General features: G+C 54.6%; 5 protein-coding genes across 34 annotated transcripts in view; 3 read left to right on the forward strand and 2 right to left on the reverse strand.

Moving 5' to 3' along the window:
• Window positions 1-366: 366 nt before the first annotated feature.
• On the forward strand, window positions 367-13,777 carry ITGA2B (integrin subunit alpha 2b). 21 transcript variants are annotated; one of them, XM_086357365.1, is made up of 30 exons: window positions 367-927; window positions 2,183-2,304; window positions 2,395-2,492; window positions 2,599-2,767; window positions 3,059-3,108; window positions 3,186-3,231; window positions 3,325-3,450; window positions 3,822-3,869; window positions 4,024-4,067; window positions 4,196-4,249; window positions 4,372-4,424; window positions 4,634-4,845; window positions 6,988-7,170; window positions 7,418-7,463; window positions 7,561-7,665; window positions 7,753-7,808; window positions 7,903-8,054; window positions 8,211-8,336; window positions 8,901-8,968; window positions 9,189-9,336; window positions 9,923-10,015; window positions 10,253-10,332; window positions 10,640-10,720; window positions 10,845-10,941; window positions 11,041-11,193; window positions 11,294-11,410; window positions 11,908-12,021; window positions 12,250-12,351; window positions 12,553-12,669; window positions 13,472-13,777. In XM_086357365.1, exons 1-30 carry the CDS (start codon window positions 740-742, stop codon window positions 13,526-13,528), a joined length of 3,105 nt encoding a protein of 1,034 aa, XP_086213491.1. In that variant the 5' UTR covers window positions 367-739; the 3' UTR covers window positions 13,529-13,777. The 21 variants fall into 21 exon arrangements, 16 of the variants coding, with proteins under 16 accessions (XP_086213491.1, XP_086213494.1, XP_086213487.1 ...); XR_015147536.1 differs by lacking the exon at window positions 8,901-8,968; XM_086357364.1 differs by having other exon boundaries at window positions 384-927; window positions 2,183-2,492.
• A 5,183-nt stretch (window positions 13,778-18,960) lies between these two features.
• On the forward strand, window positions 18,961-29,289 carry FAM171A2 (family with sequence similarity 171 member A2). The gene is made up of 8 exons (XM_086357375.1): window positions 18,961-19,216; window positions 22,551-22,778; window positions 23,009-23,101; window positions 26,161-26,319; window positions 26,413-26,592; window positions 26,696-26,812; window positions 26,937-27,063; window positions 27,671-29,289. Exons 1-8 carry the CDS (start codon window positions 19,099-19,101, stop codon window positions 29,142-29,144), a joined length of 2,496 nt encoding a protein of 831 aa, XP_086213501.1. The 5' UTR covers window positions 18,961-19,098; the 3' UTR covers window positions 29,145-29,289.
• A 498-nt stretch (window positions 29,290-29,787) lies between these two features.
• GRN (granulin precursor) lies at window positions 29,788-36,831 on the reverse strand. Its single transcript, XM_086357376.1, has 13 exons — window positions 36,756-36,831; window positions 33,909-34,053; window positions 33,666-33,791; window positions 33,464-33,548; window positions 32,659-32,771; window positions 32,425-32,560; window positions 32,215-32,309; window positions 31,854-31,977; window positions 31,485-31,582; window positions 31,148-31,393; window positions 30,684-30,917; window positions 30,350-30,580; window positions 29,788-30,260 (listed from the first exon to the last, which is right to left on the reverse strand). The coding sequence occupies exons 2-13, from the start codon at window positions 34,044-34,046 to the stop codon at window positions 30,123-30,125; spliced, it is 1,764 nt and encodes a 587-aa protein (XP_086213502.1). The 5' UTR covers window positions 34,047-34,053; window positions 36,756-36,831; the 3' UTR covers window positions 29,788-30,122.
• An 18,253-nt stretch (window positions 36,832-55,084) lies between these two features.
• SLC25A39 (solute carrier family 25 member 39) lies at window positions 55,085-59,617 on the forward strand. 2 transcript variants are annotated; one of them, XM_086357387.1, is made up of 12 exons: window positions 55,085-55,175; window positions 56,071-56,170; window positions 56,303-56,362; window positions 56,471-56,515; window positions 56,759-56,892; window positions 57,455-57,522; window positions 57,669-57,793; window positions 57,966-58,139; window positions 58,449-58,558; window positions 58,774-58,855; window positions 58,937-59,017; window positions 59,109-59,617. In XM_086357387.1, the coding sequence occupies exons 2-12, from the start codon at window positions 56,086-56,088 to the stop codon at window positions 59,222-59,224; spliced, it is 1,080 nt and encodes a 359-aa protein (XP_086213513.1). In that variant the 5' UTR covers window positions 55,085-55,175; window positions 56,071-56,085; the 3' UTR covers window positions 59,225-59,617. The 2 variants fall into 2 exon arrangements, with proteins under 2 accessions (XP_086213513.1, XP_086213515.1); XM_086357389.1 differs by having other exon boundaries at window positions 56,783-56,892.
• Window positions 59,618-60,230: 613 nt separating this feature from the next.
• Window positions 60,231-66,680, reverse strand: part of RUNDC3A (RUN domain containing 3A) — an 11,332-nt gene continuing 4,882 nt past the window's right edge. Inside the window, exons 2-11 of one of the 9 annotated variants that reach the window (XM_086357379.1) lie at window positions 65,796-65,911; window positions 65,318-65,451; window positions 65,049-65,134; window positions 63,841-63,930; window positions 63,640-63,720; window positions 63,285-63,450; window positions 63,012-63,169; window positions 62,071-62,208; window positions 61,845-61,951; window positions 60,231-60,820 (exon numbers count right to left, since the gene is read on the reverse strand). In XM_086357379.1, the coding sequence (XP_086213505.1) occupies window positions 60,678-60,820; window positions 61,845-61,951; window positions 62,071-62,208; window positions 63,012-63,169; window positions 63,285-63,450; window positions 63,640-63,720; window positions 63,841-63,930; window positions 65,049-65,134; window positions 65,318-65,451; window positions 65,796-65,911 (1,219 nt within the window). In that variant the 3' untranslated portion in view covers window positions 60,231-60,677. Of the gene's footprint in view, window positions 61,421-61,844; window positions 61,952-62,070; window positions 62,209-63,011; window positions 63,170-63,284; window positions 63,451-63,639; window positions 63,721-63,840; window positions 63,931-65,048; window positions 65,135-65,317; window positions 65,467-65,795; window positions 65,912-66,680 lie in introns of all 9 variants that reach the window. The other 8 variants (XM_086357382.1, XM_086357377.1, XM_086357381.1 and 5 more) reach the window with 8 other exon arrangements.

Genomic DNA, 66,680 nt, shown 5'->3' on the forward strand with positions numbered 1-66,680 from the left:
CCTTCAACTGAACAGCTGGTGCAAATCTCAGAGCCTGTGAGCCAGAACACCCTGGGATGACTCCACTTTATCCCCATCTCCTCCCTTCAGCCAGGATCCATTCACCACCCCTCCCCCAGCACTGGCTACATTGCTGTGGCCACATTAAGACTTGGCCCTGGACGGAGGGTGAGTGAGGAAGCTACTGTGCCAATATGACTGAGTGAAGCTGCCAAAGGTCCCAGAAGGAGGAAGTGGATAAGTGCCTTATTCTTTTAAGGATACAGCAGCCTCGGGTCTTATCAGGGCCAGGAGCTTCCTCACTCCTTCCCCCACTTCTGACCAAGTCACAGTGTGCCTTGGCAGCGCAGGGAACTGTGGGGGGCGGGGAGGAGGACCTGTAGAACTGGGCTAGAGTGGAGGCATGTTGCATTATCCCAAGCAGGAAGCAGCGGTGGTTTAGACTAGTGTGGTGGTAGCAGAAATGGAATAAAGATTCAAGAGATATTGTTGAGCAGAACCAGCAGGACTTGATGATAAAATACGTTCAAGAAAAGGGAAGAATTGGCTTTCAACCATAAGCATCCACCCCCAGGGTGGACTTACTCTCTTCCCAGCAACCCTAGAAACCATATGGCCCAGGACTCTGCCTACTACTCAGCAAGTAGGTTTCAGGTTGATAAGAAAAGACTTCCTGTGGTGGAACTGAAAGAGGAAGCCACTAACCCAGTACTGCCTAGGAGGCTGTGGGAGAAGGAAGATGGCCAGAGCTCTTTGTCTACTTCGTGCCCTCTGGCTTCTGGAGTGGGTGCAGCTGCTTTTGGGACCTGGTGCTATGCCTCCAACCTGGGCCTTGAACCTGGATTCAGTGCAGTTCACTGTCTACACAGGCCCTAATGGCAGCCACTTTGGGTTTTCACTGGACTTCTACAAGAACAGCAATGGGAGGTGAGCCCTGGGAAACTTCCCCACCATCACTGCTTCTGTGGGTCTTGAGTTCCCCATTTGTGATAGAGGTTGAGCAAAGTGATTTCCAGGGTCTATTTGGGCTGAGTTCTTGTTAGGAATACTGGGGTGTTAGCGAGAGGCACCAGTGGGGAGCTGAGAAGAGCAAAGACAAAGGGGAGACCCATGTTGATGCCTTATTTTTTCCTCAAGGGTCAGTTTTATGACCCACTCCACCCTCATCCCCTTGAAATACAGAAAGGAGCACATGTCTTAAGTTGACCCGCAAAACTGTGAAATTGTCTGTCTACTCCCATTTTGCTTTTCTATTCCAATCCCCTCAACCCAGCAAAATGATTGATATTTGAAAAGAAGCAATAGAGCATTATTGGTTGGGATTGATCAGGCTGCAAATTCAGACTGCTAAAATTAGAGTCCTGGCTCTTTCTCGCTATAGGAACAACCCTGAGCTCATTCCTTATTGCGATGGACACTAAGGTCCAGCTTCAGAGCCTAGCAATAGCAGATGAACTTTAAGTATCAGCACCTTGGGGAGTTGCCTCTGCTGAAGAGAGCCACCTCCCTCAAAGCTCCCCCACTTCCAAATGTGCCCCAGGAAGCAGTCAATGAGGAATGTGGAGGGAGGGGAGAGGTTAAGGGTCTGACTCTCTCATCTCAACTCCAGACAGTTCTGAGGATCTTTCTAGCTCCAAAGTTCCCAGGACATCGACCCATGGCTATTATTCGGTCTGAATCTCAACTCAATGCCCCCTGCCTGCTCCTGCTTCTTTCTCCTCTTTTTCAGATACTGGTCTCATGGGCACTACTTAGTAAACATCCTTCAAACTAAAAAGAAAAAAAAATTACAGCATTTTTGGAGCCCTCGTTATGTATTATTTGTCTGGCACTGGCATAAATGTTTTTCATGCGTTTATTTCATTTACTTCTCCTGACAGCATTGATTGGTATTGTCCACCTTTTATATACAATAGAGCTGTCATTTGAACCTAGATCTACTAAGTTATAGTCTCAGTTTTATCCTTAAGTTCCGCGGTTTCTGATGAGTATGTGACTTTCCTCGCTGGGAGTCAGTTTCACTGGCCATAAAATGAAAAGATTGGCTTCTATGGTCTGTGTCGTCTCACTGAGAAAAGATCCAGTGACCCTCAAGGCACACCGCCCTCCCGAGGTGTGCACAGGCATTGTGGCACGGGATACCCCAGAATCCACGGAGCGCTCACCCAGCTTTCTTATGCAGTGTGTACGTCGTGGTGGGCGCCCCACGGACCCTGGGCCACAGCGAGGAGGAGACCGGCGGCGTTTTCCTGTGCCCCTGGAAGGCCGAGGGCGGCCAGTGCATCTCGCTGCCCTTCGACCTCTGTGAGTCTCGCACAAGAAGAGAAAGGGAGGGGCTACAAGGAGCGCGGACAGCCGGGCTTCAGCACCCTACCCCCTTCTTGTGCCCTCCAGATGATGAAACACGAAGCATAGGCACCCAAACTTTCCAAACCTTCAAGGCCGGGCAAGGACTCGGGGCGTCGGTCGTTAGTTGGAGAGACAGCATTGTGGTGGGCGCTACCGGACCGGGATCGGGGAGCAGACGGAGGGCGGGGACACGTGGAGGGAGGAACCCGAGTCCCGCCCCTTCCCCACTCCCCTCTGGCTCTGCTTCAGGCCTGCGCCCCCTGGCAGCACTGGAACGTCCTAGATCGGAACGAGGAGGAGGCTCAGAAGACGCCCGTAGGTGGCTGCTTCGTGGCTCAGCTCCAAAACGGCGACCGCACAGAGTACTCGCCCTGCCGGGACAACAAAATGAGCCAGTTTTACGAGAGAAATCATTTCAGTGAGCTCCGCTCTCCGTTTCGGCCCCGCCCACTCGCGGCGGTTATCCATTAGCCCCCGCCCCCTTCACCCGATCTTTCCTGGCCTCCAACTCTCCCAAATCCTGCTTGCAGTCTGGGGTCGCCCAGATGGCCCAGTTCCTGACTCCACCCCCATGCCATGCCTACTGGGTGTCGATAGGAAATCACGTCCCTTATTACCCTGTGGCCCCGCCCTCGTTTGACTCCGCCTCCCGGCTCCGCGCCACCCCCCAGAGCGGGCTTCGCTGACCCTTCCTTTTTGCCTTCTCTAGGAGACGACAGGCGTTACTGCGAAGCCGGCTTCAGCTCGGTAGTCACTCAGGCGAGTAGGGAGCATAAACGGCGTGGGGGTGTCCTCCCAAACAGGACCCTCTCTCACCTTCAGAGCTTCTATTTCAGGCTGGGGAGCTGGTGCTTGGGGCTCCTGGCGGGTACTATTTCGTAGGTACGTGCCCATCCGTACACCTCCCTCCCTTCTCTCGACCCGGGCAGACCCCAGACTCCTGGGCGCCCATACCAACTGTCGCACGCGCCCTAGGTCTCCTGGCTCGGGCTCCAATCGCCGATATCATCTCAAGTTACCGCCCAAGCACCCTTTTGTGGCACGTGCCCACCCAGTTCACCTACGACCAGAGTCACTTACAATACTACGACGGCTATCAGGGTAACGTGGCACCTCCCTTCGAGGCTTCCTAGCACTCAAGTGTCACCGCCGGCCCGGTCCTACCCCTGCAGGAACGCCCCATTGTCAACTCTGGCTGGCCAGCCCCAGGACTAAGGCGCCCCCACTCTGCTCAGGCAGCTCCCTCTCCCTACCCTCTGCAGACAGCCCAGCTCCCAATGGCGAGCATGTGGACTTCTCGCACTGAATTCGCTTCGCGGCCTCGGGCAGGTCTTGACCTCTCGGTGGCCTCGATTTCCCCGTCTCCGCAATGCAGAGTTTGAACTGGGTGGTCTCTGAGTCCCCTCCCTTCCCACTCGGGCCCCTTCCCTGCTTCACCCTCCCGGAAGGACTAATTCGCACTGTGCCTTCAGGGTACTCCGTGGCCGTGGGCAACTTCGACGGAAATCCCAACACTACAGGCAAGAAATTCACTTAGGGGTGGGGTTTGGGGAGTCCCGCCCGGAAAGGAGCACTTCCAAGACCGGCATCGAAATCTCGCTGGGATTCGGAAGGGCAGGCGGGAGGCAGGTGGGGGTTCCAGAGACCTCACTTTCTGGGCCCAACTCTCCCCAGAGTATGTCTTCGGTGCCCCCACCTGGAGTTGGACCCTGGGAGCGGTGAGTGCCCTCTGTCCACCCCTCACTGATTTCACTCTTCAGCCTGAACCGCGCCCCCCGCCCCCCCAACTTCCTGCCCTTCTGCGGTGAGGTCAACTGTGACATGCTCCTGTATGTTTTCTGAGCAGGTGGAAATTTTGGACTCGTACCACCAGATGCTGCACCGGCTGCATGGAGAGCAGGTGAGGATCAGGTGGGGGTGGCCAAGGCAAGGGAATTGAGACCCTGGAATATTCCACGAGACATGGTGGGATCAAAGTGTGAGTATGAGGACAGAAATTAAGGTGTGCCCCATTTCCTGCAGATGGCTTCATATTTTGGGCACTCAGTGGCCGTCACTGACGTCAATGGGGATGGGTGAGAAGCCAGGCGCCCCCACCCCTACCCACTTGGGTCCCAAATTACCAGAGGTGTTGACTGCCCTCAGTCTCCCATCTCTTCCTTTCCCAGCCCTCACTCACACATGACCACTGAGGGGAGCGGGAGGGCAAGGATGGGTAAGCCTGAGCTCAGGCCCACAGCATCCCTGTAGCCCATCCCCACATAACCACCCATTGGGCCTGCAGGAGGCATGACCTCTTGGTGGGTGCACCACTGTACATGGAGAGCCGTGCTGACCGCAAGCTGGCCGAGGTGGGGCGTGTGTACTTGTTCCTGCAGACTCGAGGCGCCCGAATGCTGGGGGCCCCCAACCTACTGCTGACTGGCACACAGCTCTATGGGCGATTTGGCTCAGCCATTGCACCTCTGGGAGACCTCAACCGGGATGGCTACAACGGTAAGGGAAGAGAGAAGGGGTTTATGCCATGGCAAAGATCGTGGATTTGACCTGAGGGCAGAGGGAGCCAGGAAGGGCTTTGAGCAGGAGAGAGTTAAAGGAGACCAGTCGGGATTTGTTTGCATTAGTCCAGGCAAGAGATGGTGACCACTGGGATGTGGGCTTTGGCAGCAGAGTTAGAGATGAGGGTGATTTCTAGATAGTTATTACTTAGATTACTAGAACTTGATGGGTGACTGGAGGTGGGGCTAAGAGAGAGGAGTTGGGTGGGTGGTGGTGCCCTTCACTGCCTGAAACTCAAGTCTTACCACAGGCCTGGAGAGAGATCAGCAGTTCAGCTCTGCTCTCATTTGGTCTTTCTCTCTCTTTTTTGGCCATGCTACACAACTTGCAGGATCTTAGTTCCCCAATCAGGGATCGAACCCCATACCCCTGGCAGTGAAAGTACGGAGTCCTAACCAGTGGACCGCCAGGGAATTCCCTGGACTTGTTTGATCACGAAAGGCTTGGGAGCCTTAGGCAGACGTATCCAGAGAACAGTTGGGTGTGACTTCCTCCATTTCCAGCAGAGAGGTCTGAATGGGAGATAGGGGATTGGGGAAGGTCGATGAGGCCCTGGGAGCTTGCAGTGTGGGAAGAAGCCCAGGAGAGAGCCCTGGGGAGCAAGAGCACTTAGGGGACTCCCAGAGAAAGTAGATCTAGAAAGGAGACAGAGGGATGTTCAGAGGGGTAGGAGGGAAACTAGGAGATCTGATGGCCCAGAACTCAAAGGAAGAGTACTGGAAGCAGAAGGAAGCTGGGTCAGTGGCTCCAGATGCTGCTAAAAGATACAATTAGATGGGGCTAGAGAAGTAAGTATTCCTGGGCTTTAGCAAGAAGGAAGTCATTGGTGACAGTGACAAGAACCAATTCAGGGCTAGCATGGTGCAAGGTATGAATGAACGTGAAGATCTGATGGCAGCCAGAGTAGACTGCTCTTTCTACCAGTTTGTGAAAGGAGAAAGAGAAAGGTGATTACTGAAAGGAGATGAGGATCAAAGGAAGGCTATTTTAATTGTAAAGACTATGGAGTAGGTGGAATGTGGAGAAAAATGATCTTGTGGGGAAATAGGGGCGGGGAGTGAGCTGGAGGTTGGTCCCTGCAATGCCTGAGAGATGCAGGGCTGGGATGCTCAGCCTAGTGGCAGGGGTAGGAGGGACACTATTCTAGGCTCAAGAGGGGAGAAGAGCAAAGAGCACAACAGTTTGGTTGCTTCTGTTTGCGAAGGAAGTGAGAGGCAGGGAGCTTGATTGAGTAGAGAAGGTTTGAAATAGGTGCTGAGCAGAAAACCCTGAGGGACTGCTAGGCATACACGGAGGCCCCTAGTGATGGCTGGAGGTCAGGAATTCATGGTGCCCAGTGTGGTGGGGTCTGGCCAGGACTGGCAATGGGGCGGGATGGCTGAGGATATGGCAAGGGTAATTGAATGTTTAGAAAATAGGTGGAGAGATGGGGAAGCCAAAGATCAGGTGACTGGACGAGACTGTGCTGAGTCTGTCAGAAAAGTCAGTAGATCTTTAAAAGAAAAAAACTGCACAGGAAACATACCATGAAGTCAAAAAGCAAGGGAAAGACAGTTACAATATATATATCAAAGATCTTAATTGCCATCACATGCAAAGAATTCTTACAGATTAATAAGATTATTAATGATGATTACATTTTCAAGAGTGGTCATTAAAGTTATTAGTGATGACAACCCCATGGTGTGACCCTGGGTTTACATGGTGGGAGTGGAATGCCCCAGCTGAAGAGGGGGCAAATATTTAGCAGGTCTTGGTTACTTAATCTTCTGGGACTCTATTTTCTCTTTTAAAATGGGAATAATAGTGCCTAGTTTTCAGGATGAAAAGAAATCATGACAATATATTGTCCTCAATAGATAGTGAGGGCTGTTAGACTGTTTTTACAATAATCTGACTTGATGGGTCTTCCTCCCACCCAACTGTAAACTCTTGGAGAGTGGGGCAGATGCCTCCTTGACCCCCACATTCCTCTCCTGGTTCCCTGGGGTCTGCCTAGAGAAAGAGCTCAGGAAAATGTTACAGGGCCTGGAGAGACTGGATAACAGATAGCTACTCCCTTTCTGTTGTTCTTTCCAGATGTCGCAGTAGCCGCCCCCTGTGGGGGTCCCAGCGGTCAAGGCCAAGTGTTGGTGTACCTGGGTCAGAGTGAGGGGCTTAACCCGTCCCCCTCCCAGGTCCTAGACAGCCCCTTCCCCACAGGCTCTGGCTTTGGTTTCTCCCTTCGAGGTGCCACAGATATCGATGACAACGGATACCCAGGTGCCCCTGACCTGCCTCCAACTAGACAGGAAGGGCCCTTGGGCATTAGCTGGAGATACTGAGAGACACAGCAAGGGGCTTGAACCTGACCTGGTGCCCCACTGAGAACTCTGTGGGTTGGGGGGCCAGATCAAACCTCCTATGGGGGGGAGGTAGTGTGGGAAACCCCTGAGAAAATGAGATGAAGACCCCATAACTCTCTAATTAACGATTCTGACACCTCCCCTCCTTCCCACAATGTCTATAGACCTGCTTGTGGGAGCTTACGGGGCCAGCAAGGTCGTGGTATACAGGTGAGCGCTGGCTCCAGGGGTGGGATGGGGAAGAACCCACCCCATCAGAGACTAGGTCAGGAGGGGCCACCAAGGCAAGCCTCCCAATTCCCACCAGGGCTCAGCCGGTGGTGATGGTCACTGTCCAGCTGATGGTGCAAGATTCACTGAACCCTGCTGTGAAGACTTGTGTCCTGTCCCAGACCAAGACCCCAGTGAGCTGGTGAGGAAACGGAGGGTATGGGCCAGGCAGGATCTGTGACTTCAGCTGGGCGACCCTAGCCCCAGAGCCCCATTCATCTCTCTGCAGCTTTAACATCCAGATGTGTGTGGGAGCCACTGGGCACAACATTCCCGAGAAGCTGCGTGAGTGGCACCCTGGGGACAGGAGGCATGTGGGCCTGGGCTCCGCTGGAGGCTGGCCTGGGAGACTCTGACGTGCCCCGCTTGCCTGGGCCAGACCTGAATGCCGAGCTGCAGCTGGACCGGCAGAAGCCCCGCCAGGGCCGGCGGGTCCTACTGCTGGACTCTCAGCAGGCAGGCACCATCCTGAACCTGGATCTGAGAGGCAGACACAACCCCAACTGCTCCACCGCCACGGCCTTCCTTCGAGTATGCCCAGGCTGGGGGTGGGCAGGGCTGGGTGTGCAGAGCCTGTTAATCCAGCCCCGGGGCATGGGGCCAGGCGCTGCAGGGGTGGTCAGCAGGACACACAGGGTAGGTAGGGTACGTGGTAGCAAGACAGCCGTCTCTTGCCCCCTTCCCTAGGATGAGGCCGACTTCCGGGACAAGCTAAGCCCTATCGTGCTCAGCTTTAGTGTGTCCCTGCCGCCGGAGAAGGATGGAGGAGCCCCTGCTCTCGTGCTGCATGGAAACACCCACGTCCAGGAACAGGTAGAGGTGGGCAGGTGCAGGCAGGGGAGGGGGAGGACCCCTGCAAGATTGTCAAGGTTTGGGTTGGTGTCCATACTGACATCCAAATAGACATCCAAACCTGGATGTCACCTCTAATCTCTGGTGTTACTCTAAACCCTAATGAAAACTGCCAAATCTCAATACCCCCAAAGCCTCATATAAACCTCAGATGTTGACATCACCTCTAAACTCTCATTTAAACCCTGATGTCTACCCGCTCATCTCCCACCTGAGAGCTTCCACTTCTCCGTGCTTTCCTTTAAGAGCTGTGATTTTTTTTCCCCTTAATTTGGAAGAGGGATATTTGCTGATGGTATCCAATTCAAGAACTGAGTTATAAAATCTGGAAATACATGTTAACAGGAAATATTGTTAACGTTTGATGGATTTCCTTGCATCATCAAAGCCCTGACATCATCCCAAACCCTGAGGCAAACCCCAAAGCTCTGATATCATCATCAACCTTTTCTTCTCAAACCTTCTAATTCCCCAAACCCACTGTGACCCCCAAACCTACCCACCCACATGAGATGTCCCCTCTAGACCCGCATCATTCTGGACTGTGGGGACGATGACCTGTGTGTGCCGCAGCTGCAGCTCACTGCTAGCGTGTGAGAAGACCGCCCACTGCCCCCCCACACCACCCACTGCCCCCCACACCACCCACTGCCCCCCAACACCACCCACTGCCCCCCCACCCCTCCCTGTCTACCCTGACGACAGCCCCTCCTCACCTGGATCCTGATACTCTGGCCTCAGTCCGTCTCCTCATCCCAGCCCCTGGGCTTGGACCCAGCCTCCTTGGCTTTACTCACTTCTCAACCGCCACAGGAAGGGCTCCCCACTCCTAATTGGAGCCGACAACGTGCTGGAGCTGCAAATGGATGCGGCCAATGAGGGTGAGGGAGCCTACGAGGCTGAGCTGACTGTGTACCTGCCCCCAGGCGCCCACTACATGCGGGCTGTCAGCAACATGGAGGTGAGCCCCAACCTGGGCGTCCATGGGGACCTGGGAAGTGTGGGAGCCTTGATTCTCATCTCCCACCTGATAGCTCCCGTTTCTCTATGCTTTCCTTCAAGAGCTCCGATTTTTTTTACCCCTCTAATTTGAAAGAGGAATATTTGCTAATGGCATACAATTCAAGAACTCGATTATAAAATCAGGAAATAACTGTTAACAGGAGCCACCGTTTAGATCTGGTTTTGGATTTCCCTTAAATTTCTGTACTGTTAAATTTGGATTTTCTTGCGTTCTTTTTTCTTGAAATGGATACTTACATAAGTGTATATTTATTTTTTATTTTACTGATGCAGTTTATAACAATGCAGTTACCCTCCATATGATGTTTTGTGGTTTTCATTTTTTTAATCATTAAAAAGAATAGTAAGACATACAGTAATACACAGTAATACATAAACAGGAATGTGACAGTCCTTGAATTCCACCTCCCCTTGAAACCCTCCATCCCACCCTGGAATCCTCCCCACCCTGACTTTCCAAGGGACCTTAAATATATAAGGGATGCTGTGTAACCATCTTCTTTCTCGGAACTGCTTCTCTGAAGGGGTTTGAGAGACTCATCTGTAACCAGAAGAAGGAGAATGAGACCAAGGTGGTGCTGTGTGAGCTGGGCAACCCCATGAAGAGTAACGCCCAGGTGAGGCCACTCAGGCCTGGGTGCTGGGTCTCCTCTACCAGGGGTTCATAGACAGCTGGGTTTCGGGGGCTGGGTTTGAAGTCAGATGGCTCCAGACTGGAATCCTTGTCCTCTCACTCCCTGGATGTGTGGTCTTGGGTGAGTGACTCCCTCTCTGAGTGGTCTTCAGGACGAGGACTGGAGGCTACATTCAGAGTGGGCATCTGGACAGTGACTCTGGCCCTCCCCGTGTCTCAGATAGAAGTCATGATGTGGGTGAGCGTGGAGAAGCTGGAAGAGGCTGGGGAGCAGGTGTCCTTCCTGCTGCAGATCAGGAGGTATACTAGACTGGGGGGCACTCCCTCCCCCTGTCTGATCCCCACACAGAGACCCTCAGATGCCCGCCACACAGAAGGGTTCTCTAGGAGGCATGCTCTTTAGACTTCCCTGTTTCCTTTCTTCCTCAGAGACTTGAGTTTTGGAGCCCTAGAGGAACTCACTTTAGTGTGGTGTGCTGTTTATGGAGTTAGCTCTTCCTGAGCCCTCTGATATTCTGCCCTCCCTCCCCTGCCCCCCGCCCTGAGAGTCCTAATGTTCACTGGGCTGGTATCCCTGATCTGTTTCTCCTCGGCCCCCTTCCTACAGCAAGAACAGCCAGAATCCAAATAGTGAGATGGTGGAGCTGGATGTGCCAGTCCGGGCAGTGGCCCACGTGGAGTTGAGAGGGTGAGAGGCCAGGGAAACAAAAGGGAGTTGGCAGGCACAGCCCTGAGGCTCAGGGGGTCCTGGGCAAACCCCCACAGGCAAGTCAGGGGGCAAGGCTCACTCTGGGGGTCTCGGGCCTCTGCAGGAATTCCTTTCCAGCCTCCCTGGTGGTGGCTGCAGAAGAAGGGAATGGGCAGAACAGCTCTGACAGCTGGGGCCCCAAAGTGGAGCACACCTACGAGGTAGGAAGGAGGCTCTGGGCCCCAGGCTGGGGTAGGAGGGTCCCAGGAGCTGGTTTTGGTGCTGAGCCTCCTAACATCCTGCCGCCACCACCCTGCCAGCTCCACAACAATGGCCCTGGTGCTGTAAGTGGTCTCCGCCTCAACCTCTACCTCCCCAGCCAGTCCCAGCCCTCAGACCTGCTCTACATCCTGGATATTCATCCACAGGGAGGCCTTCAGTGCGCCTCACAGCCCTCTCCCAACCCCCTCCAGGTGAGAGCCTGCGTGAATCCCTAGCCATCAACCAGGGCCCCTGTGGGAGGGCTGGCAGATGGGCAGAGCGTGAGACCTGAGGGCCTCTTTGCCTCCTCAGCTGGAATGGAGGCTGCCCACCCCCAGCCCTTCCCCAGCCCATCACAAGCGGGATCGCAGACAGGCGGTCCTGCCGGAGGAGAAGCAGCCCTCAAGGCTCCAAGATCCAATCTTGGTGGTGAGCAGGCTCTGTGGTCTCCAGCTGGGGCCACCCTGGGGCCCAGAGGCAGAGGGGATGGGAGGCAGAGGAGAGAGAAGGGTGTGGTGGGGACCTCGTGTGGGTCACCTTGGTCTCACAGGGACCTCCAGGTGAATATGAAGGATTGTGCTCGTCTTGTGTCTGGGGTGAGGGTGGGGGGGAGCACTTGTATATTTCAAGGTATCCAGTACATTAAAGAAAATGAATAAATGCCAAAGCAGGGTTACAATAAGGCTTAGTACTGAACGCTATACGATTGACCCACTTCTTCCTGCCCTTTCCCTGTATCTCTGGGACAGTGTGAGCAATCCCATTCAAAGATAACGTCCCAAGCTTGAATCTGAGGCCCTTCCCGACAGGGAGGCCTGGCCCAAGCTCTTCGACCCCCAACCCCGCTCTGACTTGGGTCCTATGATGGGGGTGATAATGGATCAGTAGGGGCTGGGGACCCTCAGAGCTGCGACTCGTCCCCTCAGAGCTGCGACTCGGCGCCCTGTACTGTGGTGCAGTGTGAGCTGCAGGAGATGGCACGCGGGCAGCGGGTCATGGTCACGGTGCTGGCCTTGCTGTCAAGGCCCATCCTCCAAGAGGTGAACCCGGATGCGGGTGGGCGGGGCCTTCTAGAGGCGGGGCCTGATGTACTTGGGGCGGAGCTTGGGAGGAGGCGGGGCTTTAGGGCGGGGAGAGCGTGAGGGCTGGGTTTAATTTGGAGTGGATAGAACTAGGTCCGGCGGATCTCCCGTACAGCCGAGTCCGAGGCCGGGACTCCTGCAACCAAGAGGCCTCGGGTAAACGCCTTTCACCTCCACCCCATACAGAGGCCCCTGGATCAGTTTGTGCTGCAGTCGCACGCTTGGTTCAACGTCTCCTCCTTTCCCTACTCCGTGCCTGCCCTCAGCCTACCCAGCGGGGAAGCTCTGGTGGGTGTGGAATGGTGGTGGCAGAAAGGGTCCCGCGGGTCTCCCATTGGTCTTCCCTGAGTCCCTGCCCAGCCGGGACTGCCTGGATCTGAGAGGTGGGACAAGGAGGTGGCTTGGCCGCAGGTCACCGGCTCGCAAGTCTGAGTCTCTGGGAAAGGCAAGTGTCCCGTTGACTGAGGAGACCCGCGGGTCTCCCCTCAGGTGCAGACGCAGCTGCTTCGGGTCTCGGAGGAGAGAGAGATTCCAATGTGGTGGGTGCTGGTAGGCGTGCTGGGCGGCCTGCTGCTGCTCACATTCCTGATCCTGGCCATGTGGAAGGTGAGGCATGAAGCAAGGTTGAGGTGGTGGTGGGCGGGGCGGGGGGGTGGTGGTGTGGGGAGGGTAGAAGTGAGGTGGTGGGGGTCGGAGGTGAGGAGGGCAGGCAATCCCACTGGGAGGCAGAGAGAGATGGTGGCCCAAGTAGATGACCCAGGGTCCATCTGATTTCTATCTCCACTATTAGAATGTCACCTTCCAGAGGATCTCTTCCAGGGCACAGGTCCCTGGGAGAGGTGGCACCTGAAATCCTAAGTCCTTTAGACCCGTTCCCCCTGAGAGCAGGAGTCCCAGGGACTGAGTCTTGCCTTCTGGAATCCATTGACCCCTGAGAATTTTCACCTCCTCCCTGCTCTGTCCCTCCCCCAGAAGGACCCAGGTCTTCCTGCTCCAATGTGTCCCTGGTGGGTCATTCCCTCCTCTGCCCCTGGAGAACACCTGCACTGTTATCAAACTCGCTCAAGTGTCCAAACCCTAAAAAGCCACAGTGCTTTTAGGGAAAACATACATTAGACTTATAATAATCAAATATATACCATCACACGCTGGAGTCATATAGAGACATAATCATCAGTACTTAAGAAAAATTCAGGAAGTGAAAAGCAAAATTTTAAAATCTTTTTTTTTTGTTTCATGCATTATCTCTAAATGGGAAATGCCTCCACTTGATCATATAGTGGGGATTGTGTTGGTCCAGGTTGAGGACCTTGTGGCTGACTGGTTTCTAGCATACATTCTCCATTGCTGCTCTGGGGCTGAAAAAATCACCTTTACACCCCATCCCTGGCCCCTGTGCACCTCCTAGGTTGGCTTCTTCAAGCGGAATCGTCCACCCTTAGAAGAAGATGATGAAGAGGAGTGATGAGCCCACACATCTCTGTCCTGGCAGCAAGGCTGGGTGTGATGTTGTGTCCCTTCTCCAATGAGTGCCCCCCCCCAATCTCTGGTTGCCCAAGGCTGGGAGGGTGACACTCTAATAGTGGAGATGGAGATCAGATGGACCCTGAGTCATCTACTTGGGCCAGCATCTCTCTGCCTCCTGATGTCCTCTCCCTCCCTTCAGAGCTGAGTCACCCCCTCTTCTGCTGCCTAATAAAGAACTTGGAACCCAGCTCCACAGCATGCTGCCTCTTCTTGGGGGTCAGAAGAGGAGAGGGGCCTGAGGTGATGTTTGGGCTGAGGAATCTAGGACTGGAAGAAGTGTGAGCAGAGAGGTCTCTGCCAGGGTTAGGGTGCAAATTACTGTCTTTGGGGAGTATCAGGAGCGAAAGAGTGGAACAAGGGAAAAGGGATGGCAGAGCCTCCAAGTGAGACTGGAGGAGGATGGGGTGTCTCAGGGTGGTTGGGTGAGAGGGGGGTTGGGCGCATCAGAAAAGGGAGGCTGAGTCCCTGGTGGGTGAATTTAAACAATATTTTTTCCCATGATTTTGGAGGAAATAAACCCCGAGTTGAGAGTTGGGGAAGTAATACGCTGTCTCCACTCTCATAAAAGAAGGTCCTTAAAGCTGTATTCAGGGATTTCCTTGGTGGTCAGTGGTTAAAACTCACCTTCCAATGCAGGGCGTGTAGGTTCGATTTCTGATGGGGTCAAAAAGTCAAAACATAAAACAGAAGCAATGTTGTAACATTCTATAAAGAGAAAAAAAATGGCCCATATAAAAATGTTTTGTAAGATTTATTTATTATTTTTTATTTTTGGCTGCTCTGGGTCTTCCTTGCTACACCTGGGCTTTCTCTCGTTGCCGGGAGGCGGGACTGCTTTTCCTTGCAGTGAGCTGGGCTTCAGTAGTTGTGGCACACAGGCTTAGTTGCTTCCAGACATGTGGGATCTTCCCTGACCAGGGATGGAATCCATGTCCCCTGCACTGGCAGAGGTATTCTTAATCACTAGACCACCAGGGAAACCACACCCCCAAAAAATCTTAAAAAAAAAAAAGATGTTCAGAGTGAGAAGGGGCAGAGGGAGGCTGAGTAAGCCCTGTCTGAGGAAGGCAGAGTTTCAGCAGGCACAGAAGAGCAGGCATTGCTCTCTGGCTACCCTGCTACTTGCTATTCCTTCTTCCCCACTAAGGGGAGGGGTCTTCAGTTTGGAATGAGGGCACAGGCAGGGAGCTCGCAGGAGAGCTGGGAGTGGAACACAGCTGTCCCATGGTGGAGGCTGGAGCCAGTGAGTAGCGGTGGGGGGGTCCTCCTGGAGTCCTGAGAGATGTGTTGATTCATGAGTTCAGTAAATATTTATGGAGCACCTACCATGTGCCTAGTCCTGTTCCAGTGCTAGGATGGAGCAAGGGATGAAACAAAGTCCCTGAGCTCATGGAACTTACATTCGACCAGGAGGAAAGAACGAACAAACTAATGTATGATCAGTGGAGGTCAAAATAAAGATAAGGAGACAGTGATCGAATAATTGGTGCTGGGAGAGGGCTGACATTTTAGGGAAAGTGGTCAGGGAAAGCCCTTGTGATGAGATAAGCAGAGAGATGAATGAAAAGATTCAGGAATTAGATCTGATAGAGTGCCTGAAGAATGATGGACGGAGGTTCATGACATTGTACAGGAGGCAGTGATTAAGACCATTCCCAAGAAAAAGAAATGCAAAAAGGCAAAATGGTTGTCTGAGGAGGCCTTACAAATAGCTGAAAAAAGAAGAGAAGCTAAAGGCAAAGGAGAAAAGGAAATATATACCCATTTGAATTCAGAGTTCCAAAGAATAGCAAGGAGAGATAAGAAAGCCATCCTCAGTTATCAATGCAAAGAAATAGAGGAAAACAATAGAATGGGTAAGACTAGAGATCTCTTCAAGAAAATTAGAGATACCAAGGGAACATATCATGCAAAGATGGGTACAATAAAGGACAGAAATGGTATGGACCTAACAGAAGCAGAAGATATTAAGCAGAAGTGGCAAGAATACACAGAACTGTACCAAAAAAATCTTCATGAACCAGATAACCACAATGGTGTGATCACTCACCTAGAGCCAAACATCCTGGAGTGTGAAGTCAAGTGGGCTTTAGGAAGCATCACTATGAACAAAGCTAGTGGAGGTGATAGAATTCCAGTTGAGCTATTTCAAATCCTAAAAGATGATGCTGTGAAAGTGCTGCACTCAATATATTACAAATTTGGAAAACTCAGCAGTGGCCACAGGACTGGAAAAAGTCAGTTTTCATCCCAATCCCAAAGAAAGGCAATGCCAAAGAATGCTGAAACTACCGCACAATTGCACTCATCTCACACACTAGTAAAGTAATGCTCAAAATTCTCCAAGCCAGGCTTCAACAGTACACGAACCATGAACTTCCAGATGTTCAAGTTGGATTTAGAAAAGGCAGAGGAACCAGAGATCAAATTGCCAACATCCATTGGATCATCAAAAAAGCAAGAGAGTTCCAGAAAAACATCTATTTCTGCTTTATTGACTATGCCAAAGCCTTTGACTGTGTGGATCACAACAAACTGCAGAAAATTCTTAAAGAGATGGGACTACCAGTCTACCTTACCTGCCTCCTGAGAAATCTGTATTCAGGTCAAGAAGCAACAGTTAGAACAGGACATCGAACAACAGACTGGTTCCAAATTGGGAAAGGAGCATGTTAGGGCTGTATATTGTCACTTTGCTTATTTTACTTATATGCAGAATACATTATGCAAAATACCTGACTGGATGAAGCACAAGCTGGAGTCAAGATGGCTGGGAGAAATATCAATAACCTCAGATATGCAGATGACACTACCCTTGTGGCAGAAAACGAAGAACTAAACAGCCTCTTGATCAAAGTGAAAGAGGAGAGGGAAAAAGTTGGCTTAAAACTCAACATTCAGAAAACTAAGATCATGGCATCTGGTCCCATCACTTGATGGCGAATAGATGGGGAAACAATGGAAACAATGAGAGACTTTATTTTGGGGGGCTCCAAAATCACTGCAGATGGTGACTGCAGCCATGAAATTAAAAGACGCTTGCTCCTTGGAAGAAAAGCTATGACCAACCTAGACAGCATATTAAAAAGCAGAGACATTACTTTGTCAACAAAGGTCTGTCTAGTCAAAGCTGTTGTTTTTCCAGTAGTCATGTAAGGATGTGAGAGTTGGAACATAAAGAGAGCTGAGAACGGAAGAACTGATGCTTTTGAACTGTGATGTTGGAGAAGACTCTTGAGAGTCCCTGGGACTGCAAGGAGATCAAACCAGTCAATTTTAAGGAAATCAATCCTAAATATTCATTGGAAGAACTGATGCTGAAGCTGAAACCCCAATACTTTGGCCACCTGATGTGAAGAACTGATTCATTGGAAAAGACCCTGATGCTGGGAAAGATTGAAGGCAGAAGGAGAAGGAGACAACAGAGAATGAGATGGTTAGATGGCATCACCGATTCAATGGACATGAGTTTGCATAAGGTCCGGGAGGTGGTGATGGACAGGGAAGCCTGGAATGCTGCAGTCCATGGGGTCACAAACAGTCAGACACAACTGAGCGACTGAACTGAACTGAAGTGGGAGCAGGCTTGACGTATTCAAGCGAAAGAAAGGAGACCCTTGGGCTGAAGGCAGGCGAGGAATCCAGATGAAGTTAGGGGTGGGGGCAGGCATGCAGCACTTTGCAGCCATGGGGAAGAACTTTGGACTTGATGCTGAGTGTTGAGGGAAGCCACTGATGAACAGACTTACCACACAAGAGCTGCTGGCATTTGATTTTACCCAAAGGGGTAAAAGGTAAATTATGTAAAGAGAACAATTTGACATCCATGCATGGCATATTCCAGAACAGGTTTCTTCATGGGTGACTGTGACCATTTAGGAAAATATTAAGCTGTGATCCTTAAATAGCAGCCAAACCCTCTCTTCCCGTGGCCATTGTAATTGGATGGCCCCAGACAATTTATCTTGATCCAGCAAAGCATTTGGCATTTGTCCTTATAAACAAGACAGAATTGTGACCTGGATGATAGAGACGTGGATTTAAAATTGAACAATTTTGATAAAGCAGAGGCAATCTCTGTGGGGGCATCCCAAAGCTCCATCCTCGGGATGCCTGGTATTGTCATGAGTCCCGTGAATGGAGGCAGCAAAGCTGCTTTCACCCTGCAGATGGCTGCTGGCTGAGAGGCAGCTCCAATACAATGGGTGATGAAGCAGATTCAAGGCAGCCTTGACAGATTGTAAAGTTGGGTTGAAACCAACAAGATGAAATTCACCAGGAATGAGTGCTAAATCCTGTGTTGAGGTTGTGAAAAAAAAAATTGGTTACATAAGAATTAGAAGGGGGAAATATGAATAGATGGAAATTTGTGAAAAAGAAAGAAAATGGGATAGAGGGAGGAAGGAAGGGAGAACGAGAGAGAGAGGGAGGGAAACAAAGAATCAATCAGGTGGTGTGGTTTTGTTCACAAGCTCATAATTATGTGTCCTTGACAGGAGACCCAAAAGAGGCACCTAACCAGGAAAAAAGCTTGACCTCTGAGGGACAGGGAGTTCCTTACCCTAAGTGTCCAGGCCCCTTCAGGGCACCATATTGTGAGAAAGAGAAGGTGACAAGCAAAAGAAAACCAGAAGAGGGATGCAGATTAGATGAGGATTTGACCAAGTTGAATGATAAAGATGACCAGAAACTGGAAAGGAGAGATTGGTGGGTGCCAGGGCAAGCTTCCAGTGCGGGATTCAAACGTGCGGTTCTAAGCATTTGGTTTGCCCTGGGATGGATATACTACTGGGCAGTGGTGAGCCTCACCCCGAGGGTGAACCTCACCCTGAGCCAACAGCAACATCTGTTGCGCTCCAGTAAAGCACCCTTTACATCATTATCTCTTTTAATCCTTACAATAATCCTACAAGGCAGAGATTACCACAACTCTCATCTTAAAGGAAGGCTGTGGAGCAGAAGGCTAAGGAACTTGCTTAGAACTCAAGAGGAGGAAGACTAGACAAGAACCCCCGGACCGGGGTTATTCCCCCATGGGACTGCGCCCTACCTTCCCAGCACCGCGCAGGTTGTTTGTGCGGAGAGGACTGCGCAGTTCTTGACAGTTTTTGGAGACACTCATGAGCAACTCTTTGTGTTGTAAGCAACAGCAATTCTCCCTACCCAAATTTTGCACCCAATTTTGAGGGCTCTGGAACTCCGAGAACCCCAGTGGTCGGACCCTATTCGCTACACTCCCTGGCAGCCAGAGGTCTGGGCGCGCAGCAGGGGGCTGCGGAGTGGGCTGCGGGCATCGAGGGGGCGGCGCCCGGAGGCCCGCGGGGGTGGGGCGCCGCCTGCAGGGGGCGCTGGCGGCGGCTCCGGGCGGAGACAATCGCGCTGAGCGGCCACCGCAGCCAGAGCGGGAGCCCGAGCCGCGCGGCGCGGCGCTGAGCTGGGGCTGAGCGGGGCCGGCCGAGCGGGGCCGGGCGGGAGCCATGGGCCGCTAGGGCCGGGCCGAGCCCCGCGATGCCGCCGCCGAGTGGCCCCAGCGTCCTCGCGCGGCTGCTGCCGCTGCTGGGGCTGCTGCTCGGCGGCGCCTCCCGGGCTCCCGGCAAGTCGCCGCCGGAGCCCCCCAGCCCGCAGGGTGAGTCTTGGCCGGGAGGGGCACTGATCCTGGGCCTGCGTACCCCCACTACCCCCGATCGGGACCCGCCCGCCAGCCCCTTCTTCGCGGCGCTTGTGAATTGAGGGGTATTCTATTCCCTGGATTAGGGTGGGGGGAGCTAGGCGACCTGGGGTCGTCGCTTACGGGGGAGAGGAGAGAGAGGGAGACCGCCAGACGGGGGTCTCGGAGAGGCACAATGGGGAGGGCCGGGGTCCCCAGGCTCCGCGCCACCGCCCCCTCCCGCCTTGTTTTTCTCCCTCCTGGTCCGCGAGGCGCTGCTGCCTGAGCCATTGTCTATCGGAGACACCCGCCCAGGGGCGGGCTGGGGCGGGCGCCCGCTCCGCAGCCCCCAGCGGGTTCCTCGCTCCCGAACCCCGCTGGGTTGGGGGCGCAGGCAGCGGCTGCCACCCTGGGCCCGGACGGGGGTTGGGCGCCTGGAGCTGGGTTTGAAGGGGGGAGGGGAGAAGGGGGAGTGGGTGAGGCGGTGGGCGGATTGGCTGCTCGAATGGGGTTCTTCGCCCTGGAGCCTGACAGGCCCCCGCCGGCCCCCAGGTTCAGAATTTGGGGTGCACCAAAGAAACACCGATTGGCCCGTGATGGAGGAGGGGCTGCAGTTGGGGGGCTGTCTGGAAAAAGGGGTACGTTGATTCCAAGCTCAAGGCGCATGGCAGGGCTGTGGTTGGTGGAGGAGCCATGCTGAGCTGGCTAACTGGCTGTGGGCAGTGTCGGCTGGAAGGGCAGGTGCCTGGGTCCCCGTCCAGCAAGCCTCCAGCCACTCCTGTCCCAGCCCGCCCCCAGCTCACCCTCTCCTCCTCTTACCTCTCCATCGCAGTGGAGGAGACCCTCCCAGCGCCTCACGGGCCCAGGTGGGAGTGTGAGGTGGGGGCGGGGCTGGCTCCTGCCACGGGAGAGGCCGGGAGGGCTAGACCATGACTCCCTACCGATGCCAGGGTTCTCAGGGGCGTCCACCCCACCCCAGCCCTGCGCCTGCCTCCTAGCCCCTGACCCCACCACCCCAGCCACTGTTCTCCCCACTCCTGCCTCTGAGCCCCATCCCGGCCTGACATGGTGCTCTCTACTCTTTGCCTTTCCATCAAGGAGCTGGCAGGAAAAGCAGGGGGGTGGGTGGTGTCTGGATGAGGGAAGTAAGGTCCGGATGAAGGGAGGGGGTCGGATTTCCTCCTGGAATGGGGCAGGGCTGAAGCCTGGACAGGCGGATCCTGGGTGGAATGTCAAGCTTGGAGGAATGGGGAAGGATCTCCCTGGCCTCAGTCTCCCCTCCTCTCTGCAGGGGTGGAGGCTTTGATGGGTAGGAAGGGGCCCTGTTTTTTCAGGAAGCCTCTTCCTCAAGAGCTGCACGCCTAGGGAGGGAGCCCAGGGAATTGGCTGGAAATGAGCCAGAAGAGGGGGTTCTCCCGGGTTGCTGGTTGGGGCCCGGGTTGAGGAGAAAGGGGGACTCTGCTAGGCACCTGCCCACCCCCTCCCCAGCTTGGCACTGATGCCTTCTCAGGCCTTACCTGCCCACCCCTGTCTTATTCCCTAGGACCCCTCCCTTTTTCTGAGGCTCTGGCCCTTGAACCCAAGGCATTCCTTCAAATGACCATATTCCAGACTCCCAGGTCCCTTCTTCCCAGCTGCTCCATCCAGCTGCTCCTAGCCCGGGGCAGGGGTGGGGAGCCTGCAGGCCCCTCTGGCTTCTCAGAATTCCTGCTGGGTGGTGGTGGGGAAAGGGGGAGTGTGGACAGGCTGTCAGTACCCAGGAGAACCAGAAAGCAGGAAAGGGTCGAGTGCATGCACACCCACCCTCTGAGTTGGGCTCTGGCCTGGGAGGCGAGAGGGAGGTGGGCTCAGGCGAACAGCTGGACGGGATGCCAAGGACAGGCGTGGCGCTGGCCCTGGGGTTGGTTGAAAGCCTGAGACGAAACACCTGTCGCTGTTGCGTGTCAGGCTCCACTGGGAGGCCCCATGGCCTCCTCGTGCCCGGCTGCCCGCAGTTCCGGGCTTGTCCTTCTGCACCTGGACTCTCATAGGTTTGTGTCTAGCAGCTCGCCCACTCCCCCGGGGCCGCCACACTGAGGCTTCTGTACCTTTTCAGGCAAGATACCTACTCCCATTCTTAGCAACAAGAGAGGGATGAGGATGCTCTTGAGGAAGAACTGCGCCGAGTAGGAAGGGGAGTTAGCGCTATGGGTCAGAGAGAATGCTGCAAATCCATGAGAACAACTCTGGCCTGGTCCCTCCTCTGTCAGCTCCTCTGAGCTCAGGACACCTGCAGGCCCATCCTGGCCAGACCATCCTGGGGCCAGGGGCCAAGTGGCTGGAAAGAAAGACTTAGCTTCCCAGCCCCCTCCACACTGGTTACCCTTAGGCCTGTGTCGGCCCCCCAGATCTCCTTCCCCTTGCCAGGGCCCCAGCTCGCTGCCCATCTCCTGGGAGGAATGAGGGCGTTGCCATGGTGACTGGCTGTAGCTGACCAGCTGGGAGGGGGCTGGCAGTCCCTGTGAGGGGGAGGGGTCAGGGGGTACTTGTTGGAGCTCAGGGGTTGTGTGAGTCCCTAAATCTGAAGGGAGACAGGCTCATGCACAGGATTCTGGGAAGAGGCTGAATGATGGGAATGGCCAGCCTGCTTGGTGTCCCTTTCTCGGGTTTTTTCTTGAGAACTCAAATTCTGCCCCAACTCCTCTTCCTTCCTTCCAAATGACTGACTCTTGACTACTCTCCTCTCTGCTCCACTTGCAGATCCCTGGTTTGCCGGTTATTCATCCTTTCTCAGCTCTCCTTCCCTCTCCTCTCCCTGACACCACTCCCATAGAGTCCAGTGGTTAAGGATCTGGGTCTAGAGACAGACTCCCAGGTTTGGATCCCAGATCTCCCACTTAACTGTAGGGCAAGAATCTAAACCCTTTGAGCCTCAGTTTCCTTAGCTATAAAATGGGCTACGAGCATATTTTATTGGGTCTAATGCATCACTGACTGTAAGATACACCATTATTTCATGTGCCAGCCAAAAAAAAAAAAATGCTGCCGATTAGAATTATGGCATCATCAATCTTAGGCACCTGAGTTCAGAATGTTAAAATGTCAAAATGTGCATGTGTTAGACTTGATGAAATATGTTAATAGTACCGCCTACCTCACAGGCTAATGTGAGGTTTACATGAGGGCTCTATATATGCTGGCTCATAATACCTTGTCTAGCCTGGGTCCCAAAGCCACTCCCAACCACAGCTCCCTCTTCTGATCTTGAGGCTCCCCCCGGGCTTCTCATCCCCTCTCCCTCCTCCTTACTCCCCTCACCCGATCTTGCCCACAGAGATCCTGATCAAGGTGCAGGTGTATGTGAGCGGGGAGCTGGTGCCCTTGGCCCGAGCCTCAGTGGATGTGTTTGGAAACCGGATGCTGCTGGCTGCCGGCACCACGGACTCAGAGGGCGTGGCCACACTGCCCCTCAGCTACCGCCTGGGCACCTGGGTGCTGGTTACTGCTGCCCGCCCTGGGTTCCTCACCAACTCTGTGCCCTGGCGTGTTGACAAGCTGCCCTGTGAGTGCAGGGGCAGCTGGAGTGGGTGGGGGGGGAGCAGCTGACCCCATCAGCCCCTTCCCAAAATAGCTCTTGGGGGCGGAGGGGCAGGCTTTCTAGCAGTTGCTGCCTGGGCTGGGGTACGCAGAAGGGGCTGAGAGAGGATGAAGTCACTGGGATTCAGATGGTGGGAGTGCCCGGCCTGGGGGAGGGGGGCTTTCTCTGAAGCTGACAGGCCACCCCTCCTGCAGTGTATGCGTCAGTCAGCCTCTACCTGCTCCCTGAGCGGCCGGCCACCCTCATCCTCTATGAGGACCTGGTGCACATCCTGCTGGGCTCTCCTGGTAAGACTCTCCCTTCTCCAGTCCCCTCCCCTCCACCCACTCCGGCCTCCCTTCCCTCTCCCTGACCTGGGTACAGAGTGCTCCCCTCTGCCACAGTTTGGCTGGGTGCCCTTGGGCAAGTCACTTAACCTCTCTGAACCTCAGTTAGTTCCTCAGTAAGATGTGAATATTGATAGGATCTATGTTGTCAAATTGAGCTAAGGATTAAATGGCATCAGGCAGGCGAAAAATGGCACAGAAGGTGGTCAATAAATGCTTGCTGTTTGGGGGGCTTCTCGTGGTTTCTGTTCTCCCTGTTCTCCTACCATTAGAATTCCTACTTCCTGCCACCATGTCTTCAGTGGATCTACAAGCACTTCTTGTGCACCTACTGGGTGCCCGACTATGTTCGATACTAGGGTCAATCCACAGACACAGAACACCTATCAAGTGCAAGGCCTGGAGCAACCCTGCAGTGGACCTTGTCCACCCCTAGACTTTTGGTCTCACCCAGTTGATACTTGCTGCAGCCCCTGTGCTGTGCCAGGTACTGTGTCGTGCTGGGGGACAATGGTGAGGAAGAGCTAACTGGCTCCTCGCCTTGTGGAGTTCACTGACAAACAGAAAGACAGATCGCTGCAAACCCTGAAATAACCACAGAGCAGGCAGGGCCGTGGAGTGGAGGGCAGCTGTGTTCAATACTGAGAGGACCTCCACGTGGGACAACAGCAGGGTGAGAGGATCTGGCGAAGGGAGCTGTGGGGCAAGTGGGCTCATGAAGAGGGAGCAAAGGCACCTTCACTGGAGCGGAATCGAGATTCAGGGGCAAGGACTGCCCCGGTGGGCCAGTGGTTGGGAATCTACCTTCCGATGCGAGGGATGTGGGTTCGATCCCTGGTCTGGGAACTAAGATTCCACATGCCATGGGGCAACTAAGCCCACGTGCTCCAGAGCCTGTATACTGCAACTACAGAAAGTCCACATGCTGAAACGAAGAACCCATGAGCCACAAGAAGACCCAGCACAGCGCCCCCTGCCCCTCCCCCCAAAAAATAGATGCAGGGGCAGAAAGGGACTGTAAGGGTGCTCTGGTCTGGCTGTCCAGGAGGGGTGCCTGGTGCAGGCTGGCTGACGCAGCCAGGCAGAGGATAGCTTCCATCTGGCTAGTACTGGGGCGCCAACGTGGGTCCTGAACAGGGTGCCTCCCCTCCCCAATTTATATTCTTAGCTTGAATCCTTGTCCCCACATTACTCTTTTTGTTTGCTCATCTCCTCTCTGATCCTGAACCAGAGGCTTCTAAAATGTCTTTGGAGGTTTCTAAAATGCCAGAGGAACCCTTTATTGCCCCCTAGCTGAAAGCCCTCCCACGGCTCCCACTGCTTTCTGTAGAAAGCCTAGACTCTTTCACAAAGCTGGCAGCGCCCTCCAGGAGCCTGTGCGCTGCTGGCTGCCTTGCTTGCCTCCCACTCGAGTCACCTGTCTTCCCCCAACCAGCCAGTTGCCTCATGCCCCAGGCCTTCCTCCTGTCAGTCCTCTGAGAAGTTCCTTCCCACCTTCTTTCCTGCCTGAGTCTTACTCACCCTGCAGGGCTCCATAGACTATTCCCAAGATGGGCAGGGCAAGCTCCCCTTGCACCCTGCTATTTCAAGAGGGAGGCAGGATGTAATGGTGAGTGAGGGGAGGGGCCCTGGTACCCAATTGCCTGGGCTTCGATCAGGCTTCAGTGACCTTGGGGAAGTTACTGAACCTTTCCTGCCTCTAATTCTGCATCTTTAAAATGGGGCTGATAATAAAGGCACCTACCTCAGGGGCTGTTGTGCTAATTACAGGGGTTAATGTAAGTAACCTGCTTAGAACAGTGCCCAGCATATCTTAAAGCTTAGTAAATGTTAGCTATTACCATACTATATTGGAATATTATTTATACATTCCCTCTGCTTCAAGACAGACAGACAGATCAGATCAGATCAGTCGCTCAGTCGTGTCCGACTCTTTGCAACCCCATGAATCGCAGCACGCCAGGCCTCCCTATCCATCACCAACTCCCGGAGTTCACTCAGACTCACGTCCATCGAGTCAGTGATGCCATCCAACCATCTCATCCTCTGTCGTCCCCTTCTCCTCCTGCCCCCAATCCCTCCCAGCATCAGAGTCTTTTCCAATGAGTCAACTCTTCGCATGAGGTGGCCAAAGTACTGGAGTTTCAGCTTTAGCATCATTCCTTCCAAAGAAATCCCGGGCTGATCTCCTTCAGAATGGACTGGTTGGATCTCTTTGCAGTCCAAGGGATGCTCAAGAGTCTTCTCCAACACCACAGTTCAAAAGCATCAATTCTTGGGCGCTCAGCCTTCTTCACAGTCCAACTCTCACATCCATACACGACCACAGGAAAAACCATAGCCTTGACTAGCCGGACCTTTGTTGGCAAAGTAATGTCTCTGCTTTTGAATATGCTACCTAGGTTGGACATAACTTTCCTTCCAAGGAGTAAGCATCTTTTAATTTCAGACAGACAGACACACATCCAAAACCTAAGTTGTCAAATGCAGGAGCCACATGTAGCTATTTAAATTTGAATAAATTAAAAATTCATTAAACTTCTTAGAATTAGAAATAAATGCAGTTCCCCAGTCCCACTAGCTACATGTCAAGTGCTTAACAGCCCTGTGTGTCTAGTAGTTACTGGAGCAGATTTCAGGTTCCTGCCCCTTCAAAGTTACCATTCTAAGCCTGCCCAGTTCTCTCCCCAAGTTACCACCCTCCCTGGCCTTCCCACGTGTCCTGACCCATTGGCTCCCCTTCTTAGATCAGTGGTTCACAACCTTTCTGGCACCAGGGACTGGTTTTGTGGAAGTCAGCTTTTCCACAGACCGGGCTTGGGGGTGACTTCAGGATAATTCAACTGCATTACCTTTATTGTGCACTTTCTTCCTAATCTAACACCACTGCTGATCTGACAAGGAAGTATTGTCCGTGGCCCCGAGGTTGGGGACCCCTGCCTCAGATACTTGCTTTCTATTCTGGTCTCTGGGGCAGCTTGTCCCTGGCCAGGCCACTGCAGCCCTTCTCTCCATTCCAGGTGCCCGCTCCCAGCCCTGGGTGCAGTTCCAGCGCCGGGCTGCCCGCCTGCCCGTCACTTCTACCTACAGCCAGCTCTGGGCTTCACTCACACCTGCCAGCACCCAGCAGGAAATGCGGGCTTTCCCTGCCTTCCTGGGCACGGAGGCCTCCAGCTCAGGTATGCTGTGTGCCAGCCACGGAAGGGATTCCCCCTGCCGTGCCCCGCCACCACCAGGACTTAGCCCTCAGCCCTTGTGTCCCCTTCCTGCAGGCAACGGCTCCTGGCTGGAGCTGATGCCCGTGGCCGCTGTGAGCGTGCACCTGCTGGCAGGTAATGGGACAGAAGTGCCGCTCTCAGGCCCCATTCACCTATCCCTGCCAGTGCCCTCGGAACCTCGTGCCCTCGCTGTGGGCACCAGCATTCCAGCCTGGAGGTTCGACCCCAAGAGTGGTGAGTGCCTGGCGGGGGATGTATGTGCAGGTGCTGGAGTTTGGGGAAAAAAGCGGGACTTAAGTTGGGGACACGGAGTTTACCGAGAGCCCTGCCTCTCCAGGGCTGTGGGTACGCAACGGCACAGGTGTGATCCGAAAGGAAGGCCGGCAGCTCTATTGGACCTTCGTCTCCCCTCAGCTGGGGTACTGGGCAGCCGCCATGGCCTCCCCCACGGCTGGTGAGAGTTGAGGGGGCAGCAGGGACCGGGGGCGGTGTTAGAAGGGGAGGCGGGGAGAGTGGACTCCTTCTGAATGGCAGGAGGGACAGCCACCCCGGGAAGGCTAAGCCCTCGCCTGGCATAGGGCTGGTCACCATCACGTCGGGCATCCAGGACATCGGCACCTACCACACTATCTTCCTGCTCACCATCCTGGCAGCCCTGGCCCTGCTCGTGCTCATTCTGCTGTGTCTGCTCGTCTACTACTGTCGGTGAGTGCCCTGATCCCCTCCCACTGCCTCCTGATGCCCAAGCCCCCTCATTCCAGCCATGGCCTGAGGCCTGCTCCATGCCTGGTCTTGAGCCAGGTGCTGGGGCCCTAGGGATGCATAAAACACCACTGGGATTCTTAAGGCGCTGCCAAGAAGGCAATGCATATGCACATGCATATGTAAAGACAGAAAGACTGGTGACTTCAGAGAAGTTGGGGTGAGGAGGCAGGAGCTGCAGGCCAGGCCCCTCCAGAGACCATCCACAGCTGCTTCTACCACCCCAGTCCCCACTTCCAGGGGACCTGAGGCCACACATGCCCCTGGTTGGCCTAAGTTCCTCCCTGGCTTTCACTGCACCTGCCATGAACCACGGAGTGCGGTTTACCCCGAGGTGGGACCCAGATGGATACCGCTGCCTGCTGGACCTCCCGCAGACATTCCAACTCTGTCCACAAACCTCTCCCAGGACCCACCTGGGCTCCCCATCCTCTCCTGAGTCCCAGGCATTGTTAGGACCCCTCCAACTATACCCAAACCCATCTTCCAACTTCAGGGTCAGGGACCCCCACCCTTTCCTGACACCCCGATCTGCCCCCCGTGTCTCCAGGAGGCGCTGCCTGAAGCCGAGGCAACAGCATCGCAAGCTGCAGCTCTCCGGCCCCTCTGACGGTAACAAACGAGACCAGGCCACCTCGATGTCCCAACTCCACCTCATCTGTGGGGGATCCCTGGAGCCCGCGCCGTCGGGGGACCCCGAGGCTCCACCTCCAGGGCCCCTCCACTCCGCCTTCTCCAGCTCACGGGACTTGACCGGCTCCCGGGACGACTTCTTCCGTGCCAAGCCGCGCTCCGCCAGCCGCCCGGCCGCCGAGCCTACGGGTGCCCGCGGGGGCGAGGGCGCCGGGCTCAAGGGCGCCCGCTCCGTCGAGGGTCCCGCCGGGCTGGAGCCAGGCTTGGAGGAGTACCGGCGGGGGCCCCCGGGGACCCCGGCCTTTCTGCAGGAGCCGCCCTCGCCGCCGCCGCCCTTCGAGCACTACCTGGGCCACAAGGGGGCGGCCGAGAGCAAGACCCCCGACTTCCTGCTGTCGCAGTCGGTGGACCAGCTGGCGCGGCCGCCGTCGCTCAGCCAGGCCGGGCAGCTCATCTTCTGTGGTTCCATCGACCACCTTAAGGACAGCGTCTACCGCAACGTCATGCCCACCCTGGTGATCCCCGCGCACTACGTGCGCCTAGGCGGCGAGGCGGGCGCAACGGGGGCAGGCGAGGAGTCGGCCCCGCCCGAGGGCGCGGCCCCCGGCCCCGCACGCCCTTTTCCCCAGCCCGACCCCCAGCGCCCTCTGATGCCGGGCCACTCGGGCGCGGGGGGCGAGGGCGGCGGGGGTGGTGGCGGCGAGGGCTGGGGGAGTGGGCGCTCGGCGCCCGTCAGCGGCTCGGTTACCATCCCGGTGCTGTTCAACGAGTCGACGATGGCGCAGCTCAACGGAGAGCTACAGGCCCTGACCGAGAAGAAGCTGCTGGAACTGGGCGTGAAGCCTCACCCGCGCGCCTGGTTCGTGTCCCTCGATGGGCGCTCCAACTCGCAAGTGCGCCACTCGTACATCGACCTGCAGGCGGGCGGCGGCGGCCGCAGCACGGACGCCAGCCTGGACTCGGGCGTCGACGTGCACGAGGCGCGGCCGGCCCGCCGGCGGCCCCTGCGGGAGGAGCGGGAGCGCGCCCCGGCCACCGCCCCGCCGGCGCCCCCGCCGCCCCCGCCGGCGCCCCCGCGCCTGGCGCTCAGCGAGGACACGGAGCCGAGCAGCAGCGAGAGCCGCACGGGCCTCTGCTCCCCGGAGGACAACTCGCTGACGCCGCTGCTGGACGAGGTGGCTGCGCCCGAGGGCCGGGCGGCCACGGTACCCCGGGGGCGGGGCCGCAGCCGCGGGGACAGTTCTCGCAGCAGCGCCAGCGAATTGCGGCGCGATTCGCTCACCAGCCCGGAGGACGAGCTGGGGGCGGAGGTGGGCGACGAAGCGGGCGACAAGAAGAGCCCGTGGCAGCGGCGGGAGGAGCGGCCGCTCATGGTGTTCAACGTCAAGTAGCGCCCGGCCTGGCGCCGCCTCCGGGCCGGCCCCCGCCCCCTCCGCCCGGGCCCGCTCCCAGGGTGCGCGCTCCGGGGGGCCGCGGGGGCCCTCGCCCTTAGCCCACAGCCCGGCTGGAAAGGGGCCCGGGGCCCTGCGGAGCTGTCCGATGGTATGTGCTGGGTAATGTCTTGGGAGGGACCCGTGTCTGCCTCCGACAGGGAGGTGAGGGAGGGGGGACCAGACCCCCGATGGGAGGTGCTGGGGAGGAGGGCTGGGTGGGGGGAAGCAGTGCCTGTATAAACGTGGCTGTACATAGAAAGCTCTATCGTGGGAAAGCAGGAGGGGCAACGAGGCCTCAGCCGCTAGCCTGAGGGCCGGGAAGGGAGGGGGCGTTCTAGCGGACCCCTGGGAGGGGAGGGGGTGCTGCTTGCTGACTAGCCCACCTCTGGGCTGCGATGTCGCAGGGCTGGAGGCTGGGGCGGCTCCGGGGACTAGGGAGTAATGTGATGGGATCACTGTGGGCAACAGCAAATATAAAACGTGAGATGAACTGCTGTGTGTCTTTCTGTGGTCTGGGGTTGGGGAATGTGGCCACTGGATGGGGACCCTGGCTCAGGGGTCCCCTAGGGGAGGGCAGGCAGAGTGGCCAAATCAGACACTGTTAAGAAAGTGTACAAACTTTATTGCAGCACGCACACACACACACACACACGCACGCACACCCGTGGATAGGAAGAGCACCTGGCCACAGAGTTGACAGAAATTGGGGGAGGGGATGGCAGCTTGAAACGTGGCTTTTGCCACAGCCCCCCCACCACCACCACCTTGGCATAAGGGAGGCCTTAGATTGAGGCCCCACCTCCCAGGGTGATGGGGGACTCAGAAGGGGGTCTGGGAGAATGTGGTGGGGGAGAGGTGCTGGGGAGGCCTGAGCAGTGGGGACCCTCTGAGCAGGGTCCTGAGGGCTGCCAAGTGTCTTCAGTCCTCAGGCCCTCCTCACAGCAGCTGTCTCGGTGTCGGGTCCCTCCAAGGAGCGTCCCAGCGCAGGGCCTCCCGACGTAAGCACTTGGTCCCCCTGGCTGCACAGCGGAAGCCACTGGGACAGCAGTGATGCTTGTCCCCACAACAGGTGCCCTTGATGGTCAGAGTAGGGGGTGAGAGTTGGACGTGGCAGGACCCGGCCCAGGCCCTTACCCAGCCCCTGGGTGGGGGTTGGCACTGACCTTGCGGTAGGGGCAGCAGGCCCAGCCCCCCTGGCTGTCTGGGCAGCAGGTCTGGTTATCGTGGCAGAAGTGCCTCGCCCCACACTCCACGTTCCCCATGCCCACAGGAGGGCCGCTGGCCAGGCGGACGGCAGGGTGCACAGGGTCCACCTCCTTCTCACAGGATCGGGCCTTCACGTTGCAGGTGTAGCCAGCCGGGCAGCAGTGCTGGCGGTCCTCACAGCACACGGCCTGTGGGGGACAAAGGGGCCTGGCACACTCACCCCCACTAACGTCCCCTCCCACCTGAGACGGGGCCCCCGTCCTGACCAGGAGTGGGCAGGTGGGCACTCACGTGCGGCAACTTGCAGCAGGCCCAGGCCCCCCTCAGGCTCGGGCAGCAGGTCTGCCCCACCGGGCAGCTGGTGTGCTGGTCACAGCCCATGTCTCTGGGGTGGGACGGGGAGGCCCTGTGGGCAGGCACTTTGTCCAGTCCGGTCACCACCTGTTTCCCCCTCTTACAGTGCCTTCTGGCCACACACGTGTAGCCCTTCGGGCAGCAGTGCTGGTGGTCCGAGCAGCAGACAGCCTGGGGAGATGGCAGAAAAGGGTGGTCTAGGCAGCTACTCTGGGCCCTGAGCCCCTGCAACCCCCAACCTGACTCTCCTGCTCGGCTCCTCCAGCTGGGCATGACTGTGACTGAGCTGGGGTCCCCCGTGGGCTGGGCAGAAGGTAGAAGAGCAAGGCAACAGGAGCCTGGCCATGTGCCCAGGCCAGGACACTGCCCCCCTCCCCCAAATCATCCCCCTCCCCAGGCACCTCTGGAGCAGGACAGCAGGCCCACTCCCCAGACTTGAGTCGACAGCAGGTAGTGGAAGAAGGACAGCTGGTGACGTTATCACAGGGGACGTCCCCCTCCACGGCTCCGAGGTCCAGCAGGCTGAGGTGGGCTGGGGCTTTCTTCATCCACGGCACCTGGCGGGTCCCCTGCTCACACACACCCTTCTCTGTGTCACACCTAAACCCGGACGGGCAGCAGTGCACGTGGTCCTCACAGCACACGGCCTAGGGTGGCGGGAGAGGGGATGGTGGGCCTGGGGGGACTGGCTGGTGGCTGCCCTCTGCTCAGCCCGGGCCACTCCCAACTCCTCGGTACCTGCACAAAAGGGCAGCAGCCCCAGGCCCCGGACTGTAGGCGGCAGCAGGTGTAGTCGTCTGGGCAGCTCACCTCCATGTCGCACTTGACATCCTGCACTGTGAGACAGGTGAGGCGGTGGGTCAGCAGTGGCACTGGGGACCCTTGGGGGTGCCCTCCCTCTGCCAGCTCCACAGTGAGAACCAGATGCGGAGGACGGAGGGTACGGCTCAGGCCACCCCTGGCAGTGATCCTAAGGCGAGGCCCAGTGTGGATGGAAGGGACCGTCCCTGCTTCAGCCCCTCCATGCATGTGGCAGTCAGTCCCCACCCCCATATCTGTTCACTCCTCATGGTGTAGGTAGAATGGGGTCTGCGGTCTCCCCGGTACCTGTGTGTGCGGGCAGCTTGGTGAGGAGGTCCGTAGCGTTCTCCTTGGAGAGGCACTTACTCTGGGTCAGGTCACACACAGTGTTCTGGGGGCAGCAGTGCAGGTGGTCGGAGCAGCAAATGGCCTGGGTGAGGGCAGGGTCTTTGGGATTTCCAGTCTCCCTGGTGCAGGGAGCAGCCAGGCTGACAGCAGGCACTTCCCCAAGTCTACCACTAGGGGGTGGCATGAGTCCTGAGCAGTCAGGCTCCCAGCTGCCAGCAAGCCAGCCCCACCCCCTGGAGTCACTGCTGGGTAGGTAGGTGGGTGTCCAGGCCAGGTGACTGCGGGCACACAGTCCAGCTGACTATAGCCCCTCACTTACATTGGGCATCGGGCAGCAGCCATACTTTCCAGTGGGCAGCTTGCAGCAGGTAGAACCATCGGGGCACTGGGACTGTCCATCTGGGCATAAGATCACTGGAAGGGGAAAGAAAGGTGAGGGGCAGCCAGAGTGGAGGGGACAGTCTCTTCAGCTCTCTCCAGCTAGGAGTTAGAAAAGGTCTCTCTTCACCCCAGACTCATACCTCCTTACCTGAACTTTTAGTCTTGTGTGCAGGCATCTTCTTAGCCAGGGGGTGGGTGCCTGTGGCCGAGAGACAGCGGCCACGAGCCAGGTCACAGGACGTGCCATGAGGGCAGCAGTGTATCTTGTCTTCACAGCAAGAAGCCTGAGAAGAGATGGCCCTGACTCTGTCTTTGCTCCCTCCACCCCTTCCTCTGCCCACACTGCCTTCCCCCGCCACCCTCCATCTTCCCAAAGTTGTACCTGGGGCATGGGGCAGCATCCCCAGGAGCCATCAGGCATGGTGCAGCACGTGGAGGAGTTGGGGCACTGGAACTGTTTGTCGGGGCACTGGACGGCATCCAGGGGCTTGGTATCTGTAGACGGGATGACCCAGGACTCCGCCCAGTCAGTGACTGTCATTCCCCCCATCACTCAAGGAGCTGCTGGCACCAGTGCCTTCCAGCCCAGCTACAGGAGGATTCAGGGGCTGGCACTAGGGCTCAGGGCTCCCCCGGCTCTCTTAACTCACTCTCCCCCAGGCCAGTCCTTGTGCCAGCAATATGCCTCAGGGCAAGGGCATCCACTGACTGGGTAGGCATTAAACCAGTGCAGCTTTTGGACTTTCCTGGAGTCCAGTGGTTAAGACTTCACCTTACAATGCAGGGGCTGTGGGGTGATCCCTGGTCAGGGGGCTAAGATCCCACATGCCTCAAACCAAGCAAAACCAAAATAATATAAATCAGAAACAATATTATAACAAATTCAATAAAGATTTTAAAAACGGTCCATGTCAAAAAAAATCTTAAAAAAAACCCCAAAAAACAGTTCAACTTGGCCTGTCCTCACCCCCACAGTGCTTGGTCCTGGGCCTGGGGTCTTGCATTCTCTTCTGACCCCTACGTGCCCCTCTGTCCAGAGCAGGGTATGGAGGGGTGTTGCTTAGTACAGATGTCATACAAATGAGGGCACAAAGGCAGGAATCAAGGTCACTCTGCTGGCTGGGTCCTGGATGCTCCAGATTCTTCTGCTCCCACCTCCCTGCCCTCCACCTCCACCTCTGCCGCACCTGATCTTTGGAAGCAGGACCGCCCGTCAGCGTTGCAGTGGAAGCCCCGGGGGCAACAGTGGCGGCCATCCCCACATGACACAGCCTATGGGACACAGAAGTGCCTTGGTTACCGGGGCCCTTTTCCCTGGGAGGGTGGGAGAGTGCAGGAAAAGTGTAAATGCAGACCCAAGCTTCTCCATAGACCTAATGGCACCCTCACCTCTGGGAACGGGCAGCAGCTGGAGGTCCCCGAGACAGTGAGGATGCAGGAGTAGCCAGGAGCGCAGTGGCCATCGGCCTGGCAGGGTCGGCCCAGACGCTGGCTCAGCACAGACGGCCGCTGGTCCTGGGAAGCGAGACGAGGAGATAAATCGAAGGACCTGAGCTTGGCCCGCTCCTATAGCCAATCCAAGAGGCCGGATCCCAGGCTGCCAGCTCTTTGCCTGGGCCATAGGGCACTCACCTGAACGGGATTGCAGCAGCTGTAGGTGGCTTCATTCGGGTCCACGCAGCAGGCCACAGGGCAGAGCTGACCGTCTGGGCACTGTGTTCCAACCACCAGCCCTGTCACTAAGGCCACCCAGCTCACCAAAGTCCACATGGTCCACCTGCAAAGTGCCAAGAGGCATTTGGCAACTGGCTTAAGCCGAGGTCGCCCTTGATTCTGGGACCAGTCACTCCCCCCTGCGAAGGCCCAGGACCATCTGAGCCTCCACAACAACAGCCTGTCCGGGCAGGAAGAAAGATGCAGGGCTTGAGGCTCAGCTTCCTACGTGTGTCCTGTGCGGGGGTCACACATGCACCAGCGAGTGTACATCCATGAGCATGAATGCTGGCATGAGTACGTGTGTGAATCTGTGTCCCCAATACATGGCCTAACAGTTGAATCTCTGTGGCTGAGTGTGTGCAGATGTGGGTATGTGAGAGTCCGGAAGACCTGTGGGTTTTGTGGGCCTGAGCTGTGGGGACGTAAGCCACCTCCATGGGGGTGGGAAAGACATCAGTTGCCCTAGGAAGACAGAACTGAAGTCTCCCCTTGAAGGAAAGCCAGGGTTTCACTTCCCGAGCCAGCCCCTCCAGTTGCCTTCTTACCCAGTGCTGTGTTCACACCTGCCCTCTGCTAAGGCCTGTTGGCAGGGGAGGGGAGGTCACATGATGACATGATCAACCACGGGGTTGAGAAAGTTGTGAAAAAGGAAGTATGATGTTGACGGAGTCTGGGCTGCCTTCCCCAAAGGCCAGCCACCATGTGCCTGCTGACTGTCCCCTCCCCATCCAAAGGAGACACACAGGCTTGGTCAACCTTTGGGGCACCTGTGTTCCATGGGCCCCCAATACCACCAGGCCCTTTCTTTTTTAAAATTTTTTTAATTAAAAAAATTGTGGGGCCATGCCCATGCAGCGTGTTGGTTCTTAGTTCCCTGATCAGGGACTGAACCCATGCCCCCTACATTGGGAGCTCGGAGTCTTAACCACCAGACTGCCAGGAAAGCCCCACACCAGGCCCTTTCAGGATCTTCAAACATACCCACCACCCTTCCCCTCTACCTCTCTCTATCCTGGAGCAGAAACCCAGCTGCATGTAGAGAGCTCAACGTGTGCCCACCAGGCTGCCATCTGCATCAGCAGAAGGAAGCAAGCCTCATTCTCTGAAGGGGAGTGGCCTTTCACTTCCTGAACAACTCTTCCCCCAAGCTCAGCCAGCCCTGCTAGTTCAATGGGGCAGGCCCAGGAGATCTTACCCTGTCTAGAAGGGCCAAAACAGTCATGTATGCTGAACCTTTTAGAAGCCAGTGACAACATTCTATGTATTTTCTTTTCTTTTTCTGTAACAACCATCCAAAGTGAGGCTCAGAGATAGGAAGTAACCCGCCCATGTCATATATCAAGACATAGAGATGACAGGCTCTGATGGCTCCAGAGTATATTGCACCTGGGTTCACAAGTGGTACCATGGACAGTGCATGGGAATGGACCCCCTCAAACCCAAGGAGGATAGAGGCCTGGTGTCCAAGCAGAGAAGAGGGATAGAAATGTTTCTCTGGGCAAGTGGACTGGACCCAGACAGAAATGTGGGGGTACAGGGGCTGTCTGGATACTGCACATGAGTGCTAGAAGGAAGGCCTCAGAAGTTGCTTCCTGTCTTTAGGCCTCAGTTCTCAGTGTGGACACTGCACACTTTGTGTGGCAGGGAATAGCACACACAGGGTCACTCACATCCTCTTTCCCTCACCTGGCTTTCCTCACTGCCCTCTCTCCAACTCAAAGACCATCCCCAGGAGCTTATCTCCTGTACAGGTGAGGCTGAAGAAGACTGGTCCTGGACCTTGGCCCCTTTCACTCTCTTCCCCAATGCCTACAGCTCCCTGGAAAGGGAGCTGGCCGCCCTGCTTTTTAGGAGTCCAACCATAACCCTCTGCAGGCTCGCTGGGCTGCCCTGGCCAGAAGGAATGCCTGTCTGCACACATCTCTGACTACTCAGCACCCTAGTGATTCATTTAGGTACATCCTTCTTCCTGGGTATCCTGAGGTTCGGAATAGTGTACACTTCTACTGAATACACATGTACGCACACGCGCAAAAACACACACTCCGGACTAGAATGGGGAAGAGGGAACCCAATTCATCTCAGTAGGGTTCCAAGTGGTGACCTCTCACCCTCACCCGACACTGCCACTACAGAGAGGGAGGACAGGAGCCTCTTCAAGCCCCCAGCTCCGTCATCTTCCACTAGGTGGCAGCCCCCCACTTCGAGTGCCAGGAGAAAGATTTCCCAAAAGGTGAGCCAACCCAACAGCGGAGAGAGCAGGAAAAAGTGGCCGGGGGAGGCGGAAGTTAGCCCCACGAGAGGAAGTTAGAGAGAGTCAGACACGACCCAGGGGTTCAATCACCACTCCCGAGTCCCTGCTGTCTTTGAGGAGGCCAGGGTCTCAAGCCCCACTCCCAGCCCTCTGAGCTCCGGGGCCGGGGCGGGCGCCTCGCTTGCTGCCAGCCGCAGCGGGGACTGCCCACCAGCACCACTACCAGCACCTGCCGACGGGGGCGGAGTCGACTCAAGAACAGAGTGATCTCTGCTTTGGGAGAAGGGGCTGCAGCTTCCAGGGGTGCTCGAGAGAGAGAGAGCCCCTTCTAATGGGGGTCACTGCAATTACTGTTTACTCCCACCACCCGTAAAACTCCCTCCAATGCATCGGAGTTTCTATAAGGGAATCTTTTTTTGTATCCCCGCTGAAACTCCAGAGGAGCCCCATCTCCCATGTCCTCCAGGCTGGGCCCCTGGGAAGGAGCAAGCGAAGTCCACCCTCCTTACCTGCGTCGGGGTCCGCGATCGCTGGGTAGCAGCGGTCAGGCAGCTCATCCACTTGGGCCACTCGGCTCGATGGCCCACCCACCTCAATTTCCATTGGTCAGGTGTCCGGAATGTCGCACTCCCATTGGCTACTGGTCGACGTAAAGGCGGGGCCAACCTGGAATCCTGTGTTTCTTTTCCTACTCAATTCACTCCCCTCCCTCCTTCCTCTCTCTCCCCAACCCCCCATTTCTAGGGATCATGTGATTGGAGAATCATGTGACGCCCTGGGCCGGCTCAGCCTGCTTGCGGGTGCCCGCTGCCTTCTGTTAACCCATCCCGAGAGTCAGCTCCTTTTCGGGGACATTGAGAGCCAAGAGATCTGTCCCGTAATGGATGCGTTCAAGAGCGTTTAAGGGGTGTCTCTTGGATTTAGAACATTTGTGCATCCTGTCTCTATTCTGTTCATCCCATGCAGATTTAATGCTCAGCAGCCAGGCCCCAAAGAGGACTGAAGGAGAGTTGTGAGGGCAAGGATAAACAGACCTCAGGCCCTTTCCTCAAGGTGCTCACAGCAGGGGATGGGGAGGGGGTTGGAGACTCTTGTTCCAGGTGCTCCAGGTGTGTGTAGAGAAAAGGTAGTAGGTTAGATCTGAGCAGGAAAAAAGTGCCACCTTGGGGGCACTTTTTGAAGCTGAGTCTGGGAGGATTATAAGTGGCAAGTGGAGAGGGGTTGGAGAAGGGGCTAGACCGGCGGGTATTGGGAAAAGCATTAGAAAACCAGATGGAAGGGCAGCCTTGGGCAGGGATTGAATGCCAGGTTCAGTGGAGTGGACTTGTGGAGTTGCTGGGTGTGTGGCACCAGCCTGGGCTGACTGTGGGTGTGGGTGCATACCGGAAGTAGCTCCTTAGTTTCAGCCAAGCCCTACCTTTCAGGAACTGACTTGTTGATGTGTGTGTGTGCGCGCGCGCGCGCGTGTGTACTCAGTCGTATCCGACTCTGCGACCCCATAAACTATATAGCCCACAAGTCTCCTCTGTCCATGGAATTTTCCAGGCAAGAATATAGAAGTGGATTGCCATTCCCTTCTCCAGGAATGAAACCGCAGTCTCCTGCATCTCCTGCATTGCAAGCAGATTCTTTACCACTGAGCCACCAGGGAAGCCCCAAAGTGAAAGTGTTAGTCGCTCAGTTGTGTCCGACTTTTTGCGACCCCATGGACTGTAGCTTTCTAGGCTCTTCTGTCCATGTAATTCTCCAGGAAAAAATACTGGAGTGGGTAGGGGATCCTTCTCTAGGGGATCTTCTCAACTCAGGGATCAAACCCATGTCTTGCACATTGCAGGCAGATTCTTTACCATCTTAGCCATCAGGGAAGCCAGTGAGGGAGAGAAAATAAACCACACAGAACAGATTCACCAGTAGCAGGAGCTAGAGTGCTCGGTGCCCTTTATGGGGCCTGGCCCAGGCAGAGATGGGTGATGGGAGATGTACCAGGAGATACTAGAGGAAGCCTGATGCCGTAACTTGGAGGAAGGGCAGTGTTTGGTTGCCAAGTGGATGGGAAGCACTGTAGGTTAAGCAGAGAGCTTGGGGTGCGGGTGAGACTGGGGTTGGGAACAAACAGGCAAACTCAGGGGTGGTGGGAGTCTGTATAGGGAAGAAGTGGCAGAGTTGAGGAACTGTGTAGCAGCGGTGCTCAGCCTGGGCCTGCAGAGGGTCCAAAAGGTGGATAAGGCTCCTGCTGAGAATCAGGACTATTCTGTATACTGGTGACTGTATGCTTATTCTCATATATCCATATGCTTCTATGGACACAGCAAGCACAGATACACAAATACCATGCAATGTTTGGCAAATCAATACATGAACCTATAATCATGACTACACGGAACCAGAAAAAAAATACACAAAGAGGAAAAAAAAACAACACCTAGAATGACTGAAACAAATATCACAAAATCCATAATAGAGTGATTTGCCCACTGGGGATATTAGGCAGTGTTTGGAGACATTCTAAATTGTCACAGTTGCGGAGAGATGCTACTGGCATCTAGTGGGCAGGACACAGGGATGTTCTGAACAGCCTACAGTGCACAGGATGGCCCCCACAACAAGGACTGAAAGTGTTAGTTGCTCAGCTGTGTCCGACTCTTTGTGATCCCATGGACTGTAGCCCCCCAGGCTCCTCTGTCCATGGGATTTTCCAGGCAAGAATACTGGAGTGAGTTGCTATGCCCTTCTCCAGTGGATCTTCCAGCCCAGGGATCGAACCCAGGTCTCCTGCATTGCAGGCAGATTCTTTACCATCTAAGCCACCAGGGAAGAACAACAAAGATTATTCTGCCCAAAATGTCAGGTGTGCTGAGGCTAAGAAACCCTCTCTGAAGGATCATAAATGTTCTCCATGAAAGCACTAGTGTCCCTCATGCAGTGCCTCTTTTATTTTATATACTTTTAATAAATGCTGTCACCTGACTTCCCAGCATCGGTAGATTACCAAAAGATCAGGGGATTTATGCGTTGAAGTTTTTTAGAAGCAGTCACTTGCAGTTCAGCAAGGATTAAAAGCATTCAATAGGAAAAAGTACAAAAAGCAGCCTGAAGAACTTAGAAGCCAAATGTCCTGGGGACATTGAGTTTAGGGACAAACAGTCCTGGTCAACTCAATGGATCTTATGCCGCTCTTAAAGAATGGTAATTAACAGTTAAGGTACGAGCCTGAGCAGTTAGGAGAGTTTTAATCATATGCAGTTACTTTGATTACTGTGGCAAAGAAACATAAGATATTTACTTAAAGTATCTTTACTAAAGGTCTTGTCAAAATGGATGCAGCGAACCTCCACGTCAGTGGAGAGGGTACAGTTCCCCCAAAGACTGAAAAAAAATCTCTCCCACATTCCTCAACAAACACGCATGTCCTTAAACCTCCCAAGTCAGGAATCTCTCTCCCTCTGCTTTTTGCTTTTAAGGAGGAAGCGTCATTTTGTGAACAGGGTAGACTGAGAAGAAGCAAAAATTTCCAGGGTCACAGAAAGATTTGATATCAAAAGGTCCATCCCTTTTTGCCCTATTCCCTGACTCCTCCCAGGCTCCTTTGGTCAGGCCTTTTGATTTTTTATTTTGATAGAATCAACTGGCTGTAAATATGAGGAATGGACTCTAGACAATCAGTTCTATTGTATTGAGGTATAGGTCCATCCTTAAGGTCAGTATTACACTGTCTTAATTGCTATAGCTTTGTAGCAAATTTTGAAATGAGGAGAAGTCGGAGTCCTCTAACTTCTTTTTCAAGATTATCTTGGCTATTCTAAGCCTCCTGAATTTCTGTGTGAAATTTAGAATTTGTTTCTGCAAAGACAGCTGAGACTTTGACAGAGAATACACTGTATTTGGGGTATATTACCATCTTAACAATATTAAGTTATTAAGTCTTCCTGCCCATGAACATGAGATGTCTTTTGACTTATTTATCAGTTTCTTTCTGACAATTGCCAAGTATTCCACACTATAGGTGTTACATGTTTATTTAACTAGTCTCTCTTTTTTAAGTTTTTTTGGCCACGCCATGTGGCTTGTGGGAACTTAGTTTCCCAATCAGGGATCAAACCCATGCTCCCTGCAATGGAAACACAGAGTCTTAACCATTGGACTACCAAGGAATTCCCTTAAACAGTGTCACTGTGGACTTTTATGTGTTTCCAATTTTTGCGGTTACAAATTATTATACAACGAATATTTCTGAACATGGGTCTGAGTACACATATGGGGGTTAAATTCCTAAAACTAACATTTTTAGGAATGTTAACTTGTTAACGTTGCTGGCTACCTGAATATGCACATTTGAAATGTTTATGCCTAATTGCCTCAACATTTTCCGGTGTACACTCCTAGGCTCAGTATTTGGGGGAACTTTTTCCCCATATACTCGCTAACATTGGATGTGCGTGTGTGGGGTGCTAAGTCACTTCAGTCATGTTCTTCTCTTTGCGAGCCTATGGACTGTAGCCTGCTAGGCTCCTCTGTTGATGGGATTCTGAGGCAAGAATACGGGAGTAGGTTGCCATCCCCTACTTCAGGGCATCTTCCTGACCCAGGAAATCAAAAAAATTTTTGCCAATCTAGTGACGGAGGATATTTCATGGTTGTTTTATCTGCATCTCCTTGATCTCTAGGGAAGCTGAGCATTTTTATATATGTTTATTCTGCACGTGTATTTCTTCTGTGAAATGCCTGTTCTTATCCATGTTAGTCAGGGTTCTCCAAAGAAACAGAACCAGTTGATGTGTGTATAGAAAAAGATTTATTAAAAGGAACTGGCTCACATGGTTCAGGAAGCTAGTGAGTCCAGAATCCACAGTGTGAACCAGCAGACTGGAGATTCAGAAGAGCCGATGGAGCAGAGGAAGGCTGAAGACAGTTGCTGGAGAAATTCCTCTTACCAGGAGGGGCCAGTCTTTTTGTTCAATTCAGGCCTTTACCTGATTGGATGAGACCCACCCACATTATGGAGGGCAATTTGCTAAAGCCAAAATACAGTGATTTAGATGTTGAAGTGAAAGTGAAAATCACTCAGTCGCATCAACTTTTTATGACCCCTTGAACTATACAGTCCATGAAATTCTCCAGGCCAGAATATGGGAGTGGGTAGCCTTTCCCTTCTCCAGGGGATCTGCCCAACCCAGGGATCGAACCCAGGTCTCCCACATTGCAGGCAGATTCTTTACCCACAGAGCCACAAGGGAAGCCCGATTTAGATGTTAATCTCATCCGAAACACCTGCCATGTTGACACACAAAACTAGTCATCACACGATGGATTCACAAATACGGAGAACAACCGAGTGGTCATCAGTGGGGAGAGGAAAAGGGAAAGGACAATATAGGGGATTAAGAGGTGCAAACATAAAATAATCTACAAGGACATAATGTACAACACAGAAGATATAGCTAATATTTTAAAAAAATACTTTATTTATTTTGGGCTGTGCTAAGTCTGCAGGTTACAGAGATCAGAGACTATTCTCTAGTTACAGTACACAGGCTTCTCATTATGGCGGCTTCTCTTCTTGTGGAGCAAGGCTCTTGGGCACACGGGCTTCAGTGGTTGCAGCTCGTGAGCTTTGTAGTTGCGGCTCCAGGGCCCCAGAGCAGAGACTCAGTAGTTGTGGTGCCCAGGCTTAGTTGCTCCGCCGCATGTGGGATCTTCCCAGTTCAGGGATCAAACTCGTGTCCGAATTTGATCAAGCTCATGTCAAATCCACATTGGTAGGCAGGTTCTATACCACTGAGCCACCAGGAAGGCCCCCGAATATTTCATAATAACTGTAAATGAAGTATAACCTTCCAAAACTGTGAATCACTACATTGTATACCTGAGCGCCAAAGAATTGATGCTTTTGAACTGTGGTGTTGGAGAAGACTCTTGCGAGTCCCTTGGACTGCAAGGAGATCCAACCAGTCCATCCTAAAGGAGACTAGTTCTGGGTGTTCATTGGAAGGACTGATGCTGAGGCTGAAACTCCAATATTTTGGCCACCTCATGCGAAGAGCTGACTCATTGGAAAAGACCCTGATGCTGGGAGGGACTGGGGGCAGGAGGAGAACGGGACGACAGAGGATGAGATGACTGGATGGCATCACCGACTGGATGGACGTGAGTTTGAGTGAACTCCGGGAGTTGGTGACAGACAGGGAGGCCTGGCGTGCTGCGATTCATGGGGTCGCAAAGAGTCGGACATGACTGAGCGACTGAACTGAACTGATACCTGTAACTTACATGATATTGTACATCAACTGTAGTTCAATAATAAATAAACTAACCATCACATTATCCTTTGTTCGTTTTTCTCCCATGTTTCTCTTTTGCTCACTGAACTGCGGGAGTTTCGTTTATAATCTGGATGTTATATGCGTTGCACACATCTCTTCCCAGTCTGTCATTTGTCTTTTATCTTTGTTTTTGGTGTCTTTTGTGGTCAGAAGTCGTGTTGTTATGTCATCTGAAATCTAGCAATCGATCTTTTCCTTTGTGGCTTCTCCCTCCCCACCACCCCCTACTTGCTTAAGAAGTTAGAAATATGTTCTTCCTGCTGTAGTCCCACCTCGAATGCCAGCACTGCCCTTGACTGAGGCACCACAGGGACAGGAGATCCCTGTGATCAGACACAAAGAAAAGCCTGGATGTGACTCTGGCTAAGAAGTCCCTCCGGCTCAGCCCCAAGGCTGCTTTCAGAAGTGGTGGTCTGGATACAGGGTCGGACAGCATCCCTTTCTCTCCCTCCTTTTGCTACTCTCAGCCTGTCTCCAATTCTGCCCATCACCCCTTCAGGATTTTCTTCATTCAGACTTCCAGTTCTGCCCCACAGCTGCCCCAGAGCAGGGGCCTTTCCCCGCAGGATTGTTTTTTTATTTAATTTATTAATCTTTGGCTGTGCTGAGTCTTTGTTACTTCTCAGACGTTTCTCTAGTTGTGGTAGCCGGGGCTAGTCTTTAGTTGTCATCTGTAGGTTCCTCATTACAGTGGCTTCTCTTATTGCAGAATATGCGCTCTAGGGCATGCAGGCTTGAGTAGTTATGGCTCCCGGGCTCCAGGGCACAGGCTCCATAGCTGTGGTGCACTGTTGTAATTGCTCAAGCCATGTGGGATATTCCCAGATCAGGGATCAAACCTGCGTCTCCTGCGTTAGCAAGCAGGTTCTTTACCACTGAGCCACCAGGGAAGCCCCCCACCAAGATCTTGAGTTGTGCAATAAAACATCAGATGCCTTGTTAAATTTGAATTCCAGATTAAAGACACACTTTTTAAGCATAAGTATGTCCCATGCAATATTTGACATGTGTGTGTGTTAGCTGCTCAGTCATGTCTGACTCTTTGCAAGACCACGGACTGTAGCTCACCAGGCTCCTCTACCCATGGGATTCCCAGGCAAGAATACTGGAATGGGTTGCCATTCCCTTCTGCAGGGGATCTTCCTGACCCAGGGATTGAACCCAGGTCTCCCACATTACTGGCAGATTCTTTACCATCTGAGCCATCAGGGAAGCCTTATTCGACACATACTTACGCTTAAAAATTATTCCTTGGGAGTTCTCTGGGTTCAATCCTTGGTCAGGTAGCTGAGATCCCACAAGTTGTGTGGGGCTGTGGCTAAAAAACATTTTATCCCTTGTGTTCCTGAAATGCAGATTTGACTGGGCATCTTGTATTTTTATTTCCTAAATCTGGCAGCCCTGAACAGTGAGGCCTGGGTAAGGGCATAGAAATGGCCTCTGTCTCACACACACCTACTCCTTCCTTCCCTTTCCTGCCTGAGTCACCTTAGGGTGAGCAATTGTTGCCCAGTTCCTGTGGCGCCAGCCCTCATCATGGGGCACCTGACTGGTGTCTGTAGCGCTCAGCTTGGCCCTCCAGCCTAGCTGGGTAGGTGTGGGGGAGGGGAGGCAGGAACTGGCCAGCACCCAGGCCCAAGTCTGTGGCGGGATAGTTGGCAATAGAGGCGCCAGATCTGGACTCCTGCCCGAGCAGAGGCCCTGAACTTGCCCAGTGCCAGTGGGCAGGGCACTTCCCTTGTTGTTTTTTAATCCATGACTATTTTTTAACAAAGTATAACATGCAAATAAATTATAGTCAAGTTATAACACAAAGCAGCACTCTTTTTTTGGCTGTGCCGCACACCTGCAGGATCTTAGTTCCCCGACCCAGGCTCCCTGCAGTGGAAGCTCAGAGTCCTAACCACTAGACCACCAGGGAAGGCCCCACACGAAACAGCATTGCTATCCTCTCTTTTCCCACCCCAGACTTCCACTTTCAAATCCTCTAACAGTTGCTTCTGTGACTTTCCCCTGTGTGCTTGTATATGAGTTCTTAATTTTTCTTTGGCCTCTATGTGCTCATCTGGGCAGTGAGTGAGCATTGCCCTGCCCTCTGTCAGTTAGGAGATTCAGAGTCTACACAGGGTGGTGGCTTCTCCACCTGGCCCCGGGGTGGGGTGGAGGGGTAGGACCACCCCTCTGTGCAGGCAGGCTGATACTGGACGGTACCTTTAAATCCAGCTCTCGGGACACAGGATGCAGGGTAGGGATACAGAGGGAGAGAAGGGAAGGAAGCAGGAAAGGAAGGCAGCTATGGGAAGTCGATTACTTGGCTTTGCAGAGGCCCTGGATGGAGGGAGCTTCAGGGATCCTCTGGCCCAGGGTTCACAGCTCGAGCGCCTGTCACTCAAGGAGCTTCAGCAGCAGCAGAGGGCTGAGGTGCAGGTCTGAGAGCCCCTCATCTCACCAGACACCCTTTTGATGCAATGAAGAACCAGTGAGGACATTCTCTTCTAGTCCCATTTCCTCTTATAAGCTGTGTGACTTGGCTTAACCTCTCTGCCTCAGCATCATGGTCTGTACATTGAGGACATCGACCACTTCCCTCCCGATGAGGTATTGTCCGAGGAGCCCTCAGCGTGGGGCCTGAGCCATGAATATGCTCAGTTCACGAAGCTGCCACTGTAACGGAGATAATTCCCCTTGGACCCTCTCAGGCCCCGCTCCCCCGCAACACACACACACCTTAGCATGGGCAGCTGCCCACCCATCCTTCAGCCCACCTCACCCTCTCCTTCCATGTATCTTTCTTCCCAGAAATTCAGCTGGATCCCCCACATGCCTGGCTGCACCCCATGGCATCCTCTTGGTCCAGGGTCCAGGACCCTGTCCAATAGGGGCTCTTTGCACCTTGTCCATTTCAGACTCCTGAGAAGGGCATCCCTCAGGCTGAAACCATCAGGATCTCTCAGCCAGACCAGGATGGAGAGGGCAGAGGAAGTATCAGCCCCTCAGGAACGGGGTCCGGACAGAGAGACACAGGGTAGGGTGAGCTGGGCTGACTTCTCACATCAGGACGTGGAGTCAGCACCCAGCTTCTGAGGGAGAGGAGGGCACCTTCCCAGGTAAAGTTTGTTTCTAACGTGCTGAGAGCAGGGGGGTGACCTGGAGAAGAACTTCCTGGTTGAGGCAAGGACTGACCTCTGCGACTCTCCAAGAAGCCAGAGTGGTGTCCGGGAGAGGCAGGTGCCCGGGGCCAGAGATGGGAATTAGCTTTTTCGGGAAACCTGGGCGGTGGCCTGGGATTGGGACAGCAGGACCTCATCTTTGCCTGTTGATCTCAAGTTCCAGCTCAGCCTCTTGCCAGCTGGGTGACTTTGGCTTATTTCTTTGACCCCAAATGCCTTCATCTATCAAATGGAGTAATTGTAATTACCTGCCAGGGCTTCGAGAGAATGGAACGTGCTCACAGACGTATGAAAATTGCCAAGCACACAGTCGTCCTTTATAAGCTGTCATCTCCTTCTCCACAACTCCTGTGCTTGAGAGAATTCTGATTAAAGCACATTTATTCAGGACTAAAATTTGTTTTCCAAATAAAATGTACAAAATCACAGAACTCCCTGGCGGTCCAGTGGTTAGGACTCCATGCTTTTACTGCTGAGGGCCCAGGTTCGATCCCTGGTCAGGGAACTATGATCCCATCAGCTGCTCAGCATGACCCAAACAAGAAACAAACAAAAATTACAAAATCAACAATGTAAAAATCTGACGCCACTCAAGTGAAAAAGAAAACATCCAGCCAAACCTAAGACAGAGGCTAAGGTTCCACCAAACCCTTCCGAAGCTCCTTCAGGGTGACTGCCCTGCACCCACATCTAAGGACACCCCACCCCTCCCCTGGAAGGCTTGGGAAAGGCTGGGCAACAATGGTGGTCTGGCCAGAGTTATGCCTCCCTGTGGGTACAGGGAGAAACTTTCCCCACCTGGTGCCTTTTTCTGAACTTGAGAATGCCCTGGGGGCAGCTGTGGCCCTGAGTGGTTGCTTCACTGCCTGTGGACTCCCAGACTTGGCGCCTAGCTGTTGTCAAGGGGGGCAGGTGGACAGGTTGGGTCACAGAAGTGAAAGGACAACTTGTGGGCACAGCTGACTCATTGACAATTAGGGCTGGGATGTTCATGAACTTGGGTGGGGGGAGTGGAGGGAAGAATCAAGACCACGTTTTGCCTGGCTCATGTCTGCCACATCACTGAGTCCTTCTAACAACACCGCAGAGTGTTAGCTCCATCTCACGGATGTATGAGACACTAGGGTCTTGTCCAGGGTCAGCCAGCTGCTGAGCAGTGGTGACAGTATCCGAGTTCAAGCTGATCAGGCCTCAGAGCTTTGCCTGCATCTCCAGGCTCTCCTGGATGCTGACGCCAGTTCAACCAGGTCCTTCCCCCCACCCCAAGCCCTTCCAGCCCACCTGAGTTCTCTGTCCCTTCTCCAGGCAGTCCCCCTACGCGTCAGGAGACACCCGCTCTGAGTCACTTGGACAGGCCACTTCACTCCTCTGAGATTGTTTCCTCATCTGTAAGACGGGTACACAGTAACCCCCACATGCTCTCTTACACAGTCATGAGAGGCTCACATGGGATGACGGATGTAAAGAAACCTTGTAAAGTAGCGCATTAAATGGGAGGAGGAATTCTTTTTAGGACATCAAAGAGGTTCCTCTTGTTAATCTAATGATCTGCCTCTGAAGCATAGGGCCAGGGCTTCAGTAAGGAAAACTGCCTTCCCCAGAAAACTCAGAGAAGTCAGGTCAGTTTCATGTCCAGGAGCCCGAGGAGGAACAGAGAGAGGAGGCAGGACAGGAGGGAACTCCCCCCTCCTCAACCCAGGTCACCCTTTCCGGGTCACAAACCTCCTTCACAAGCCTCATCTGTCATCTTAAACCTCTCAGCAGTCCTGAAAGGGAAGTAGGGCTGAGAGAATTATTGTTTCCATTTCAAAAATGACGAAAATGAAGCCCAGAAAAGAGACAAATTTCCCCAACAAGTTAGCAGAGAAATCTGTGCTCACATACACATCAGAGGACATGATAATTCAATTTCTTATGTTAGGATGGTCACTGGTATACTGGATTTCCTGTTTTTAAAAAGTAGTTCTGGCTAATGTTTATGGAGACTCAGGTTGTGTAAGGTTCCATACTGAGCTCTCCTTTAATCTTTAACACAGCCTTGTGAGGGAGGTACAGTTATCATTCTCATCTTACGATGAAAGGAGAAAGACTCAGAGAGGTTAAGCAACTTTCCTGGGGCTCTGTAGTTGGGAGGGGGTGAAACCAGAAACTGGACCCAGGTCTGGTCTGGAGCCTATGTTTGTAACCATCATAGTTGTTCTTTCAGTGTAAGTTACTATGACATCTGAGCCGTCATCTGAGCACTCCCCCTCAACCCAGCCTGCCCTGCTCTCCCTTGGCCTTCACCATGGGTTAATCTCCATCGATGTTCCCTGACCCCTACTTCTCCCTTTTTCTAGGCTAACTCAGGGCCTCTCCATCACATGACGTGTTTCAGTGCTTTCACTAAATTGCAGATGTCCTCCAGGTCTGCAGTTGTCTTATTTACTTGTTTGTGTGTGTCTCCTGTATTAGAAGTATTAGCAGGGACCCCAAATGGCTTGTTCCCTGCTATATCCCAGGGCTTACAACAGTACACTCAAACTTTCTTTTTTTTTTTTTCATGGCACTCTGAGCTATATGGGATCTTGGTTCCCCAATCAGGAATCAAACCAACACTCCCTGCCTTGGAAGTGTGGAATGTTAAACACTGGGAAGTCCCAAATATTTTTAAAGAGAGAAAAAGACAAACACCAAAAAAAATCAAAGAGAGAGAAGGGGAGAGAGAGGAACACAGGTCAGGCCTTTGGTCTGGGCCCAGCTGGGACAGCACTTCCTCTGTTTGGGTTGATGAGACATGGGCTCAGCCCTGCACCATGGCCACCCTATTCTGGGGGCTGACATATTCCTGGCAGACTCGGTCACAGTGAGAAGCAGAGCCTGCAGCTCCCAGGAGGCAATGACACTACATGGGACTACTGGTGCTTGGTTAGCTCCTGGTCCTTTCTGAGGTTCTCAGCAGAGTCAGATCCGAAGTCTTCTTCTGGTAATAGTTTTATATCTCCTGCAATACATTTTCAGAAGTGAAATGTACAGATAGTATATTTCCTATTCACATTAAAAAAATCTGTATGAAATGCAAACTGTAATAGAGAGGAAAAATAAAAGAAAGTAATTTAGAATAAAATATTATGTATTTTCTGTGCGTGAAAGCTCAGGCTTGACTCCATGTAAGAAAAGAAATTTGTAGATGCCCATGAATCTCTGGTGATGGAGAACCAGAAATGGAGACTGGGCTGGAGTATTGTGTCAGCTTCTCAGCTCACACCGGCCAGGTGGCCAACAGACCAGAAATTCTGAACGGTCAGTGATCGTCGGTAAAGTTCTAACGGAGACAAAGACGTGTCTTCCTGAAGACTGCATGATTGTTTTATTCCTGGGAAATTCAACATATTATAAAATCATTTAAGAAGATGTGGGTGAGGTGGCGCTAATGGTAAAGAACCCGCCTGCCAATGAAGGTTAGACGTAAGACACACCAATTCGATCCCTGGGTCTGGAAGGTCTCCTGGAGAAGGGAATGGCAATCAACTCCAGTATTCTTGCCTGGAGAATCCCATGGACAGAGGAGCCTGGTGGGCTACAGTTCATAGGTTTGCATGGAGTTGGACACAACTGAAGCGACTTAGCACTTCATGGCACGGGTGAAATAGAGCTGGCTTCCAGGTCAGATGATTACCAACAGATTTTTCGAATCCACAGAGGTGAAACCCGCGGATACAAAGGGCCGGCTGTATTCACTCTCCTAGGCCATTTTATATAAGGAATTTGACCATCCCTGGATTTTGGTATCTGCAGGGGCTCTTGGGACCAGTCCTCCATGAACACAGAGGGAAGAATGTATGCGGTTGTCCAGAAAGACCGAGGAAAGCTGAGAGGTGTATGGGGATAAATTCTTGTTATGTCAGTCAGTCCTATTCTTTACAGGACATTGAGCATCCCTGCCCCGCGCTCTATCAAAATGCCAGGGCTTCGGGAACTTGTGAAAACCAGAGACGGCCCCTTAAATTCCCCAAACTTCCCCTAGGGGGCGGTAGAGCTCCGATCGAGAACAACTGCCCGCTTTTCAATTTAACACCTTTGAGGTTGTTTTACACTCGGAGGTGAGTATCAGCATCCCTTTCAGGGTGGTGTTTGTTATACGGGGATATTGTCAGGCAGTCCCCTTCCACGGCTTTCTGCCTTTACACACAGGGCTACGATGAAGGAAACTTGCTGGGAACAGCAGCAAGCCAATCAGCAGAGGAATGCTCACAAGTGGCCTGGCTGAGTCCATGGGATTCTCCAGGCAAGAATACTTGAGTGGATTGCCATTCCCCTCTCCAGAGGATCTTCCTCATCTTCTAACCTGAATTGGCAGGCGGATTCTTGACTTTAGCACCAGGCTTGGGTATGTGGAATTTTGATAGTTATGGCTCAAAACTGCCCTCCTCCAAGGTAGATTAATCCACATTCCTCCAGCAGAGTACAAAGAGCCTGTCCGAGTTCCCGGCAGGATGGGGGAAGGCAATTCTACAGAGTCTTAGCCAGGACTATTCCCCTCTAGAGGCCACCCCCTCAGACCACACCCAGGGCCCCCTATTCAGGCCAGGGAGGTCTGGGGTGGGGGTCAGATAGAGGACTCTCTGCAGGTGGGCTGATTCTAGCTATTACATTTATTTCTTATTTTTTTTTAACCTTCAAAAAATGAAAGACAGTTTTGTTGTATGTTTTTTGTTTTTTCTTACGCACAGTTCCACGAACAGGGATTGAACCCAAGCCCTCCACAGTGAAAGCGGAGTCCTAACCTCTGGGCCTCCAGGGAATTTCCAGCTTCGTTGCCTTCTGATTCTGTACATGTGTGCTAAGTCCCTTCAGTCACGTCTGACTCTTTGCGACGCTATGGACTGCAGCCTGCCAGGCTCCTCTGTCCATGGGATTCTTCAGGCAAGAGAACTGGAATTGGCTGCCATTTCCTTCTCCAGGGGATCTTCCCAACCCAGATCGAACCGAGGTCTCTTATGTTTACCTGCATTGGCAGGTGGGTTCTTTACCACTAGCACTATATGTATATATACACACACACACACACACACACACATATATATATATATATATATATATACACACACACACACACATATACCATACATATATATTTCAGAGGGAGAAATCCTTTTCCCCACCAGCTTTTAATTTTGAAACCTTTTAAAACTTCAGAAAAATTTTGAGAACGGTACAGTGAGCAGCATATACCCTTTGCTTTGATCCACAGTTGTTCACATTTTGTTGCTGCTGCTCCTAAGTCACTTCAGTCATGTCAGACTCTTCGAGACCCCATGGACTGCAGCCTACCAGGCTCCTCCGTCCATGGGATTTTCCAGGCAAGAGTACTGGAGTGGGGTGCCATTGGCTTCTCCTCACTTTCTGCTACATTGGCCTTATTTCTTTCTTTTTGCTGAATCATTTGAGACTAAGTTGCAGATACTCACCCCTCAGCACTCCTAAGAACATTTCCTGAGAACAAGGGCATGCTCCTACAAACCCGCTGTATGATTATCACACTCAAGAAATTCAATGTTGATAAAATAATATTGACCATACAGGCCTTCTTCAGCTTCCTCCAGTTGTCATAATAAAGTCCTCTCTAACTCCCCCGGGCTTCCCTGGTAGCTCAGTAGTAAAGAATCCTCCTGCCAATGTAGGAGACGTGCATTCAATCCCTGGGTCGGGAAGAGTCCCTGGAGGAGGAAATGTCAACACACTCCATATTCTTGCCTGGGAAATCCCAAGGACAGAGGAGCCTGGTGGGCTACAGTCCGCGGGGTTGCAAAAGAGTCGGGCTTGACTAAACAACACACAATACAACACTAACTTCCCCACCTCTCCCTGCCCACTGGGCTTAATCAAAGCTCTGACTTGGCATTTAGCTGGGGGCCTAGAATTCAGCAGAGGAGCCAGACAGGCTACAGTCCATGGGGTCACAAGAGTCAGACACAACTTAGCAGCTAAGCCACCACCACCAGAATTTGGATCTCTTTTCTCTGGTTCTGTGATCCAGCAGCCTGGGGACTGGCCTCCAGCAAGGCACTTCTGGTGGGAACAGTTCTGGCTCTAAACTCAGAGGTTCTGGTAGAGTCCATGGGAGGGACCTGAACCCTACTTCAGGGCCCTAAGTGTCTTCCTAGGCCCTAGGGGTGCAAGCTGGGGCTTGCCCTGGAAGAACTGAGCCTCACAATAAACTATCTTCTGTTTATATCCCTTCCCCAGTGCCAGGCAAGGACTTGCCCATCAGTCCCTGAGATAACCCCTGGCGCTGGTACTGTTTTCTCCCCTTTTACAGTTGAAAGGAGTATCTGTTTTTCCCATCTGGCAAGGAGGCTGGTGATGGCCACATGCTGCCTCTAGGACTTTTGGGTGCCTGGTCAGTGTGAACCATGGCTGAGTCAGCCAGGACAGTGGCCGTCTCCTCCTCAGGACTCTAGGCTTGCTTCTCAGGACAGGCCAGTCTAGCCAGGGTCCCACAGTTATGAGCATCTCAAGCTGTGGCTCCACCCTGAAGTTGCTCTGATTGCCCTTGGATGGCACCTCCATCAGCTCCAGTGGTAGATAACGTCTCCCAGCTACCCACACTACTGCCAGTGTGCTGACCTTCGGTGCCCAAGGTTTTCTCAGCCTCAAAGCATTTACTTGTAGGGTATGGCAGGGGCTGTGATCTGCTCAGCTCTGGGTGGGGCCACAGAACTATTTGTCAACTCTTTACTTAGCTTTTTACAGTCTTGTCTTCAGCTAAGAGTCTGTAAATCAGCAGGCAGGTGGCCTCATCTTTATTTTCAGTCGAGGAAACTGAAGTGTAGTGACAAACCTCAAAGGCATCCTTTTGTAAGAAGAAACTCAGAAATGCAAGGAGTGCAAGCCCCTCCTTCTACTGTGAAGGAAACTGAGGCTCAGAGATCACCAGGTTTGATTCCTGGTTGCTCTGGGGAAGAAGGCATGTGAGGAGTCATCACTATCTGCGTCTGTATTTAGAGGCAGAAGTAGGATCAGAATCCCTGGTTGCTCTAAAGACCCTTTCCAGAAATTTCTGTGCCAAGGGGGAGGGGACAATGAATAATAACAGTGCTTTCCCCAGCTGGCTCAGTGGTAAAGAATTCGCCTGCTAATGCAGGAGACCCAGGATTGATTCCTGTGTTGGGAAGATCCCTTGGAGAAGGACATCGCAACCCACTCCAGTATTCTTGCCTGGGAAATCCCATGGACAGAGGAGCCTGGCAGGCTACAGTCCATGGGGTTACAAAGAGTCAGACAGGACTTAGCAACTAAACAACAACAGTAATAGTAACAGTCACTGACTGCTTGCCAAGTGCCAGACAGGGCTCTATGTACTTTAGAGCTATTAACTCATAAAATACAAAATTCCTGGGAGGTGCAGGTATTTTGATCCCCATCAGCTCATTTTATAAATGGCTTAAAGACCCCTAGATATTTGCTAGATGTCCCACAGCTGCTGCAGGAGGCAGCTCAGACTGGAACCACTTCCTGGAGTCCCAGAACTCTGATCTTAGGCAGGTAAGTGGTGTGGGCCTGCACATGCTGTATCTTAGAGTTCTTGGGACCTAAGGCCTGAGTAAACCTTTGCCGGGAGCAGAGAGCCCTGGTCGAGAATGGGCTGCGGTGGGAGGTCCTCTGGACAGAGGAAGGTGGGAGTTTGAACTCAAGCTCTTGCATTCATGTGATTTTGATGCAACTTGACCTCTAGGGTCCTCATTTTCTCACCGTAAAATGGGAAGAGTGCATGGGAGAAGTCTGGATTCTAATCCACACACAAGGACTTCAGTTTCCTCCTCTGTAAAATGGGAAGAGATATCTCTTGGCTGATGGCTGTGAAACTGTTTGTAAGCCATGTCTTTAAGGCGGTAAAGGACCTTAACTGGGGCTGGGCTCTCTCCCTGACACTTGATAAAATAATTTTGTGTCGTTTCAAAATTCACTTGGTATAAGAAGGGAATGTGAATGGCGCCTTCTCTCGGGGCCCTTTAGACCAGCAGCACTTCACCGGTCACTCCCCGCCCCCCACTTCGGGTTTCCTAGCCTCGGAGAGCCCCAAAGACTTTTCTCAGGGAAAGCGCATGGTTGGCCCCATGGAATCCACGTGCTAATCCGGCGTGCACAGGCTGGCTGGGTTACTCCCGGCCGGGAAGAAACCGTTCTGGGGGTGAGGGGGTGGAGAAGCAAGTGACGTCAGAGTCACGGCCTACCCTTCTTAAAGGCGCAGGCTCATAGCCCGTGTTCGTTTTTCTGTAGAGCAAATAATCAGTAAGCGAAAGAAAAGTTTTAAAGGCGAGGCAGTTGGTGGAGTCTCGGCTAACGGGGCTGGCCTGGGAGAAAAATTGAGTCTCCTGAGAAGCAGGATCGGAGACGTCGTTACAGGATTCACGCCAACCCGTGAATTCACGTCACCCCAGAGAGACAACTTGAGGGGAGGGGTTTGGTATTTGTCAACTTCGAATTCCGGGTTCTTAACTTTGACCCTCAGTTTCGTCTTCCGTAAAATGGGGAAGGCGAATAATAATCTATTTCTAAAAGTGTTGAGACGTAGAAATAGGTTTTGTGAGAGTAACCAACACAGAAATGTCGGTCCCCTTTCCCCCTACTCGATCCTATCTCAGTACAAAGAAGAAATCTGAGGCCCAGAGCGGCGTTGTAACTTGCCTAGGGTCACAAGGAGGTGGGACGAAGCCCAGGTTAAATCCAGATCTCCCAGGGGCTCCCGGGCCAGCCGTTCCTCGGGCCAGCCTGTCTGGCTCCAGTTGCTTACTCGTTAACTCCATCGCCCACACCCGCATGGTACCCCGCAGTTTGCCAAGTGGTTTTGGCGTTGCAACCTCGGTGGATTGTCTGTTAAACGGGGACGACCCTGTTTGATACGGTCGTCATGAAGTTGTAAAAACCTCAAAAAAGAGCCGGGTGGGTTGATGTTTGCCATCACTATCTGATCGCCCTCGCGATCGTGGAAGAATTGATTCAAATCTCTTCTGGCCCGCGAATGAAGAAAACCGGGGGAGTGCTTTACCTATGCTCGTCTGGAAAGTTTGCGGGAGCAGCGCTCTGCCGGGGTAATGGTGGGGTGGTGTTTGGGACAATAAGTTGTCGAGTACAGCCCTGCCGCCAGGTCGAGCGCGGCATGGAGACACGCGACCTTGGCGCGCGGGCGGGGCTGGGCATCAGCCGCGCGGGTTCAGGCTGGCGCGGGACTGGGAGGAGGCCGCGAGTGGGCGGGACGGCGTCACTCCGGGCAAACGGTCGGTCGGCCCGGGGGGCGGGGCCTCACAGGGCCAACCCGGGGCGGGGCGAGCTCGGCAGTTTTCCGAGTCGGCCTCGGTGCCGAGTGAGCGCGCGCGGAGCCCGCACCGGCGGCGGAGCCGCTATGGGTCCGCCCGGCCCCGGGCACCGCGCCGCTCGAGCACCGGCCTAGAGCCAGGTGGGCGGGACTGGACCAAGGCTGAGGGCCAAGCGGGAGGCAGAGGCGGGAGTTGGGTTCCTAGGGGTCCGAGGGAGCCTGAGCCGGGCGGGCCTGGGCTGGGGGCCGGGAGTCGCGGGCCGACCTAGTCGGCCCCACCCGGCGCTCCCTGCGCGAGGAGTCGGAACAGAATGTCTCTGAGGGGTGAAGAGCGATCTTGTCGTCCTATCCCTACTTCTAGCACTTTCGGCCTAGCCTACCCCCACCCCCACGCCACCGCCCCCGCTCGCAAGAGAAAGCAGAGAAATTTGTCTTTACCCTTCGGACCCGGGGCCTAGCCCTTCGGGCCTCGAGAGGACGGGTGCGGGGGAGGTCTGGGAGTCCTCACCTTCAGTCCCAGGAAAGGGGATGGACCCTTCGCCGCCCTCAGATTTGTTACCTTTCCCTCGCCGCGCGGCCTCACCTCTCCACGCTGTGTGCGTGACTCGAGGCTGGCATGCACCCATCTCGGGCCTGGGCGCTGGAGTTGGGGGCGGCTCAGGCGCTTTGATCGTTGGTCCCCAGGCCTGCCAGGGCACCTGCACTGAACTGGATCACAGTATGCCGGTGTGGCGAGGGAGAGGGAATGGCGGTGGGCCGTTAATGTCCATTAACTGATGGGTGACTCTCCCAGTTTCCTTGCTGACTATTCCCAGTATGACCTTGGCCCGGTCAACTCACCTCTCTGAGTATGTTCCCCACCCCCACGCCCCCAGCAAAGTGAAGCTGAGAATAACTGCTTTAGAAAGTGGTTGTGAGAAACTCATGCTCAGTGAGTGAATGGGGTGAGAGTCCCCGTAGTGTCCCCAGGCACCCCTGCTTCCTTTCTTCCCCTTCCTGACTCTGGTTTTTGCTCTAGTTGACACTTGCTTTTCAGAACTGAAGCTACAAGATGGCTGACCAGGACCCAGGGGGCATCAGCCCTCTCCAACAAATGGTGGCATCCGGCGCGGGGGCTGTGGTCACCTCCCTCTTCAGTAAGACCTGGGAAGGTGGGGTGGGAGCAGCTGGGGGCTTGGGCCAACCAGACGTTGACAAGTGACTTGGCTGTGGATGAGGGCTCAGGGAGGGGTCCTGAAGGAGCCTCCAGTCCTGCCCTTCTCCCTTAGTGACCCCCCTGGATGTGGTGAAGGTACGCTTGCAGTCTCAGCGCCCCTCAGTGGCCAGTGGTGAGTGTCTGACTTTGGAGCCAATGGGGGTACAGGGTTCCCCAGGGATGGGGTGCCTGGGGGCAGGTGGGGGACACTTCTGACTTGAGGTACCGTCTTGTGTTTTAGAGCTAATGCCTCCCTCCAGACTATGGAGCCTCTCCTACGCCAAATGTGAGTGCCCGCACCACGGTGAGCCTGTAAGGGTTCAGGGGAGGGAGTGTCCCAGTCTCTCAGGGCACATGGGGGCCTCACAGCTGTGGACTGGCACACACTTCTAGATCTTATCAGCCAGCTCTCTGTCCTACACTAGAATGTCCACCCAGGGACCCCAGGCTCCTTCCAGGGATGGGAGCTCACCACCTCCCTGTGAGGTTCCAGGGCCCTGTCTTTCTGATGCCCCCACCCCTTCCCCAGTGCCCTCCTCTCTCCGATCCACAGGGAAGTGCCTCCTGTACTGCAATGGTGTCCTAGAGCCCCTCTACCTGTGCCCAAATGGTGCCCGCTGTGCCACCTGGTTTCAGGACCCCACTCGCTTCACTGGTACCATGGTGAGGAGCAGCTGTGCCCCTGGATGGGTCTATAGGCATTCGGAGGGATACAGATTGGTAGGGCAGCAGACCCAGAAAACAGTGGGTAGCCTAAAGCACGTAGAGATGGCTAGTTCATTTTGGGAAGCGCTCCCCTGAGCGGGCAGGGCCTTCACGAGGTTTGAAAGGTGATTAGGAGTCTCTCCTGTTCCATGCTCAGTTGTGTCTGACTCTTTGAGACCCCATCGACTGTAGCCCACCAGGCTACTCTGCCCATGGAGTATTCCAGGCACCAGTACTGGAGTGGGTTGCTCTTTCCTGTCCCAGGTTATCTTTCCAACCCAGGGCTTGAACCCACGTCTCTTATGTCTCCCTCATTGGCAGGCGTATTCTTACCAGTAGCACTACCTGGGAAGCCCAAGTAGGAGTCTGTCTGGAGTCAGTTAGGGAGTTACACGTGTGCAGGCCCGAAGGGCTCCTGGGTAGAAGCAAGGGCGTTGGGAGGACCCAGCCTGGGCCACCCCTGCCACGAGCCTTGTTCATTTCATCCTTCCTCCTTTTGGGCTGCTGTCTGCATGACCAGGATGCTTTTGTGAAGATTGTGCGACATGAGGGTACCAGGACCCTGTGGAGCGGCCTCCCAGCCACCCTGTGAGCACCCCAGTTCTGCGGCTTACCTCCCCCGATCCCCCCATTCCGACCTCTTACTCCCAATGTTGGCTGGCTGAGTGGGGCCAGGGAACCTTGGGAGGTTTGGGAGCTTTGGAGAGTTTTGCCTAACCTATACACACCCCCAGGGTGATGACTGTGCCAGCCACTGCCGCCTACTTCACCGCCTATGACCAACTCAAGGCCTTCCTGTGTGGTCGAGCCCTGACCTCTGACCTCTACGCTCCCATGGTGGCTGGCGCACTGGCCCGCCGTGAGCACAGCCCTGGGCCCGCCATCTCCCTTTGACCATCCCCCCGTGCAGGAGCCCAGTCCAGACTCCCAACCTATGCCAGCCTTGGGGTGGGGGGATGTTCAAGGCCCCCAGACTCTGGGAGGGCTGCCACTGGGACCTGTGAGCTGACCCATCTTCCCATTCCCCGCAGTGGGCACCGTGACTGTGATCAGCCCCCTAGAGCTGGTGCGGACAAAGCTGCAGGCTCAGCATCTATCATACCGGGAGCTGGGCACCTGTGTCCGAGCAGCTGTGGCTCAGGGTGGCTGGCGCTCACTCTGGCTGGGCTGGGGTCCCACTGCCCTTCGGGATGTGCCCTTCTCAGGTAGGCACCTGGAGTGCAGGGGTTGAGGAGGGGCCCTAGAAGGACTACAACTAAAGCCCAGTTTTGCTACTACTAATCTATAAGTCATGTAACTTCTCTGAGCCATGAGTATCCATCTCACGTGTGAAGTGGGCCCCACGTTTTCATGAGACGCTTCCTGCCCAGGGCCTGTGAAATCCAGTGGCACATAGCATGCAGGCTTCATAATTGGGAGGGAGTAGTTGTGATGTAGGTCCGTGGGAGATGGGAGGTCTGCGCCTACCCCACTGCCCTCCCAGTCTCTAACGAGTGCACCCCCATGCCCCCAAGCTCTGTACTGGTTCAACTATGAGCTGGTGAAGAGCTGGCTGAGCGGGCTCAGGCCAAAGGACCAGACCTCCGTGGGCATCAGCTTTGTCGCTGGCGGCATCTCAGGGATGGTGAGTTGATCATGCTGGGAGTGAGGCCATTGATGTGTGCTTGAAGTGACCAAAGGGTTGTTGGAGATGTTCTGGAAAAGAATCTTTGCGTGCCTGTCCAGGGGTATGCTCACTCCATTCCCCTAGTGATATTCTAGCTAAGGCCAGGAGGCCCTGGTTGGATGCAAGGGATGAGGGTTCTGGGAATGGAGACAAGCCTGTCCCCACCCCACCAGGTGGCGGCCACCCTGACTTTACCCTTCGACGTGGTGAAGACTCAACGCCAGGTCGCACTAGGAGCAGTGGAGGCTCTGAGAGGTGAGGAGCCCTGGCTAGTGTGGGGCAGGGCAGGCGGGGTTGGGGGTGCCCAGCGGGGTCTTACTGGGCCTGGATTTGCAGTGATGCCCCTGAACACCGACTCCACTTGGCTGCTGCTACGGAGGATCCTGGCCGAGTCAGGCACCAGGGGCCTCTTTGCAGGTGGGCGTCTTTGTGTGTATGTCCACACCCTGGTGAAGTTGGTGCTCCCTGGGACTCGACCTCTGACCCTAGCCTCCCCCCGTGACTGCAGGCTTCCTCCCGAGGATCATCAAGGCCGCCCCTTCCTGCGCCATCATGATCAGCACTTATGAGTTCGGCAAAAACTTCTTCCAGAGGCTCAACAGGGAACAGCTTCTGAGCCCTTGAAAGGAGTGAGGGGACAAGGACCCTGCCTCTTCCACGGACAGGGTGGGGCAGGAGGAGACTGAGCCAAGTGCCTTTTCCTTCAGCACTGAGGGGAGGGGCTCATTTCTCTTTCCTCCCCACTCAGCCCCAGGGGTAGGGGAATGCCCCTCTGCACCCACCCAGAGCACCCCCCCAACCCCAACTGCTTCCTGTTCTTCCCCATTCCCCGGCCCTGAGAATCATCACTTTGTCCCCTCAAGTTCAAGACCAAATCTGCTCACTTCTCCCCTCCTTTCCCTGTGGGTTTGCTGTAAGTGAGCTTGTCTCTAGGAGCCACAAAACCCTGGGCTGGTGTAGTCTGCATCCACCCCTGTTAGTTTGTTGAGTCTAAAGATGATAAACTTCTTTCCAGTGCTTGTGATTGCAGGAGGTGTCTGGGGTGGGTGGGAAAACAGGGCTTGGTGAGCGATTTGCACAGAAGAGGCCTGGAAGGGACCTTGACGTTGGCTTTGGCTGACCAGGTGGCATCCCTGTAGAGGAGCCCTCCTGCGATGTTATGAGAAGTGGTGGGGGTGAGACCTTTACCCAAGGGCACACTTAAGTGATAACCCAGGAAGGAAGGTGGCTTCAGTGCCAGGCTTTGGCCTAACGGAAGAGTCTGGACCTGTAGGCCGAAGCGGAATTGCTCGGGATAATGGGTGGGAAATGGGGCCCTGCCAGGGCTTGCCTTCTCCATCTCTGCCCCACCTCCAACTCCCTGCCCAGGATGTCCAACATCTTCTCTGCCTGGGGTAGATGAGTTATCCAAGGGGCCCTTAACACATTTTGGTGTTTCCCTGGGCTGGCCTACTATTTCAGACACTTCATACCAAAAGCCACCCGCTCCCTGAATTATTCCAACCAGTCTGTTCCTAGGGTTTAGCGGGTCCAGCATCACCTGGTTGTGGGCCCAGCACTAACTCCACCACATTCTGCCAACCTCAGGAGCGGGCCCCCTGTCCCAGCCCCTCCACAGACAAGGCCGCCCTCAGTCCTCTGGTTTTTATTTGCCTGATACCCTCATAGCTGCCCCCCGCCCCCAGCCAGGGGGCTGAGAAAGGAGTGACTCCAGGGCATACACAGGGGCAGACGAAAGAGGCATGGGAGGTGGGGCTGCTGAGGCTGGGCCGCCAGCCCGAGGAGGGTGGGGTGATGAGCGAAGGAGAGTCCAGCTGGGAGCTAACCAGGCATCGGGGTCACCGGAAGAAGCAGCTTCCTGAGGGCTCCCCGTGGCCTTGGTGCCCCTGCCTCTCAGCCCCAGCGGCCTCCCTCTGCAGCTCCGGCCTCCGTGGGCAAGAAGCTGAACTGGGCTAGAAGCAAAGGGTGTCTCCAGAGAGACTCCTGGCTGAGTGGCAGCGTTCTCTGGAGGGTGGCCTGGGTTGGGGAGGCTCTGAGGAAGGGCAGCAGGTGGGGCTGGCGCTGCCCACGCCGCTCCTCAGCTGGGGCTCAGTGCCGGGCTGCCCTCGGGACTGTCGCTCACCAGGCACTCGTTGGATTTGAAGCTCGCCAGGGACTTGCAGCTGGGGATGGAGGCCAGGGAGCCGCAGAGGCCCAGCATGGAGGGCGTGGGGTCCTTCCCTGGGGAGAGAGGGCGGGTGAGGCCTCCGCAAGTGAGTGGTGGGCGGTGCTCGGGTGCAGGCAGCGAAGGGACAGCCCTCGGGTCACCCGCCAGGAGACCCTCATTCCTGGAGTGCTGGCCTTTTGCAGTGAAGCCCGGGAACAGCACCTGGCGCTGTCATGCACAGAGCTGGGGACAGACACTGTATTGGAATCGTCACTTTCTGTCTCTGTCTCCCCCTGAGGGTTCATCGTCTCTTTGTCCGTTTATTAAACACGTGGTGAGCACTTGTTCGGTTCCAAGTGCGGGGGATACAGAGAGCGGACGAGACACGGTCCCTGCCCTCACGGAGCTCACAGTCTGGTGGGGAGACAGACACACGGACAATCACAGACACAGTGTGGCGGGGTTCCACGGTCCATAGCCTGCCTCGTCTCAAAGAAGTTCTAGGGTCATCCAGTGCGGTGTGGATTTTAGAAAGAAAAGACAGGCGGTCCAGGCACCAGGGAAACTAGGGTGGGAAAGCCAGGTGAAGCCAAGGAGGGAGGGCAACACAAAATGCATGCGTTGAAGTCCTGGACATTCGCTTGAAGGGAGCCACTAATTTGTTTCTGAGCTTCCTGGCAGCCAAAGAGAAGGGGGAAACAATGGTCAGGCAACTGGTTCATAGAGCGCAGGAAATAAGAGCAAAATAGTTAGAGAACTCCCGAAGGATCTGTAGGGCCTTTGTGGGGCCTTTGAGGATGTAATGGGGCCCTCACCATTTGCCAACACTGGTGACTGTTCTAATCAGCACCCCCATTTTACAGATAAGAAGGGCTCAGCAAGGTGGACTCAATGACCAAGCTCCCATGACCAGAGAAGTCACGGCTGGGATTTGTGCCAGGGTCTGCCTGATACCCCAAACCAAGCTCTCAGTTGCTGTGCTAAGCTCCCAGGCAGGGTGGAGTGAATGAGGGAAATGGCTAGGGCCTGACTACAAGCCCCAAGGCCTGGCCTCAGCCCTTCTGGAGTGGGTACTGGGTGCTGGATTGGGGGGCTCACCGATGGGGCCCCAGGGCTCCTCGTCCCGCTTGCCCTCTCCCAGGCGCTGAGAGTCTGAGCTTAGACTGGCTTCAGCAGATAGGGGCTCCGTGCTCATGAAACTGTGTCTGTGACAAAGCAGAGAGAGAGCCAGTGGGCGGACAGAGGCCCACAGCTCCTAGCGCCCCTCTTCTGTAGGAGAGGCGGGACCAGCACTGAGCCCAGGCTGAGTCTGGCTGGGGCTTACCTCCGGTAGAGCTTGGGGTTGTTGGCACCCTCGGCCCCACTGAGTGTGCCCAGTGATGGCCATTGGTTGACCAGGCGTGTGGTGAGGTCCTTGGAACCCTGGGCCAGGGGAGCGTGGTCACCAGGGATCAGACCTGTCCTGGGATGGGGAGGGGGGGTCAGGCCTGGCTGGAAGAGGGAGCAGAAGTGGGGAAGAGGGGCTCAGAGAGAGGTGCGGGGAGGGGCTAGGATTGAAACCTGGGTGGCAGAAACATTGCGAATGTTGAGAGTCAGTGGGGCAGATCCTGGGAGTCAGTGGAGTGTACTGGGGGGTCACAGGGGTGATAGGAATTAGTGCACTTATGTTGAGGTTTAGCGGAATAATGAGATGTGGAGTCAGGGTGGTGGGCAGGGGGTTGCAGAGCAGGGCAGGGATCATGAAGAATAATGGGGTGTCAGGGGATCAGGCTGAGAGGCCTCAGGTGATGAAAACGTTTAAAGAGGAACTGTTAGAAGGATGGGTAGAAGTGAGGTTGGGGGTCACTGTGCCTGATAATGCTCAGTGGGCCTACATTGCTGTTCAGATGTGTTGAACAGAGGGAATGATGCAATCATGTTGAAGGGCGTTGAATACTATTAATTAGAGATGCTTGTGAGTAATATTGGGGCTCCTGTAGTGCCGGAATCCCAGGAGTACTGCTGAGTGGCCATTCTAGCTGGTGTCGCGTAGCTGAGGATGAAGTGGGAGCCGGCTTGGGGCGGGGGTGGGGGAGGGGGTGGGGCGGGTCTTAATGTTGAGAATAAAGCTAGGTTGCCCGGGGAGGGGGCTCTCAGGGTGGTGGTATCGGGCTCAGTGGTCTGATGTTGGTGGATGGTATCAGGAAAGGTGATGTTAGAGTCAGCGGGGGCGATGTGGTCGGGGTGGCGGGGGACCGGGGTCAGGGCCGCGACGGCGGCACTCACAGCTGCTCCTGGAGCTCCAGGATCACGCCTTCCAGCTCCCGCTTCTCCCGCTGGTTCTGCGCCGCCGCCTCCTCCAGCTGTAGTTGCAGCCGCCGGTTCTCCGCCTCCAGGTCCTTCAGCTGCGACTCGCGCAGACGCACCAGCTCCTCCAGGTAGCCCTGCGGGGCGCCGGCTCAGCCCGGGCGGCGAAAGAAGGGGGTCCCCGCGGCCGCCCGCCCCGCCTTCTGCCCGGCTCGCCCCGCTCACGCCCCGCCCACACCGCGCGCCGCGCACCTTCTGCGCGTAGACAATGCGGAACTTCTGTTCCATCTTGTGCCACTTGCTGTACCAGCTGTCCTCGTCGGTGACGAGCGGCAGGTACGGGTGCTCGGGCGAGTTGTCCTCGCTCGTGCTGCTCTCGGCGCTGTGCCGCTCCTCCTCGTCCGTCAAGTAGTCGTAGCTTGAGGGAGGAAGCAGTTACACAGCCAAGGTTACACAGTTACACCGACAAGCCTCCTGGGCCGGGGGCGGGGGGCGGGGAGGGGGGCGGCATGATGCCCAGACCGCTTGCCTCCCGGCCGCCATCCCCACCCCTCAGGGCGATTGTCTGTCCGCACCCACCCACCTCCGTAACAATCGGGCTGCTCACCTCTGAGTGAACTTTAGGTAGGGCGTATAGTCGATGACCACGGGGGTCTTCCCGTCCAGCACTTCGCCCTTTAGGCAGAAGCTGGAGGCAGAGCAGCCACAGGGTAGGGGGCAGGTATGAGAGGATGGGAGTGTGGACTTTCGCAGAGAAACAACCCCAATCCCACGGTCACGGCGACCGCCACCGCCACCCAGACCCCACCTGAAGTCTATGGCGCTCAGTCCGATCAGCATCCCAGTGAGGACCGTGGCTTCCTCCCGCATCATGATGGCTCCTGAGTCGTAGAAGCGTCTGTGGGGAGGAGGGAGGTACCGGCAATGTAGTCTTCCCAAGGAGCCCCACACCTCAGGGCTTCTGTTGGTTTATCACAAACCTTGCCGGGAGGAAGGAGGTGTCTTTTTTCCTGCTCACCCCTCACTGTGTCTCCTCCTCAGGCTGGGGCCCACTGGGGATAGCGCCTGTGTCTCCCACCTATTAAAACGCGTGTCCCGGGAGATTCGACCTCCATCCCTCTGAACTACCCCTTCTCCACCAAGTACAGAGTCACCCAGATCCTTAAAATCAGGAAACAAGTCCTAAACAGTGCTTGGCATATAGTGAAATGTTAGTCTCTCAGTCGTGTCCCACTCTTTGCAACCCCATGGACTATAGCCTACCAGGCTCCTCTGTCCATGGGATTCTCCAGGCAAGAATACTGGAGTGGGTTGCCATTCCCTTCTCCAGGGGATCTTCGCGACCCGGGAATAGAACCCAGGTTTCCTGCATTGTAAGCAGATTCTCTACCATCTGAGCTACCAGGGAAGTATTCTGGCATACAGTCGATTTTTAAAAATAATGTGAATCCTGAAATGTGAGGACACACCAGAGATACAGTGCAGCTAAAAACATCAGGTTGGGTGTGACCACGTGGTGGGTAACAAAGCACATGGCCCCACTGTACCCATTTTCCCCTTTGGCACATCTTGCCTGTGACCCTGCCTCCCAGACCCAATGTCTCTGCAGACCCACAGTGCACGGACCGGAACTCTGTAGTCCATGGGTAGCAAGTACAGTACTGCTGCTGTTTGCAGAGCAGGTAGAGCTGTGTGCTATAGGTCATGGAACGAGGCCAACAAGTAAAATAATACATAGTTGAGGCTTGTCCAGAGCTGTGTGTGTGAGACCAGCACTGGGGTCATGGGGGATAATGAACTTGACTTGGAAGAGATGATGGTGGTGCTGAAAGTGTGTTCTGGGAAGGGCTGGCCCAGCTGACGGGTGGATGGTCTGGGAGAGGGAAACTAGCAGTGCATGCTGGTAGTTGTAGTCCAGATACTGAAGGTTGCTGTGGCAACTTAAGGATCAAACGTGTTTAGGCAATGAATGTACACCCTGAGACTTGTGGTCCACACTGATTGAGGGGGTCTGACCTGGTGGTCCGAGTGTCCCGCAGGGCTGTGGTGATGTATTCCGACATGCGTTTCTCCATCAGTGCCACCCGGATCCATGCCCGGCCCTGGAAAACACATTCACTTTTACCGGCTGCCCCAGAGGGACCCACGTGTGTGCCCCTGGGTCTGGACCTCCTGTGGCCCTTCTCCCCAGTGCCTGTGGGCTGGGGCGAGGACCAAGGAGCAAGCAGCCCCTCTGTATCCAGAGGAGGGGGCAGCTGCCCTCCTGCCCGCTGCAGGCCCCTCACCTTGGCCCGGGCAGTACTGATGTTTTCCATGTTCTCAATGCTGCTCACACAGTTGTTGGGCACTTTGCTGCAGGCCAGGCGGATGTAGTCCCAAAAGCCTCGCTGCCCATCTGAGCTGAACCAGCTCACCGGACCTGCTGGGGCACAGGCTGAGCCAGGGCAGGGAGCGGGCTCAGCAAGACCAGGGAGTTTGGAGAGGGTCCATGTAATGGGGCATCCACATGCATAAATAAAAGCAGCCATGCACATGCATCACGCCTACCCCAAACAGACATACCCACACATGCATATACACACAAGGCTCACTGCTGGGGCTTGTGGGTACCCCTTGTATTGTGCCCCCCCTTCCCAGCTCTGTGCTTGAGCTTCTGTGCATGATCTAGAATTGGGACCAGGGTCAATGATGGGGTTCAGACAGCCACAGAGTAGATCAGAAGGGGGTAGCTGGGAGCAATAGGGGACAGGAACCTGGACCCACCTTTGAAACGGTGGCTGAGGATCTGCTCCAAGATGGCTGCAAAATTCACAAACTCCTCGGATGAGTCATCGATGGGCTCCGTTGTGTACTTCTCCAGCAGGGTTTTCACGGAGAACCTGGGTGAGAGGGAGGGAGAAGGGGCAGTGGGGTGTCAGGTGAGAAGACAGGGTAATGGGGGTAAAAGGCAGGATAAGAAGAGATCACCAGGAGCATGGATGTGGTAGGGAGGCAGAGGGAAAGAGGGTGGGGGACAAGTGAGGCTGTAGTGACCAGAGAGGGGCTGTGATGTGAGTGAGTAGGGTGGCAGATGGGAGATTGATTGACAGAGTGGGTGATGGAGAGGTGACAGGCAGAGAAGGGAAGCTTCAGGAACAAGGTATGAGAGGGGATGAAACAACAGGTAGAAGGATGAGGCGCTTAGAGCCAGGGGGCCAGCCCAGAGCCTCTTCCTGATCACCCACCCTTTGGAGTTGCATTCTCTCTGTCAGAGAAGGGTGGGGGTTGGCTCGGAGGTGGGAGCTGCTTTGTGCCCCTGTCCTGAGCTGCCTTCTGCCATTGCTAGAACGTCTCCAGTCCCTTCTGGGGTGGGGGTGGGGTCACCTGTGCCAGAGCATGTGAGTTGCACCAAGCACATGGAGCGTGGGCATGGATGGGTGGCCAGGTGGACCCCCAGCACACGGATGCTCCCCTTCCCCCTTTTCCTTCCTAGCTCGGCCACCCACACACCAGCTGCCCAGAACCAGGCAGTGCAGAGCTGGGCTGGGGGAGGCGCAGGGTGCGGGTCTGACACACACAGTGGGTGGGAGGGGTTACTGGCAGCATCTCTAGAAGGGGGCTTGAGGGCCTGGACACCTGGCCTCTCAGAGAGGAAAGAAGCCAAGGGAA

Source organism: Bos grunniens, chromosome 19 (assembly GCF_055505025.1).
Source record: "Bos grunniens cultivar Pamir isolate PY7600 chromosome 19, Bosgru_T2T1.0, whole genome shotgun sequence".
NCBI classification, from domain to species: domain Eukaryota; kingdom Metazoa; phylum Chordata; class Mammalia; order Artiodactyla; family Bovidae; genus Bos; species Bos grunniens.

Bases quoted from the DNA above. Each gene is read 5' to 3' on its own strand.
- GRN (XM_086357376.1), bottom strand. From the start codon at position 34,046: ATGTGGACTTTGGTGAGCTGGGTGGCCTTAGTGACAGGGCTGGTGGTT. The intron at 32,561-32,658 runs GTACAACTTTGG...ATCTCTTCTCAG, and splicing joins GATGCTGCCCCATGCCCCAG to GCTTCTTGCTGTGAAGACAA. The intron at 31,394-31,484 runs GTACCGAGGAGT...CCGCCACCCTAG, and splicing joins GCTGCTGCCCTTTTGTGCAG to GCCGTGTGCTGTGAGGACCA.
- ITGA2B (XM_086357357.1), top strand. From the start codon at position 740: ATGGCCAGAGCTCTTTGTCTACTTCGTGCCCTCTGGCTTCTGGAGTGG. The intron at 928-2,182 runs GTGAGCCCTGGG...TTTCTTATGCAG, and splicing joins TACAAGAACAGCAATGGGAG to TGTGTACGTCGTGGTGGGCG. The intron at 7,666-7,752 runs GTGAGGAAACGG...ATCTCTCTGCAG, and splicing joins ACCAAGACCCCAGTGAGCTG to CTTTAACATCCAGATGTGTG.
- SLC25A39 (XM_086357387.1), top strand. From the start codon at position 56,086: ATGGCTGACCAGGACCCAGGGGGCATCAGCCCTCTCCAACAAATGGTG. The intron at 56,516-56,758 runs GTGAGTGCCCGC...CCCCTTCCCCAG, and splicing joins GAGCCTCTCCTACGCCAAAT to TGCCCTCCTCTCTCCGATCC. The intron at 58,856-58,936 runs GTGAGGAGCCCT...CTGGATTTGCAG, and splicing joins AGCAGTGGAGGCTCTGAGAG to TGATGCCCCTGAACACCGAC.
- FAM171A2 (XM_086357375.1), top strand. From the start codon at position 19,099: ATGCCGCCGCCGAGTGGCCCCAGCGTCCTCGCGCGGCTGCTGCCGCTG. The intron at 22,779-23,008 runs GTGAGTGCAGGG...CCCCTCCTGCAG, and splicing joins GCGTGTTGACAAGCTGCCCT to TGTATGCGTCAGTCAGCCTC. The intron at 26,593-26,695 runs GTGAGTGCCTGG...CTGCCTCTCCAG, and splicing joins GAGGTTCGACCCCAAGAGTG to GGCTGTGGGTACGCAACGGC.